At 47.3% G+C, this 60,948-nt stretch overlaps 2 protein-coding genes across 3 annotated transcripts; one reads left to right on the forward strand and one right to left on the reverse strand.

The window, feature by feature from the left end:
- Positions 1 to 31,969: 31,969 nt before the first annotated feature.
- LOC118520381 (malignant T-cell-amplified sequence 1) lies at positions 31,970 to 32,807 on the reverse strand. Its single transcript, XM_036068406.2, has one exon. The coding sequence runs from the start codon at positions 32,658 to 32,660 to the stop codon at positions 32,115 to 32,117; it is 546 nt and encodes a 181-aa protein (XP_035924299.1). The 5' UTR covers positions 32,661 to 32,807; the 3' UTR covers positions 31,970 to 32,114.
- A 12,980-nt stretch (positions 32,808 to 45,787) lies between these two features.
- Positions 45,788 to 59,905, forward strand: AKR1E2 (aldo-keto reductase family 1 member E2). 2 transcript variants are annotated; one of them, XM_078075084.1, is made up of 10 exons: positions 45,788 to 45,917; positions 49,365 to 49,532; positions 51,368 to 51,484; positions 51,630 to 51,707; positions 53,491 to 53,613; positions 55,516 to 55,613; positions 57,468 to 57,540; positions 58,091 to 58,171; positions 59,195 to 59,280; positions 59,532 to 59,905. In XM_078075084.1, exons 1-10 carry the CDS (start codon positions 45,879 to 45,881, stop codon positions 59,572 to 59,574), a joined length of 906 nt encoding a protein of 301 aa, XP_077931210.1. In that variant the 5' UTR covers positions 45,788 to 45,878; the 3' UTR covers positions 59,575 to 59,905. The 2 variants fall into 2 exon arrangements, with proteins under 2 accessions (XP_077931210.1, XP_077931211.1); XM_078075085.1 differs by lacking the exon at positions 45,788 to 45,917 and adding an exon at positions 46,354 to 47,183.
- Positions 59,906 to 60,948: the final 1,043 nt, after the last annotated feature.

Raw genomic sequence — 60,948 nt, forward strand, 5'->3', positions numbered from 1 at the left:
TCATCGGTAAGAAGTTATTGTCAACAGTTAATAGTATAGACCTTGGTATGTGATGTGACAGAAAAGGCATTTTGCCCCTGTGATTGGACTCCCCAAAACTCATAACCCCAGTGTCATTGCAAGAGAAAAACATCAGACAAATCCCATTGGAGGCAGATTCTACAAGATATCTAACTCGTCCTCCTGGAAACTGTCAATGTCATCAAAAAAGTTGAGGTCAGGGAAACCATCATGGCACAAAGGAGCATAAAGAGACATGACAACTAAAAGTAAGGTAATATTCTGGATGGGAGGGTGCGACAGGGAAAAGAATTAGGCAAGAACTATGGGAGTCTGAATACGGTGTGGGATGCATCAATAACATGTCAATGTCATTTTGTTAAATGTGAGGACTATTCCACAGTAAGGTAAGATGCTACCAGTAGGGTAAACTGGTTGTGGGGTGTATGGAGTCCCTTCTATCTCCACGATGTTTCTTTCAATCTAAAACTACTCCAAAATTAAAAGTTTATTTAAAAAAAAAAAACTAACACCTTTAATTTTCTTAAATATGTACAAGTTTATTTGGTTTTGCGTGTTAGTCATTTGAATTGAATATATGAAACTATTTTGCAACAGGCAGTCATGTGACACTAAAAATCACTGATTCATAATTTTTCAGTGAGAGTAATATTAACGTTTATTTGAGCCACATCTCCCGATTTTGTCAGATTAGACAAGAACTCATGATCGAAATATATATATATCTTTCTTTTTAAGATTTTATTTACTTATTTGAGAGAGAGAAAGAGCATGAGTGGGGGGAGGGGGAGAGGGAGAAGCAGACTCCCCGCTGAGCAGAGAGCCCAACGTGGGACTCGATCCCAGGACCCTGAAATCATGACCTGAGCTGAAGCAGATGCTTAACCGACTGAGCCACCCAGGTGCTCTCAAATATATATTTCTAAAATTAAATCCTAGTAACTCAGACAAAACTTAAGTTCAACCTCTAGTAGATCTTATTCCAGTCTTTCCAGTATGGAAAATAATAAGTAGCTAAAGGGACTCCTCCTGTTCTGTTTTCAACTTTCCTTAACTGAAAGCAGGATCTTGGAAGTCTCAGGATTTTGTGCCTCTAGTCTCCATTCTATAAATAAGGAAAGCAATAGAATTGATAGTTAACAAACGGTTTTATTCTAATAAATCTATAAAAGAAGTTTGCGAGGAAGCATTCAAATAGTAAGTGAATGTGTCGTTTGGCTGTAAGAATATTGCTTTTAAAACAATCATTTGAGTCTAGCACCAGAGAGAAAGGTCAGTGCACCAGTAACCAAAAAAAAAAGTACAGAGATAATAGCTAGGCGTTTAGTTTTCTAAATGTCTTAGCATTTGGTTTTGAGTTTTAACCTGGCATGAACATTACTATTGCAGCTGAATGTGTACTTGTCCACTGAGCATCTTACTTGATGCTAAAGGTAAGAACAAATGGTTAGTAATATACTTAACGTTCAAAATCCTCACTGTAAATCTTCTTTGGTAAATATAAACTGTCTTATTTTCTTCCATCCAACAAAGCAAAATAAAAAAGAAATAACCTGAATAATTTTGACATTGTGCTTTTCTTCTTAATTTATATTTTGACATCATTTTTCTCTCTCCCTTTTTTTATCTGTGATAATAGATTTCAGTTAGGAATCCTTTCTGAGCCAAATATTAAGTCAATATTGAGAACACGTAGCAGACAAAGCATTTTAATTTAGCTGGCTAATTCATCATATTTTGAGAAACTACAACTACCATTATTACCTGCCTGGATACATCATTCATTTCTAAATGAATAATGTATAATTCCAATTATACATTATTCCACATCATACGGGGCTTTCTGGGAATGCATAGTCTTATTCCCTACCTGAGATCTACTGAATCAGGATTTTCATTTAACGAGATTTCCAGGTGTTGCACATGGACCTTAAATCTTGTACAACTACCAATATTAGGAAAATGTTTTCACCAGAATGTGCTGTGCAAAATTCAAGTTCGAGTTTATTTTTGAATTTGTTGTAAATGTTTTTGTTGTTCGTCTGTTGTATGTCCTCCTTCCAAAATGTGAATGCAACATAAGTGCTTACCAGCTAAAAGCAAGTGTCTTTCAAGATGAGAGTTCATTCTTGCCTTTCATCTTCCAATAAAATAGCTTCAGGTGGAGTAGCGCCCCCTCCAGGCCATCTTAGTCCTAGGATCTACTTCTAGCATTTCAAAGGTCAGCATCTACTAACTGAGCTAACAGAAAGCTTTGGTCTCGTATCTGGTTCTGACACACAGCAGGTCGATTCTTCTGGCTTTTACCAGTGAGAAGGGACAAAGTTATTCTTATGCTATGGTAACAAATAACTCCTAATCTGAAAGGCTTAAAATAGTAAGGTTTATCTCTCATTCACCTGTGAGGATTGGGTGTGGGTGTGGGGTATGGGTGTCATTCATTTTTTTTTCTTTAATGGATCATGCTTTTGGTGCTGTAGGTAGACTTTCATAACCAAACTGAAGGTCAAGGAGATTCTGTCCAAATGTATTATCTCACACTTTTGGGAAGTTAAAATTCCAAAATAGTTCTCCCTGAGCTAAGCTCAGGTCAGCAGGGCTGTGTTCCTTGCTGGAGATGTTAAGAAGGATGCATACCCATGCCTTTCTCAGCTTCTAGAAGCTGCCTGCATTCCAGGGCTCATGGCCCCTCCCTCTGTCTTCAAAGACAGCATCAGGGCATCTTCAAATTTGTCTCTGCCCTTCCTTTTTGTCTCCCTCTTCTACTTTAAAGGACTCTGGTAGTTACACTGGGCTCACCTGGATAATCTAGGAGACTCTCCTTATTTTAAGGTCAACTGATTAGCAATCTTATTTTCATCTACAACCTTAACTCTCCCCTGCCAGGTAACATAACATATTAGTAGGTTCTGGGGATTTAGTTGTGGATATCTTTGGGGGGTGGGGGGAGCATTCTTCTGCCTCCCACATCACCGTTATGAAAAAGAATGGATTGTCCTAACAAGTGAGAGTCAAGTTAAACCGTATCAATATAACACAAAACAGAAAGAGTTCTCAAGAATCTCAGAGACTAATTTTTCTAACATGGTTTCCAATATGTATGAAAGGTATGCTTGTTTCCAACTGTCTTGGGAGATAGAAATCAACTGGCATGTAGATTTTTAGACTAATATTTCTCCAACTAAGCTAGTCATTAATATATCTGAGGTACTTATTAAAACTATAGATTCTGAGGTGCCACATTCCAGACCATCGGGCGAGAGATATAGGAATCACTGTTTCACAAACAAACTCCATGTTTATGAGTCAACTTGAGAGAACAGAGGACTCTGTGAAAGACAGGGGAACTTACCAAAATACATTTCTCACAATTAGGGAAGGAGGGCTTGCGCACATGGATCCGATTCTGCATCCATGGGTGGCAAGAAAAACCCCCGTTAGTCAGACACCGCTGTGTTTTTCAGGACTACAAGTACTTGTCTATCTTTTAACAAATGATTTTACCAAATAGAACAACTGGCTTTAACAACATGTACGTGTAGCCCCAGGGCAGGATAATTTTTATGACCAAAGGCGGTTTTAAGGTAAAGGTGATGACTCATCCACTCCAGAAACTTATTCCAGAGCCCATGACTGCAAACCCGTTCATGTATCTATTGCCTCTGAGCAAAGGTCATGTAAGGTTTCAGTGTTTCAAACTAAACCAGTCTTTGATCCAAAACTTTAGTTACAAGTCTATTGATTTAGGATGACCCAAATAGAGTGAAGACAATAGATCGTCAAGAAATGGCTGCCAAACATTCCATTTAAAAATTCAGTAGTCATAGGACCGAACTGCGAAGCCTCCAAGTAAAGCCAAACCATCAAGTATCAAATGCAATTTTGTAGGGAGGTTTATAGAAATGCCAGGCATTAAGCTTATGCAAAGCAAACATGAGCTTGCAAATAGTATAATATTGGTTATTAAAAACACAACCATTTTGAAATAATTCCACATTTCTCATATGCAAAGTACCTAGCTAAATGAGATTTTATTTTAAACATCTATAAAAATACTGGAATACTGAAATGGAGAACAATGGGCCAGAGAATAGTTTACAGTCTGCTCTTAATTATCTCAGATATGCAGACAGTATTAAGAGACTATTACAATTACTAGAACATTGCCAAGCTCTCTTACTCATGTAGACTCACAGTCTGGACACAAGTGCCAGGAAGCTGAGGAGCCTGAACCGGAGAGCACGTAAGGATTGTGAGCACTGATGTCCCCTCCCAGATCCAGAAAGGACAGGCTCAAGATTAGGAAGCAAAGGAAGATGTTGCAGTGAGAAAAAGTGTCTTGTGTAATCTTTGGTCAAAATGCGTCCCTCGGAGCTGGGCATAAGCTATGTGCATCGTCCTTCAGCATCTGCTCATCTGTGATCTATCCCAAGATCATGTGATCTTGACTCGACCTTTGTCCTGTATTTCTCCCCCAACCCCCAAATGGCCAAACACATTATAAAGTTCAGATATCAGTCATCTTTTAGTCTCTCTTCCCTCCCTCTGTCTCTCCTTCCTTCCACAGTTTCCTTCCCACCCCCCCTTTTTTTTAATTCTCTTTGCATTTTAGTTTGGGAAGTTTCACTTGACCTATCTTCCAGTTGAATGAATCTCTCCCCGGCCTCGTCTACTCCACTGAGAAGCACGTCAAATTGTTTCTCCCTCCCCCTGGCTGACCTCACCTGTCTCTGCTTGTAGGTTGTCACTTTTTCCTGACATGTTAATCATAGTTACTTAAATAATCTAAAAATCTGTGTCAAATTGAAATGATGACATCATCGGATGCTTCTGTTGTCTTTCCAGATTGTACATTTTCTCACCTTTTAGCATGCCTTGTGTTTGTTTGTTTGTTTGTTTGTTTTTATTGAAAGCCAGACATGACCTACTGTGTAGTAGGAACTAGAAGTAAAGAGACCTTTCATGGGAGATCTAGGCTGTGTTTAATACTTGTTTAGCTGAATGTGTCAGAGGCTTCAAAGTTTTCTAGTTCCATCTCCTGTGACATCTTTGGGGCTTCCCCAAGAGGTCCTCCCTAGATTCTGTGTCCCACAGCTCTCCCCATTACATGTTACTGTTATTACACATGGTGGCAGGCTCGGGAGAGGGCAAGTATTCTATTACCACGTGATTAAGTCACAGTGTCTTAGTGAGCCTGTCCCTGGGCTGCGACTGCATCCATAACTGACCTCTGATCTCTCTCTGTTATGTCAGAGCCCCAGAAGCCACTGTTATTGAGGAAAGGTGGGAGGTAGAGAATTATACCATGACCATGTGTATTATTTCGGTAAAGAGTTAACAAATGATTTTTATGTCATTCTAAAGAACAAAACATTAGCCAACGACTCTAACAAGATTTCCAAAACAATCATTTTGAAGGTAAATGAATGGAACTCAAGTGTACGGAGGATATGAAGCCACCAGATAAAAAGGTCTGAAAGATGTTCTTAAAAGTTCACCTTTTCTGAAATACAAAGCAAAATAATTTGTATTTTGACATTGAGCTCCACTAAGTGAGCTTATGCATGTAAATATGCATGTGTATTTTAGAAACCCTTATTAAGATTTTAATTTGCTGTCAAGGGCAACTTGTCATATGAAGAGGAAACTATTTTATGATTCATTTGCCAAGTGTGACTGTACAGCTGAGATTAATTTAATCTGAGCTTTCGTGCATTAGTATTCAAAAGGAATCTAAAGCAAAGTCCTTGGTTTTGTTTTACTTTCATAATGAAGGAAATGTTTCTATGTGCTCTCTGTGTTGGTATGACAGTGAGCTGGTGGATTAGATGGTTTTGTAGTTAAACACAAATACGGATTAGGAATGAAGGCGATTTCCATGATGTCTCGCCGTCCTGCAGGCAAGTGCTTGAATGACACGCGGTCGCGACAGGTGGACGCTGTCACATTTACCCTGGAAAAGAAATGATCACCTCAAGCAGCAATTGACATTTCTAGCTTCTTGGGTGAATGTCAAGCACAGTTTCAAACAACTTTTCCGCTTCAGCCCGCTTGCTTGGCCTCGGGCCAGCCAGGCACTATAGGGAGTCTCCAGCCTCCAAGCTGACTTCTGACCCCTGAGTGCACGAGGTCAGTGTGGCTGCTGATGGCACAGACTGAGGGACAGCGGCCGACATGCACTGCACAGCTCTTCCCGCCCGCTGTCCTTCCTCCCTTCTCCCTCTCCTGCACCCCGCACATCTCCCACCACCAGGGCAAGCAACAGCCTTCAGCCTCTGCCTCTCCTCCACTGTGGTGATGGAAAGTTCCCCAGCGCCTCCGGCCTTAATTGCTGCATGCTGGCTCCAGAGAGTCTTCTTTCTGATGTTCCCACCCATACCCTCTTCCCGGTCCTCCCGCCAAGTCTTCGGAGTCAAACTACGCACGCGCGTGGGCACACCCACACTTTGTACCATTCACGATTGTTACTGTCTCTCACCCACCACACGGTCCATGAGCTCCAAGGATGTTTTATTCTGGACAGCTCCAGCAGCGCTCAGGTGACCTGGAAGGCTCTCGCATTGTGCCGTCGATTTACATTTAGATTACATTTTAGCATCACCATTATATGTACATACATTCTGACTCCGCTTAAACTGCAAACCTCTTAAAGTTAACGATTGTGTCTTACTATATACAATAGGCGCAGAATAGATACAACATGTATTTTGAGTCCCTACGATCATCCAGAAAAGGAAAACTGAGAAGACCCGCAGGACGCTACACAGTCAATGCTGCGTTTCCTGCAGTGACCGGTCATACGGTCCAATGAGTGGACTTGGCAGGAGCAACACAGGCAGGATAAGCTCGTCATGGGATTTATTCACGCGGCTAGAGAACGTTCTGGTGTCCCGAAACTCGCACAGCAAACGGAAGGGCCACCCACCTCAGCTCGAGTCAGAAGTGATAGTATACACACAGTGATATATGTGTATGTGATTATTTATCTAGAATATACAAATGATTCTTACAATACAATAAAGTTTTTTTTAAGATTTTATTTATTTATTTGAGAGAGAGAGAGAGAGCAGGAGTGGGGGGAGGGGCAGAGGCAGAAGCAGGCTCTCCCCGCGGAGCAGGGAGCCCGATGCGGACTCGGCCCCTGGTCCTGGGACCATGACCCAAGCCGAAGGCAGACGCTTCACGGACTGAGCCACCCAGGCGTCCCTTACAACACAATAAAACAAAGACCAGCAAGCCACTAAGAAATGGGCAAAGGGCTTGAATAGTACTTCACAATAGAATGGCCAATAAATATATGAAAAGGTGCTCAGTGTCCTCGATAATCAGAAACATGCAAATTAAAACCATAATTAGATAACACTTTGTAACCAATATAACATCTGACATGAAAGGCAAACGCTGTCGAATGTTGCTGAGGATGTATAGCCAGGGGAGAGCTCGTACACGGCTGCTGGGAACTTAGAATCATGGCCCAGCGATTCCACACATAGGTGTCTACCCAAAAGGAATAACACATACTGCTGGGGGAAAACTTGTCTGTGGCAAGACTTGTAATAACCCCAAACTGAAAACAGCCCAGTGCTCCATCCATCGGCAAACGGATGAAGACATGGCAGCGAATGCAGGCTGTCGAGCGCTGGTCAGCGAAGAAGGAGCAGGTGACAGAGTCACGCCAACATGGATGGATCTCAGACAGACACCTAGAAAAGTAGGCCAGAAATAAAAGAGGAGAAAACTGTGTGAGCTGCTCTGTTCCTGGTCCATGGCTCCCCTGCCCTGAGCTGTGGTGGCAGACAGAGGATAATGGGGACCCAGACTGGAGACAGGGAAACCCCGAGAAAGCTGCTGTCAGGGGAGGGGGGATGCTCAGAGAGCTGTGCACCCCCAATGTGTGTGTCCCGTACATTGTAGGTACATACTAGACCTCATAAAGTTGGCAAACGTTTAATAAAATACCGCATTCTGGTCCATTCCACTCTGAGGGAGAGCGTCAGGCTTGCTCAATTTTTCTCAGACATTTTCTGAACAACGAGCTCATCCTGCTCTACACGCTGAGTTTCAGATGCGTGCCCATGAGGGGTAATGAAAGGTATTCACAGAACCTGTCCCGGGAGGTGCTCCTAATAATGGCATGGAATTCATAAATGTGGAGAAACTCAAGCTTCCTACCTGACAGCTACTTTTGGGAAGGTGGGAACCTTGAAGCTGGCTAACGGGGGTTTAAAAGGAAATAAAATGTTCTGTCCAGATGCCACTGAAATCTTTGGGAACATGGGATTTTCAGAGTAGACTGACCATTTGCTAGTAGGTCTAATGTTTGCCCAGCGATCGGTTAACCACAAATACTATGGAAATATTATTTTAAGGAGGCCAGAGAACCTATACATAAGGCACACATAGCTTTCTATGAAAACGTGTATCCAACATACTTTTAATTATCAAGAAAACCACAATGGAGCCTGGGATTGCATGTGTTTTAAGGATCCACAGAAAACTGGAAAATAAGAGACAGCTGTTACTTTTCCTCCGCCCGCCCTAAGAGAACCCGTGATATCATTTGGCAAATATATGTACACAATAAGGAAAAAAATGTTGTTATTGAAACAAATGAGACTTGGTTCTATCAGGAATGGAATGTTTAAATACTCAAGTGATCTAACTATCTCTTTGTAGAAAAGACAGCTTCTGCTGCAATAAAGATTTTTAAAGAGGGCACTCTTTTGTTTCTGCAGTGACACGGGTGGATAAATGATTGTGCACAGGAATTTTGCTCAGTTATGCACTCCAGTTCTCTAAACCTAAAACTGCCTCGTGCTTCGTGAAAGGAAAGCCACCTGTCATGCTTCTATAAGCAAACACCGAAAACATATTATTTTGAATGCTGCTCAGCGTATGGGCTTTAAGGTTTTTAAAGGTTGGTTGCCTTGAAAATGATTTTCCACATTGCAAAATCGCTCTCCAGATTAGACCTGGAGACTGTCTTTTCCTGCAAGGAAGGGCTCACGGGTGTGGTCTTGCAGGGCGGGCCCAGCCTCCTGCATGCTCCCGTCTCTGCTGAGGAGCCGGCTCCTCTCCAGTGAGGTGGAAGGGCAGCTGACTGGCGTGTGAACCTCTCCTTCCCTTCTGTGTCTGCACTCGTTGTTCTAGGAGGTGGTAGAAGCCTTTCCGGGGTCCTCGTGTTTCCCCTCCTCCCATCGGGGCTCGTTCCCTTGTTCCACTGTGCCCCCACCTTTGCACGGCACTCTCAGCTGGCTCAGCCTGGCTCCTGGCTCGGGGATGTCACAGTGCATGGAAAACATAATGAAAAATGCTCTGTTCTAGGAGAAGCGCCTTCGGTGCTGAGAGAACTGATTTTCACCCTTAACCGTGCCGTGATCCGAGTCTATTCACTTGGACAATTTCACTGATGCTTGATGGCCTCAGTCTCTCATTTATAAAATGAGGGATTGAATGCCATGATTTTGGAGGCTCCAGAGAGTGTGTGGTTCTCAGATGAGATTACCAAGGTTGTCCCAGAAATACGTGATGCGAACGCATGGTTTGAATATCTGGAGCAATCTGTAAATCCAATCTTATGAATCAGTTATGTTAGCAAATGCCACAATGTAACAAAAAATAAAACCTGCAGGTCCCACATTGAATTGGCTCAAGCTGAAAAGGAAAGTTATAGACACGCATAACTAAAAGGTGAGAGGAACGTCAAGTGTCAGAGCAGCTTCTTGGGAGGGGGGGGCTCCCAAAATGGCCCTCCCCATTTTGTGTCTGACTCCTCTTTGGTAGCAATATCTGCATGGCCCCCGTTCCAAGCCCGCTGCCTTGATCATTATATGAAGTCCTAGGCAGCATTTGGATGGGGACTAATGGGAATACTTGCTCAAATCCCTAAAACAATCCGTTTGCCCCGGGCTGGAGGCAAGGCAGGGCTGAGCCCAAACCTGCAGGAACAAAAATCTCGGTGCTTTTATTAAAAAGAGAGAACTAGAGAGTAAGTGGGCCCCCACAAGATGGTCACAGTAGGTAAGCATCGGAAAGCTATTTCTTTAAAAGTGGAGGAATAGTAAGGGGGCATTGACCACACGCAAAGCTGCACCTCCGTTTCTAACACCTGTCTTCAGATTCACACAGCAATCTGCAAGTGAAGGCGGTTTTCCCACTTCCCTGCCCCATTATCCCCTCAACTCCGCACATCTACGAAAGAGCACACAGCGCCCCCTGCAGGTACTGGCCTGCAGAATACTCGGTCTCAGGGGCAAAGCCTTCTCTCCGCGACTCAGATTACATGAGATTGACCTGGATTTCTACAGGTCTGCCTTCCACCTGGAAACGTGCAAACAAGTCTCAGGCAAGATTCCGACAAGTCAAAATTATTCATCTATCTTTCTCTAAGATACGTCCATCTTGAGGGCAGAACCTTATATTAGACCCTCTAGAACCTACTTCCATGATATGACCTCAGTAATAACATTTTGATGATGATGATGTTGATGATGATGACAGCAAATCCTTCCATTTCTGATGGCTTTTTTCTGTCTTGCATCTCCGAAATTCTTCTCTCCAGATGGCTGGCTACATGTTGAGATCATCTAAATTACGTCCCAACTTCTCAAGAGCAATGTAATAACTTTACACTTTATTGCCCAAAAGAACTAAGAAGGCCAAGTTCAAGTAGCCATTCTTCACTGTTCAAGGAGCTTTTATGAGTTCCTTTTTCCAACTCATAATTTATATGCTGGTAAGCTAGAAACCCTAACTAACCAAAACAGAAATTTTAAAAATTCAGAACATACATTTCAAAAATGCAAAAAGAAGATCTGAGGACAGGAAGGTGATTTTTTTTTTAAAGATTTTATTTATTTATTTGACAGAGAGACCGAGAGAGAGCACAAGTAGGCAGAGCAGGCTCTCGCTGAGCAGGGAGCCCAATGCGGGGCTCAATCCCAGGACCCCGGGATCATGACCTGAGCCGAAGGCAGCCGCTTCACCAACTGAGCCACCCAGGCGCCCCAGGAAAGTGATTTTTTTTTTTAAACAACAATTTCTTTTTTAGCTATCTTAATGAAAGTCAATAGAAAATAACCTAAATAAAATTGTGTTTTGAATGTTACGATTAGCCACTCTATTAGCTTCCTGGAGCTGATGTAACAAATGACCACAAACGTGGCTTACAATGACAAAAATGTGTTCTCTAACAGTTTGGGAGGCCAGGAGTCCAAAATGAAGGTGTCAGCAGGGTTGGGTCCCTGTGGACACTCTGAGGGAGGGTCTGGTCCATGCCTCTCCCCTAGTTTCCAGTGACTCAACAATGTATGGCTTTCCTCGGCTTGTGGTTGCAAGAGTCCAATCTCTGCCTATGTCTCCACATGTCCTTGTCCCCTGGGCTGTGCGTCTTTTCCTCCTACAAGACACAGGTCATTGGATTTAGGAAGCTTTCTAATCCATAGTGATATTATCTTCAGATCCTTCCCTTAATCACATCTGCAAAGACCCTATTCCAAGGGTCCATATTCTGAGGTTCCTTGTGGACTTACCTTTTGGGGGTCACCATCCAAGAAAATTTTAAACAGATTTTTCTAAGTAAAATAACTTTGGCTTTCATAAATAGAGAAAAAATACTTCAAGGAAAATCACAAATAAATTGTTACTTATATAATCAGAATGAAGAGAGAGGAGAAATAAAGATACCTAATTGTGACAAATTCTGTTTCGTGTTTTTCATATATAGTAACTGCTCTTCACATTATTTTTTCCTTACCCTAATGTGCATGATGAAATTCTACCTAGGAGAGTCATTCATTCTCAAGACTAGTAGACTTTTCTTACCTCTGTAGCTATACACATGCAAACGCATGCAAGTATAAATAAAAAATGCCAGTTGACTACAAGATTCTAAGTTTAGGGTTTAAAAGTAATCCCTGCCTGCAATGACAGCACTGAATCCAGAAAGAAGAACCTTCTCCAGCGTCAATCACTGAAGCAAGATTTCAGAATCCTATGGATCTGGGTTATTTGAGGACTAGCTCAGCTCAATAGTGACGTTCTGTATTGGATTTTGCACTGGATTTGAGGGTCACAGATCCATCAGGAAGGACGTATCATTCTACTTTCCTAGGCTGGATTTCGGCAGATACCTTGTTGTAGAAGCTCGTGGTGAGGAGTGTCTGGTTTACAGCAGGATTCAAGCATGTTACCTTAACAAGATTATTCTATTACTCAAGCAACAGTGTATTTATAGAAGCTGCAAGCTTCTGTAGGTACCTAATGTGTATAAGCAATATACTTTCTCTATAAAAAGTAAGTAGTTGCTTTTCCTTTTGGTGGATTTGGAAACCATTCACCATAAAATCTCTGTCATTTAATTGTGAATGTTGTATGCTCACAAAACCTACCACTGGAGTTTGGTTTATTCAGTGGTTGAGAATCAGGGTTTAAAGTTACTCACTCACCTTTTCCCATTCAAGAGCTGAAGGGGTTGGGGTGGATAAGAAGGTCAAGCACCTTTTATACCCATGATTCTCTAGAATACACCAGGTACCAGAGAGATGTTGGACTTCTCACTCACTCATGTGCTTTCTGAATGTCCCTCTTTCTGCACTCACTGAGGACAGGTCAGAACCTTTTTGTATTTGGACCAGGAGGAGGACGAGGGGTTCTGAAGTCAGACCTTACCTAACTAGTCAGTAACCTGGAGCTCAGAATAAGCAAGAAAGAAGATAAAATGAGTGACGTAGGCAGAAAGAGTGCTTACAAGAACAACAAAAGATTTTCTAGCTCAGCAAATACATTTAGGTCATATTTTGGGAAAAAAAAAAAAAAACTAAAGCCAACCCAAATGAATTATCATTATACAATATGATAAAAGGATAAAACTAGACAATAAAGATACTCAAACGTATGGTTGACTGAAACATTGAAGAAAAATGAGAAAATACACATAAAAGTATTCAAATTTCAAATTCTGGAACTATAAATTTGTCACCGGAAGTATACACTGAGAGAGAGCCTGGTGCCCATACTCTCAGTGTCTTGAGTTACTAAATCTATCATCTCAGAGATATTACTATGTGTTATTTCTGTGTTAGTGCTCGATTAATAAAATGCTTACATCATTTAAAAATACATGGAATATAAGACTCTTAACTATACGAAAGAAACTGAGTGTTGCTGGAGGGTAGATGGGTGCGGGGGGTGGGGTAACTGGGTGATGGGCATGAAGGAGGGCACATGATGTGATGAGCACTGGGTGTTATACGCAACTGATGCATCACTGACCTCTACCTCTGAAACTAATGATGTACTATATGTTGGCTAATTAAATTTAAATTAGAAAAAAAATAATAAAACTGGCAACAAAAAACATATATGGATCATATTCACATGCTTTCGATGTGGCTCTCACACACACACACACACATAAAACTACAAAATTGTATGTAGTTTGGGATGACATTTATTTCTATTTACAGGTAATGAAATCAAGGTTCACACAAGAACGTATGACTTGAGCTAAGAAGTTTCAAAGCCTTAATTCCAACAGTTGACCCTAAATTTTGTGGGCTTGTCATAGTATCAGTAAGAATGCTGTTGCCACACAACTAAGCCACGTTGTCTGACAGCTTCTGCAGTAATAAATATACGGATCCCCGTCTGCCCGACTTGTCTGTCTGTCTCTCAGTTGATTCCCAGTGCAGAGTGGGAACGGGAAAACGGGTGCTGAGTGCCATCACACAGAACGAGCATGAGGTTGGCCATCTCAACACTGGGATTCCAAGAAAAGAGCTAATACCTTAGGTGTTACGTAAATGCTGATCTCCAAGTTACTCAGATACCCTTTAGACTTGTTATATTATTGATGGACACAGATTTTTAAAAAATAATTGTGTTAGACTTTATACCATTTAGGGAGATCTCTTTACAGCTTCTAAATACTTATTTTATTTAAATTTTATAACAACTCGTGATATTGGTAAGGCTGCTCTATTTTATCCTTGAGTAAATGGACTCTAATATAGGGGATTTGACTCATTTTGCACAATGAGTTAATGAAGAACCAGGACGAGACACTGCACTTTTTAAACACCCACCATATTAAAGTTACCCCTGTTTTCTATCACCCACCCTGTTTTCTTCTGAGTTAAAATCATCCATTTATTTCCCTTAAACAAGAGTGTTCCTTGACAGTTTGCCTAGCATGGGGGGAGGGGCGGTCAATACTAAGGTCTGCTTCCCTTCTGGGACTCTCCTTATCCTCCTGTGGAATCCATTTGTTTGAATATTTACCTATCTAATCAGTATTAATTGAGAAGCCAGTATGTTATAGGTGGAAAGAAGTTTTCATGGATTATACAAACACAGGAACAGACAACTACGGTGTATATGCCCCGAGCTGGGACGAGGGGAGCGCACAGCGGGTGTCAGCTCAGACCTGGGGTAGGAGAGTCTGCAGGATCCAATGTGCAGTTAACTCAGAAGGAGGGGTAAGAGTTCACCAGGCAAAGTCAGGGCGTATGTTCCATGCAGAGAAAACAGAGAGATTAAACCCAAAGGCAGCGTACATCATGGTGCTTCATGGAGTCATTTAAAGACTCAGGTTCTTCCTGCAATATTGTTAAATAGTGCTCTAGGCAAGGGTTCTTACTTTGTTTTATATAATCTTCTCCATGGCAGTGTGACCAGGCCTGTAGACTCCTCAAAAATTATTTTGAGAGTGAATCATAAAATACAGAAGACCACAAAGGACACAATATATGAATACCGTTATCAAATTATAAACTACAAAAACAAAACCTTTTGTAAAATTGTAGTACGGTGTTATGGACTGAATGTTAGTGTCCATGAGCATCCCGCCCCCCGACCCCCCCACCAACAAAATTCACACACTGAAGCCTTCACCCCCAGTGTGTCTGTATTTGGAGTAAGGAAGTAATTAAGGTTAAATGTGGGCATAAGGGTGGAGGGTGGAGCCCTGATCTTACAGTATTAGTGTGCTTACAAGAAGAGACCCCAGAGAGCTCATTCACTTTCTCCTGCTCTTTCTTCCCCTCTCTTTCTCTGTCTCTCTCTCTCCCCCTCTCTCTCATTCTCTCTATCCCTCTCTCTATTCCCCTGCTCGCTTGCTCGCTCGCTCTCTCTGCATGTGTACTTACCAAGGAAAGGCCACTTGAACACAGAAGCAAAAAGGCAACCATCTGTGAGCCAAGAAAAGGGGCCTCACCAAAAACCAAATGAGCTAGCACCGGGATCTGGGACTTCCAGCCTCCTGAGCTGAGAAAATAAATGTCTGCTCTTTAAGCCCTCAAGTCTGCGCTGTTTTGTTATGGCCGTTGGAGCACCGTATCCATACAGTAATATCCGTGTGTCCCTAATAAGACACTCAGGGACACAGTCCAGGAAAGGACCTACTAGCACCACCCTCTGAAGTAGCGAGAGCATGGACAGTGCGCTCATCCTCAGATGTCACTAACTACTGTGATAAAGCATGAAACTATCCACGGTTGTTACTGGTGACAGAGACAGAGCGCTGTGGATGCCGTCATGGGCTTTTTCTAAATCATACTTACAGGAAATGGTAAATTTCTTAGAAGTTTGTGAAAATAACATTTTAACCGTTTTTCCACGATTAGTCCCTGGAAACCGAGAGGAAGCATCTCTGCTCTGGTGACTCGTGCTACTTGGCCGTTTGGAAGCCAGGTCCCAGCCATGTCCACGTGCCATGTTGGGAGGGACGAGAAAGTCCAGAGCAGTGAGCTGCGACGCCGAGGTGACCAGATACACAGGCATTTCTGCACCATTCCAGTGGCTGGCACTCAGTCACGGGGATGAAAGGACCCTGGCACACAGCTGAGCCTGAGTATCCACGTGCCCAGCTAAAGCTGATCTGCCAGGGGACCCTGGCCCACCCAAGTTTAACCGTCCAGGTGCCCCTCCATCCGTCATGGGGAGAAGGGATGGGAATGTCAGAGCTTTTTCCCTTGCTTCTTACCCACACTGCCCACCCTCCCCACGGGCTCCACATACCACAGGGAAATTCAGCTTTTCCTAAGACCATTTGCTATAACCAGAAGATTGCAGTATTCTCTATACACAGAGCCTGGTCTCTACTAGTCTTAATGTTTAAATAACCCAGAGAATCATTGAAATGAATTAGAGAATTAAAGATAATTGTGCTGTAATGTGACCATCTATCTCTCCCATGCAGAAAGGCAACAGATAACATCTTTGTTCCAGGCTTCTCACTATGCTTACTGCTCCATGAAACCCCAGTAATATCACTGGGCGGGAAGGGACAGGGTGGTGGGGACATGGAAGGTTGGGTTTGTACATGTTGCATTTGATGTCCCTGTAGGACTGTCTGAGGGCCATTTTGCCTGGCAGTAGAACATACTCAGAATTTCTAAAGAGAGATCTGGGCCAAAGGTATAAATACTAGAACCATCAGCCCGGAGTTCATCCCAGAAAGGTCTGCGAGAGGACAGACTATCCAAGGAGTGTGTGGAATGAGAAGGGAAGAAATTTTAGGCCTGAGCTCTGAGGAACACCAACACTAGAAACAGGGGATCTGGGGAGAAATTGCTTGCATTTGGGCAGAGAAAGAGTAGGTCAAACACAATAAGGGCGGAACACTGCCAATGTATTTAAGGAGTGTATCGGTTTGTGAACCGGAAGGCAGATGAGAGATGGAATTTTATGTTGGACTCTTTCAAGAAATATATTTCTAGGTACTGAAATGGGAACAGTAGCTTGGAATTCATGGAGAAGTTTTGGATTGTCACAGGGATCCTGATGTTACCGTCACTTAGTGGACAATGCCAGAGACTGGATATCCTACAGTGCACGGAGAGCCTCCAACATCTCACAGAGCCCGCAAAACCTACCCAGATTGCTGAAATAAAGCACATACACGTTTTTGCACAGTTTTAATACACACTGAATTTTATAGAAATTCAATTAATGTGCAAATCGAGAGAAGATTGTCCTTTGCTTCAGACATGTCCCCCAAACTCTCCACATCTCAGAAAAACCACATCACAGGGAATGTTACTACCTGTGGGGCTTGAGTTGAGGATTCAATGTAACTCGCCTGAATTGAATTGTCTCTATAACTACCACACTCACAGTAATTTTGTGTATATTATGTAAGCATCTGAGTGCCTACTTATGTCTTCAGGATAGTTGTGCAGGATATTTAAATATTCAAATCATATCTTAGCTTAAATTGCCTTCCTTTTATTTTCCTCTAATTTATAATAATGGGCAGTCTGTTAATTTTTAAAAGTCCTCTTTCTGGTTATATAACATTATCTGCCGATTTTATATCAAGCTCATAAAGGAGGATGTTGGTGATGGTGCTGGAAACCGAAGGGTTCTAAGCCCCACTCTCCACCTCCTTACCCATCTATGGGGCTAGGATCTTGGGGCAGTGCTTACACTGCATGACTCTGCTCCTAAATGTAATTGATGAGCCTGAGGGGTGATGAGAGCAAAGCAGTGCCAACTGTATACATTCTTCCTAGAATTTGGATTTTTATTTCAGACACTAATCACCATCCCTGCATGGCCTGGACTGGTGACCATGGCTATTCAGAAGAATGGTCTGGGTACTTTTGACTCATGCACGCCGAAATCAGAGAAAGTTGGTTTGCTAGGAGAGAACACAATGAAGCAGAGAAGAGACGGAGAGAATCTTTTGTCACCTTGGGTCAGGACAGGTGTGCAGGCCTAGTCCCCTGCGAGAACCAAACTCCGCCCCCCCAGCCTGTGACTTCCTTTAGATCCTCAAATCTTTAAAATCACCCCACAGTGCTTTGCTCCTACTCGAGCAATGGGGTTTTGTTAATTGAACCAAAAAGACTTGCCTAAGTGTTTTAATTTCCATTTCAGAGTGGGTATTAATTAGTAGTTATTAAATGAATTAATGTAAGAATAAATGAATGCATAAATTAAGCCGATGACTGCAGATGAATTTTGAAAATTAACAACATAAGGCTTTTGATTATTTCTTCCAACTAATTATCTAAATCTGTTTATTATATTTTCTTTCCTAATCACATCCTCCTCCCTCCTCAAAAGAAGCAGTTTGTCTTTCAGGCACTGTTATGATTATCTTGTTCAAAATATTTGTTTTAAATGGAAAGACTCAGGGACACCTGGGTGGCTCAGTCGGTGAAGCGTCTGCCTTCGGCTCAGGTCATGATCTTGGGGTCCTGGGATCGAGCCCCGAGTGGAGCTCCCTGCTCAGCAGGGAGTCTGCTTCTCCCTCCGCCTCTGCCCCTCCTCCCACTCGTGCTCGAGCTCTCTCTCCCTCTCAAATAAATGAATAAAACCTTTAAAACAAATGGAAAGACTTGATCTGTGTAGTACGTTGTGTTGGGGGGGAGCGGTCCTTTCCCGCGTAACTCTCTAGGCAGGAAGTATCCAACATGCAGTACTTTATAAAAATTGTATTTCCTAATGTTTAAAATAACTAATTCTTATTTAAAGATCTGCCTGTAGGTGTAAAATGAAAGATTATAAGTTTTAAAAGCTATAAGAAATGCTGAGGCCTTCTCCATTATTGGATTGTTGCATTGTGTATTAAAATTGAGACATGTACTTTACAAAAATGTTTTATTATTAATAATTTAATGCGTTATTAAATTCAAGCCTTGAAATATTCTAAGGGAATAAACTATACTACATACCCATTCTACCATAATTTCATGTTTCAGCTTCTGTGCACATTTATTTCATATATTTCTTAATTTTTAGGTATTTAAATATATATGAACATTGGTATGATCGTCCCTGAACTAGAGTTTTATGGGGAAAAACCCTGCATATCATATTGTGTTCTTCTTTGGTGCTGTTTTTCACAGCCAGATTTCTGCACCAATTTTATTTTACCTGAATTCAACCACATGTTTTAAATCATTCATGTTTCTAGTGCTAAAAGAATCTATGATTTTGTAGTTCACATTGCCATTAAAAAAAAAGAAAAAGAACAAGCAAACAAATTGTTCCCTAATTAGGGGCGCCTGGGTGGCTCAGTCGTTAAGCGTCTGCCTTCGGCTCAGGTCATGATCTCAGGTTCCTGGGATCGAGCCCCGCATCGGGCTCCCTGCTCTGTGGGAAGCCTGCTTCTCCCTCTCGCACTCCCCCTGCTTGTGTTCCCTCTCTCGCTGTGTCTCTCTGTCAAATACATAAAATAAAAATCTTTAAAAAAAAAAAAAAAAATTGTTCCCTAATCATATGGGTGGTGTTTGTTCTTTCCAGTGTTTAGTATGGATGGTGTTAAAAAGACACAGTTCAGGGGCGTCTGGGTGGCTCAGTAGGTTCAGCGTCTGCCTTCGGCTCAGGTCATGATTTCAGGGTCCTGGGATCAAGCCGAATATCGGAGTCCCTGTTCCTTGGGAAATCTGCTTCTCCCTCTCCCTCTGTAATCTCTCTCACTCTCATTCTCTCTCAAATACATAAATGCAATCTTAAAAAAAAAAAAAAAAGACAGTTCAGATACTAAGGCAATGCCGGTCAGGTAAGGGAGCGAAGAATGTCTGCCAAAGAGTAGTTCTTCCTGGGTGAGAAATGTCAGATAACACACTTTATTATTCCTACTGAATCGGTCATTATTTGGGGATTCTGTAGGAAAATGTCCACATCGAGTTGTCCTGTGCAATTCTCGGAATATAAATATTCTCAGGCACGTGCACATGCGCGCACACACATGCACGCGCACACTCACATGGGTGCACACATTCACACGCACACACTCACGCACACATGTACACACACACACACAGCCATGTGTGGATAACTCCTAGTCATGACTTTGTCACCCTCTTCCGTTTTCCTTCCCTGTCCCTCTCCCTCCAAGTGCAGGGCTCCAGCCCTCCGTGGCCCCGCCCCGTTTGGAGCACTGGGAGTTTTCTCTCCCTAGTCTCTCCCGCCGCGCACTCTCAAAATTAACATTCCATTGGTAGGATCAGAAGAATAGGTGATCTCTTGCCTTCAGTGAACTCAGTGATTGAGAACTCAAAGTCCTTTCCTGGGTGGTTGCAATCCACCTTTTCCATTCTGATCTTCCACTTCTGCCCTCAAGGATTACAAGTCACATTTTTCTGCCATCCAGGCTGCGTGGGTCTCCCCCATAAATCCTGCTTGACTGGTCAGACTCCAGTTACTCTTCCTCCTCTTCACGCATAAAGTGGTTTTTCCCTCACACACCCTCTGCATAGCGTCAGCTCCTTTGCTGTCATCTTGTCTTATCGCTCATATCTTCAGTTTCGGGAAAAAAAAAAATCCTATTTATATTCTGCCTTCACATATATCAATTCAGTGAGTGCAAGAACTCTGCTCGTCCCACTTTGCAGTCCTGATAGTACCCAGCACCGTGGTTTTGCAACTGGGTGACAATCAATGCAGCTTTTATTTGATTCCTTGAGGCCAATGTGATAAAATGAGATATACAGACATTAAGTTCTGGTAAGATTTCAGAAGATTTGATTTTGGGTGAGCAAAATAAGAAAAGAGAATCTAATAGAGGAAATGTAGAACTTCCATTAAGTTTTGAAGAAAAGCAATAATGTAATTAGGTCAGGAGGGAAGAGCAAACTCAAGATAAAAGAATAACTGGAATCAAACAGACTCCAAAATGTCCATACAAAGTCTGCGAGAGAGAGGGGAAAAGAGGTTGGCTGGACTGGAGAACGTTAAGCTTTTCCAGACAAGCATATTGAAAACTAAGAATCTCTAGCACTTTTTTCCCCCCAGTAAGCAATAAGAAACGAATGGAAGTGCCCTCGTGCCTCTGGAGTTAACAAGTGAAATGACAACACGAATCAGTAAGGGTAACACCGTGGTGCCGTCCACGGACTAGCTCACAGATGCTGGAGGACAACCCATCCCCACCGCGCACAGGTCCTGTGACCTTGGCTGATTGGCTTAGCCCCTCTGTGCCTCGAGTTTGTCATCTCCAAAGAGGCTATGATCCTATCACAGAGGGGTTTTCTCATAAACTCCTGATGTTTTTAAAGGTGTATGGGGAGAAAGGGAGGCTGCAGAGGGAAGACTGTGTAGGTGTTTAGAGAAGGGGCACCAGGGAAGGAAGGCTGGAGTAATGGTGGTAGCAGCTATGCAGAGTTAATCACCACCTAATCCAATGGTTCCAGAAGTCTCCACAGCTCAGGATGTCCAAACCCAGGACCAACTTTGTTCATCTTCCCATGGTTCCGTAGTCTCATCCTCTAAATGAAGGGAGGTTATCTCCAACACCTTGCAACATGAACAAGGTTTAGTACTTCTGTATTCTTTACAAAAACTATGATACTGGGACTTTTTTCAAAACGGTCTATGGCAGAGTTATCGAGTTGTGCCTCTTAGGCCCAGCTGTGACAGCACAGCTCCGGGTTCTGGTTCCTTCTGAGGAGCGGAAAAGGAACATCAGGACACACAGACTGGGGGACTGGAATATCTCACAGCTCCTGCTATCAGGAAACACAAGGGCCTCCAATGGGCTTGGAGTGTGGACCACACCTCCTTCCAGAAGGGGCAGGAGAAATGTAATGAAGACCAGTGACCAGCAGGGGGAGGCAGCTCGCTCCAAAGTTTCAGTAATAGAGTCCATTGTCCACACCAGTTTTTCATCTCACTACTCCTTTTTTTTTTCCAGCTTTACAGAGGTATAATTGACACATAAAATTGTAATGTATTGAAGGTGTACACCATGATGATTTGATACGATTTGAAACAATCACCACAATCAAGCTAACACACCCATCACCTCACATAATTACCCTTTTTTTATGCAACTGCTTAAAATCTGCTCTCTTAGCAAATTTCAAGTATGTGGTACTGGATTATTCATTAGAGCCACCATGCTGGACATGAGATCCCTGGAATTTCTTCATCGTATAACTGGAAGCTTGTTCCCTTTGACCCACACCTTCCCATTCCCTCCACCCCCAGCCCCTGGCGACCACCAGTCTACTTTCCCTTTCAATGAGTTGGACTTTTTTTCTTTTTTTAATTGTTATGACATAAAATTTATTTTCAAAATTAGATTTCAGGTAAATCAACTGTTAGTTTTTTTTTTTTTTTTTAAAGATTTTTATTTATTTATTTGAGAGAGAGAGAATGAGAGACAGAGAGCATGAGAGGGAGGAGGGTCAGAGGGAGAAGCAGACTCCCAGCCGAGCAGGGAGCCCGATGCGGGACTCGATCCCGGGACTCCAGGATCATGACCTGAGCCGAAGGCAGTCGCTTAACCAACTGAGCCACCCAGGCGCCCCTCAACTGTTAGTTTTGGTAGGCTTTTTTTTCCCCCAACATTCACGGTTTTTTATTTATTTATTTTTTACTTTTTTTTTATTACGTTATGTTAATCACCATACATGACATCATTAGTTTTTGATGTAGTGTTCCATGATTCATTGTTTGCGAGTTGGCCTTTTTTAGATTCCACGTGTAAGTGATACCCTATAGTATTTGCCTTTCTCTGACTTACTGACACCATTCACTCAGCATGACAGAGGGCCAGGTTCACCGGTGTTGTTGCAAAAGGGACAATTTCCATTTGATCTTTTTATTCTACTGTACACTCTTGTCGATTTTTAAGGAGATACAGAGGTGAACACAAACTTCAGAGAATCAATTGACATTTGACCTCAAAGGAACAGAGACATCATTACCAACAGCCCATGTGTCCGCAAGGAGCCCTTGAAAGAGCTGCAGGTTTCATGCTTTTGAAAGACAAGGATATCTTCAGGCACACGCCAAGTGCACAGCTCACGTTAAAAAGCCTTTATTTTGCCCTAAGAAAATCATTTAATATAGTATTCACAGTTGTTCGGCTAAGCTTCTGACAGTACCATGACTTGAGTGCCCACATTTCTAAATCACTCCAACTAAAAGGAAAAAGTCTTTGGATAGAAATAACCCCAAAACATGCGATTGAAAATTTGATATTTTGCATAGTCAGAAAGACTTCTCCCACTTAGAAAATGTTTTCTCTGTAACACAGATGTGCTTTTCCAAAGTCTTGGAATTTCCTCTTTTGAAAATATGTTGAGCCAACTGAATTTTTAAAGAAAATAATTATATCCTGAATTTAGCTCTGCTGAAAGAGCATGCAAGAATTGCAATCATGCTCTTTGTAAATGTTTTAAAGTTTTCCTGGAGTTTATCACGTGAGGATGAAATGAAGGGACTGGGGCCCCACAGTAAATGTAGACTTTGATTTTTTTAAAAAATGAGAAAGTGCGTAGACGTAAAAGAAAAATGTGCCAACATGTACATTATCGTTACTCCTCAGAATTTGAAAACCTCGATTTGTAATATTCAAAATCCTCATTGGCCATTAGGGGCCACTACAAGATTCCCAGTAAAATACAGATTGAGAGCAGGGAGCAGGTAAACGTGTGACAATGGTAGGAATGTTCCTGTTTTTCTGGTTCGGGAAGGTTACAAATAAACCCATTTACACATTTCCTTTCCAATGTGACCATACCATTTGCATTCCTACCAGTAACTCTGCATTTTCACCAACACGTACGTGGTCAGGGTTCTGTTGTTGCTGTCCATTCTAACAGATATGTAGTGGTGCTCACGGTGGTTTAATTTGAATGTCCCTCGTGGTTAAAGGTGCTGAGCATCTTTTCACGTGTATATATCCTATTTGGTGAAGTATCTGTTCAAATTTTTGTCCAGTTTTTTAATGCTTCTGCTTTTTCACCATTTGGAGAGTTTGCTATATTCCTAAGGCTAATTATTTATTAAACATATGTTTTGCTAATATTTTCTTTTAGTATATGGCTTGTATTTTCATTTTCTTAGCTGTCTTTCAAAACTCAGAAATTCCTAATTTCAATTCTATTTTTTCATTTAAGGATAGTGCTTTTAGTGTTATGTCTATGAAGTCTTTGCTGAATTCAAGGTCGAAAAGGCATTCTCCTATGTTTGCTTCTAGAAATTTAATACATTTAGGTCTATAATCCATTTTGAGTTAACACCTGTTTACATGGCAAGGGATGGTCTGAGGGCCAATATTTCTGCATGGGGATGTCCCCAGCACCATTTATGGCAACGACTGTTTTTCCTCAATTGGATTACCTTTGCAGCTTTGTAAAAAGCCCTTTGACAATGTTTAGCGGGTCTGTTTCTGGACTCTCTTCTCAGTTCTATTAATTCACATGTCTATCCTTTTGCTAATACCCTACTGACGTGTCTATCATCACTTTATAGTAAGCCTTCAGTCAGATGGTGTAAGCCCCCAACCTTTTTCTCTTTTCAAAATGTTTTCAGCTATTCCATGCCCTCTAACGGCCCCTGAAACTTTAGAAATAGTTTGTCAATTCTTATGAAAAATCTTGTGTGATTTTGACTCCAATTATATAAAACATATACATTTATTTGGGAAGAACTGACATTACTGATGTAGAAATGTTGGGGTTCAGAGTGAACAGTCCAGAAAGAATTCTTGAGACGTCTTCAGTGCAAAAAAAGTAGTTTTATTAAAGCATGGGCATAAGACCCGTGGGCAGAAAGAGCTGCTCTGGGGTTGTGATAGGTGACTATTTATATACTTTCAAGTTGGAAGGGGGTTGGGGAGAGCGTAAGCCTCTAAGGAATTTGGAAGTAAGGTTTCCAGGACCTTGAGGGGCTAGCTGTTGTTAGGAAAAGGTCATTTATTACTGTCTAGTAAAACCCTAGTCATGAGACCCTGTACATGTGTATCGGTGGGTCGTATGCTTGGGGGATGATTGCCAACATATATCTTGGAGGGTAGATATAAAGGAAGTTTCCAAAGTAATTTTTATATGTTGAATTTCAGGATCCCAGGGGGTCAGGCTAAGATTACCTTTTGCCCTTAGCAAAGCATCAACATCGAGGCAGCTGAGTTCATACAGGAAGGTCACTCTGCCTGACTCAAGGACTTGTCAATAGGCTGTAGCCAGAAAGGTAATTGAGGTTTTTTTCCTTTGCTTTTGTTTCCCACATGAATTACCACCTTATTGAGTCTTGCAGTTTGTGAACAGAGCATACCTCTGTGCTTGCTAGGGTTCCCTTCAATCTGGGCTCCTGTCCTAAGTGTTTTGTGTGGTTTTGACATACAGATCATACACGTACTCTGTGCGATTGATACATAATTATTTCAAGTTTTCCATGCTACTGAAAATGGTCTATTTTTAAATTTCAATTTCCAATATTCATTGCTAGCATACTGACATGCAATTATTTTGGAATAAATTGATTTGCTAATCTCACATATCTGTTCTAGAAACCTTTTTATTGATTCTTTTGGGTTTTCTACTTAGACAATCATACTGTCTGTGAATAGACAGTTTTATTTTTTATTTGCAAGCTGTATGTCTTTTCTTTTTCTTCCCCTATTGGACCATGTAGAATGACTGATATAAGTGGTAATAGGGGACATCTCTGTCCTGCTCCTGATTTAGGAAGAAAGCATTCAGCCTTTCACCAATAAACATAATGTGAGCTGTAGATGTTTTGTAGATCTATTTTACCAGATTGAGGAAACTTCCTTTTATTGAACAAATTAATATTGAATTTTATCAATTTTTTTCTGCATCTAGTAAAATAAGCATGTGCTTTTTCTTCTTTAACCTGCTAATACGGTTCATTACATTAATTAAGTTCTGAACATTGAACCAGTGTAGAGAGCAAAATGGAGTCTCTCACGTCAAGCAGGAGCCTGTGACAAGCAATGACTTGAGCAGTTAAGGTACCGCAGCTAAGAGATATCAACGGGACCGGCATCAGCTGACACCCACAACTGGTAACGATCAGAACCAGAGGAGGTCTGTAGGGACCCCAAAACCAACTCAATCCCTTTAAAAAGGGAAGGACTTGGGCAGCAAACTGTCAGACTCTTCAGACCTGACCCATCTCTGTCCGACCACTTCAAACAGGCAGCTGCGGCCAAAGGCTCTGCCCGATGGATCTCCAAACAGAACTGAGACCCGGCACTGCTTGAACAGAAGCAGCAGTAAGTGCCGAGAGCTGACCCGGCCAGACCGAGGCTTCATCTCAACTGCGCGCCCACAGACTGACTTGGCGTTTGGTTCGGTAACTTCCTGCACCCTTCTGTCGTCTTGTTTGTTGTGTGGCTTGTCGCATGTCCTGCTTTGTGTGCCGTGTAAGAAGCCAAGTTTAATCACATGGTGAAATGTCACTGAGTTTGGAATCCTGAACCTGCTCTATAATTGTGATTTAACTTTGCTTTATGATTGAATACAGCTGACATTGTGGAAAGACACAACTCGTGTGTGCGACTTTATGGCTCGCTCATGACAGCCAGCCTTCCATTTCCAGAATAAACCCCATGTTTTGCTATTTTTACATATTTCTGGCTCAATTTGCTAATATTTTTTAGGATATTTGTGTTTATGTTCATGAAGGATATTGGTCTGATTTTATTTTCTTGTCATGTCTTTGGTTTGAATTTTTGAGTAACACTGGCTTCATAAAATGAATTGGGAAGTGTCCCCTAAACTTATTTATTAAAGAAGAAACTCTGTAAAATTTTTGTTATTTCTTCTTTGAATGTTTAGTGGAATTCACCAGTGAGACTTTCTGGGTCTGGAGTTTTCTTTGTTTGAAGAACTTGAACTACAAATTTAATTACTTTAATAAGTACAGAACTAAGGGTTTCAGGACGAGTCTCCCCAATATATGCCACATTGGCACGAGGATTATTTTGAGCTAAAGGCGATCAAAACCCAGCAGATTCAGGAGAAGCTCTTCACCTTTCTCTCAACTGCCTAAATTTACATGGGAAAGAGGGTCTGGTACCAGGAAGAGAGCTTTTAACCAGAGATAGCCAGTTGACCTAAGAAACTGTGTGGATAACAGGGAAATCTTTATTCTCCAAACACCTCCTCTGCCTTCTTGTGAACAGCCTTCCTTCCCTTTGTCTCCCCAGGCCCCCAACCCTCACTATCGCTCAGGATGTTATATAAGCTTCAATTGCCCAGAGCTGCCTTGTGAGACTTCAATCTTTATGGGGCTCCCATACATAATTAAATTTGGTTTTCTCTTGTTAACCTGTCGTATAAAGGTTATGCTATTGTAACTGTTTGACCAGCCACAGAAGCTAGAAGGGTAGAAGTAAAATTGTTCCTGTACAACAGTACTCTTCTAGCAACCTTTTTTTTTTTTTTTTTTAAGTAGACTCCACACCCAGCATGGAGCCCAACATGGGGCCTGAACCCATGACCCCGAGATCGAGAACCAAGCTGAGATCAAGAGTCGGATGCTCAACTGACTGAGCCACCCAGGCGCCCCTAGTTACCTAGTTCTTAAGTGAGCTGGTTCTTACCATTTTCTTTGTGAATTTTCTGAGACCTATCAGTTGAATTCAGATGCTGCTCCCCACAACCACCCCCAAAATGCTAACACGGATCAAGGATTTAACACCTGTGCCTCAGGGGCTAACTCATTTGGCTTTGTTCCTAAAGCAGCTGAAGCAGGAGAGAGGGAGGGAGGCATGAGGGCCTCAGGGAACAGTGTAGGAAGCAAGGAACAGGAAGGAAGGTTTTGCATTTACTTTTGGTCTCCAGAGGCTGCCTGTTCAGGTCAATAAACAAACTTTTCCCTCCAAAACCTTCCATCCCCTTGTGGACATCATTTAATTCAGCGCTGGAGACCCCTTGACTCTGCAATCAAAACCACATCACCTTTCAGTTAGAGTCGGGGGCCTGCCCTTGGTAGTGACAGCATCCCGTTCTTCTTTCACTCGGGAGGGAGGGAGTGACAACCAAGGTGCCATTTGAAAGGCTGGTTTCAATCCTGCCTCTTGCTGCTCGGCCTCTACACATTCCTGAACAGACAGGAGAGGGCAGTGCCCCGCTTCCCCTTCTCACCCGCTGCTGGTACAACAAGGGCCTTTGTCACAGGATCCTGAGGGGTCTTAAGTCCTCTTGCCTGGCCTGTGGGGGGGTCCTCGTTTTCTCTCTTCCAGAAGCCATGTCTCAGTTAGCATCCCATCCTCATCCCCCAAACTGTCAAGAACTGTGCAGGGTCTCCAATTTCACCCGACCTGCACACCAGCAAGCTAGCCTGCTTCATGAACGCGGGCAGAAGGCACGAGGCTGCGCAGCCAGAGACAAAGGACAGAGGAGTCATGAGAAAAGCAGCAGCCGGAGCTTCATGTTCGTTTGCACTGACTCCCCAAGACCTTCACACCCCACAGGTGATGACTGCAAACACAGGGGCTCATGCTGCAGGAGGGGGTCCAAGCTTGCTGCATCCGTGGCTCTTACGGGCAGAAGCAAGGCTGCTCCTTCTCCAGAGGAAGGGGTCACCTCATCCCTCGTGGTTAACGCCTGCCAATACAACGCTGAAAGTGACTCTGCGTGGTCAGAGCCTTGCATTCTTGCCAGGTCCTCAGCGCCAGAGTGCACAGCCTGCCCAACACAATTTTTCCTCTGAATCTGAGGTTACATAGATTTTCAAGGTGGCTGGCCAGAATTAGGAACATTAACTGTCCAAATAGCAACCCAAGTCTAGTGGGATTGGCCAAGAATGACTGCTGGGAAAACGCACAGGTCCCCCTTTTCTGCCACCAGTGGGCACTGTATATTTGAAGACGGACAAGCCTCTTTCTGTCCCAGTGAGTCCCATTCAAAATTTTCCAGACACTGTAAGTCACCAATTCTAGGTATTTACTTAGTTCTCTAGAGCTGAAAGAAACCGCTTTACTCCTCCCAGGAATTAGTGGGTCATAGGATTAATGGTCCCACTGACTCTTGTCCTCTTCGTTCTCTAAGTGGCTAGATCTTCCTCCACTCACACACTCCATCTCCAGCCTCCTCGTTTTAAAACTCACGAGCATTTATTTTTCATCATTTTAACCACCATCTGCATACTAACGGCTCAGAAATCTGCATCAAAGCCCTGGCACGGCCTGCTCTCCAGACACCTGTTACCTGTACGCCTGCTGGGTAGTCCCATTTGGAGGTCCCGTAAGAAATGTATGCTTCATAGGCGTCACCTGAATGATGTCCCTCTCCTCTTCTGCTGCCCTGCCCTAACCACCCCCCTCCTGGCTCCTGTTCTATTTATGGGGCCATTTTCCACCAAGTGGAGACTTCCTTTTCCCAGTAAATGTCTGAAGTTCTCCTCCACAAAAATGTTTAGAATAATTCAAATCCCTTGAATCAGTGTCCTCGTCTCTTGCCTGCAGGATCTGCGATGCTGCAATATTAGTTACTTCCTCTAGTCCCAGGTCCCCTCGAATCCATTCTCCCACTATCATCTACCCAAACTGTAATCTCGCTCATGCTACACTCCTTCTCAACACTCTTGTAAAGACCCATTTCAACTGTAAGCACATAAATCCTTTAGCACGTTAAAAGTGGGTCTCTACCATAAGTCTCTAGTTTCATCTCTTCTCCTGGAAAACGATGACCTACAGGAGTCAAGCCGCTTCTATTTCTGTGACTCTACTGCATTGCTCACACTATTTCTTTTCCTGGAATTTTTTTCACCATTTTCATTATGAAAACATCCTTAATCATTTTTTTTAACATTTCTACTGAGACAGCCTCTAATTAAGAAATCCTCTTTGATTTTCGAGGCAGAGACAACTTTCCCTCACTCATTCATACCATATTTCAATAAGTAATTCATACATTTACTATATGTAGGTGTATATACATACACACATATTTGAAATTAAATTATGTATCTACATGTTTGCCTTCCTAACAAGACTAAGCTCCTGGAAAACAGGGTGGTATTTTATATTTCTGCATCTTACTTCCAGCCCAGTATCTAGCCCCAAAGCAAGTACCCAATAATGTTTGTTGAACTATTCTGGATGAAACAGCACTGGAGTGAGCGGATTCTTGAGGTAAGATGTGACTATCACTTGTATCTGCCAGTCTCCTCACCATCGAATTAGACATTGGTATTAGCCAAGAGTAAGTAGAGACAATCCTCTTCTACTTTAATTGTTCATAATAACCTTTTGGCTCACAGATCACCTTAAACGTATGATGAATGTAGAGAAGGCTTTAATAAATACATCTATCTCTGAATATACACACATTTTGTATGACATTCCAGGAAGGTCATGTTAACTCTTGCCCTCCATCCCTTCCAATGTGTATGCAGGATTTCTACCGTGAGTTGTTTGGTAGGATTGGTATCAATACAAGGATCAGCATCACTGTCCAATAATGGAAGATAGCATGCATGTGCATGAGTGAGGAGTCCTGAAAGAAGGCTTAAAATAGATGCAGAGGTTCTTCTTTCAATTTCTGGTGGAGATAGTTGGTGGCGACACAGTGAAAGAACTGTAGGGTTCTTACCTTGAGTGTCTCCGTCCGTGTTCGTCAGAGTCACTGCCGCTCCCGAATATTATCATGAGATGCTTCCAGGGCCTCCTCAGGTGTCCACCAACGGCCAGAGTGGTGCTGACTGGGGTAGACAATTAAACGGGGCAAAAGCCCTAATCCTCTGAGGAAAAAATAGTGTTCTAATGAGGAGAGTTTGAGTTGTTACACGACAACTCTGTGATGAACGGACACAATCCAGATGTGCGGATTTAGGAGGGCAGATCAGCCCCTCCTCTCCTTTTGGAGCCATTCCTTCCCACTTTTCTAGCCCATTGATTCTATCCCCATCGAGTATTCCTACTCTTAGTGATCTTTCTCCTCAACAAGTAGACATACTTAGATATCCCATCAACAACCTACAACAACAATAAAAATAACAGAAAAATAATCTGGACTCCAAAACAAAATATCTTGACTATAACCTTCCTCTAGTTTTTACCCAGTATCTTTTCATTCACAACCAAACTTCTGTAAGGAATAACATGAGTCTAAATATCCACATTTTACCTTTTCACTTTCCATTCACCCCTAAATCTACCGCAATTTATCTTGCATTCATAGGAGTGACACTGAAACCGATCATGGCGAAGTCGCCGATGAGCCTTCAGTTGACCTGCTTTCCTCTCCTTTACACAATTTTTCAGTTGGGTGTCTATGATGCCATTCTGTAAAAACTGAGATAACTTTGGCTTTAAATTTCAGAAAACCCAAGTCAAGATGAAGTAATTGATAAGGAAACTGTTTTATCTCACATAACTTCACCACATCCCTTAATAAAGAGTCCCGGTATATGGAATCTAAACAGCTGATTAATCATCAGCTCATAAATCAGCAAGGGCATGGTTGCTTTCCATGTTCAGACTTGACGCTCATCAAGGTTTTGTGTGTATGTTAGTGTGTGTATGTCAGTCTGTGTGCGCGTATGTGTGCGGCAAGAGCAAAATCACACATGCCCACGTCCACCCAAAGCAGGGAGACTGTTTCTCCCCAGGCATCTTTCTTTGAGAGCCTGCACACCTTTCCCAGAAACCTTCAAGCAGCCCCTCCTAACACAGGTCACATGGCCGCCCAGGTAAATAACTCAAAACCGTGGGAGGAAGGACCTACGGATTCCTAGGGATTCCTAAACAGGAAGATTCTACTTGGCCGTAGGTCCCGTGACCACCCACAAATGACTCCGTCTCACTGGGAAACGGAGCACTGCGGTGGGCCTAAGCTAATCGGAATTTTCCTGGCTCACGTAGAACCGGGACGGACCGAGTTCTGCCAGCAAGGGGGGATGGGATGATGCTTGTCGGGCAGACAGTCACTAATGCCTGCGGGACACTCTGTACTGGACTTTCTGCTTATCCTTCCAGTGTTGTGTTAACTGAGCTGCTCGGGCCCCTCTCCGGTCATTTTTTTCTCCCAACTCCTGGATCCCAACTGTGGGTCTGTCTCCCAACTGCATGCTCTTCGCTTTGAAAAATCTACTTTTCTACCACAGATGATGCACCTGCCTTTGAACCGACATCCGCCTGGGGCAGAGGACACGGCGCCTCCCCACGAAGCGCCCCGCTGCCAACACGCACACCCGTACTCACACGCGCGAAAGGACACAGATACAGACAGCTGGGCTCCTTCCAAATCTTTACTTGGGTTTTTGTTCCTCTGAGCATCTGTCGTAAGCGCGGAGGAATGCTCTTCATGCCGTCCCACAGACACAAACACAGACACAGCACCACGTCCACAGCTCCAGTCCCGGGGCGCCCCTCCGGACGCTCACTTGTACGTCTTCATGTGCCACAGCCCATCGTTCAAGTAGTGGATGTTCTCGATGCCGATTCCCTTGTTGACCTTCTCGATGTCCTCGGCGGACATCCTCATGACGCCGACGCACAGCGCGTGCTGCTTGCCCTCGGCCATGATGGCCACGACCGTGTCCACCGCGGCGGGGTACAGCTGCGCCCCCGGGGACGTCAGGCCGGGACACATGATGTTGGCCCCACTGAGCACAAACTTGATGGCCCCCTTGTCCACCTGCTGGTGCGGCAGGATGAAGGGGTACTTGTGAAGGAGCCGCAGGGTCGGGTAGAAAGGCCCCTCTCTCTGTCTAAAGAACAGTAGCTCTCCGTTGACCGTGAGGATCTCTATGTGCTCGTGGCAGCGCACGATTTTGACCGGATCTTTCTTGGGCAAGATTTGATTGAGCCACGGCTCAATCCCCGGAAACTGTTCTATCAATTGGTTCTTAATACCCTTAATAACTGAGGTTTTCAACTGGATGCAGTTGGACACATTTTCCTTTTCATCGAACTTCTTGAACATGATCCAAGGCGAAGGGGGCGCCCCCAGCGAAGAGCCCGAGCTGGGAAGATTTGTGGAAACGCCCAGGGTCCGGCGGAGATGCTTACCGGAGGATGGCCGGCAGGGACGGTCGCGGCGGCTGTCGTTAACCGGAAGGGAGCGCGCTTTACGGCTCCGCGTAAAGATCTACTTCCGCCTGCCGGAGCGCGGCGCGCTGCTGCGGGCGGTTCCGCGGCCGCAGATTCGTTTCCCCCGGCGGGTGGGCAAAAGGGGCGGGACTTGAGGAAGAGGAGCGGGAGGCAGCGTTCCTCTTGCGAGAAGGGAGGAACGGAAGGGGCCTGTTATTTTTACTTATGTTACTGGTAAGCCGAATCGTCGTCCCTGCACTTACCCACGCCGGAAGCCGGGGGAGCAGGTGCGGGGAGCAGGTGCGGGGAGCAGGTGCGGCTCTCCTGCCTCCGCGAGGAGCCCAGTCCCTGTCGTCACCCCGGTTCTCCCCGTCTCACACCCTGCGTCTCCCCCACGCTCTCTGACACGTCCGGCTCAGGGACGTGTCATCGCAGACATCTGCCTGCCGCCTGTCACCCCTGGATGCAGCCCTCTCCCTTCTGGGTTCTCTCCGCCTGAACCGGGGCGGAGGCTTCCAGGCCAGCAGGAATGCCGTAGGATTTCTTCTGTCCTCTTCAAGACATCCAAACTCAGTTTGCGGTCCAGAATATGGTTTCTCCTGGCGAACGTCACCAAGTGCTCCTGAAAAGAATGTGCGTTCTGCTTTGTTTAGGTTCAGTGTTCTGTACATGCTAATAACTGTGTCCCACTGGTGGATGGAGTTGTTTTCTATTTATTCTATCAGTAGCTGAGCGGCGTATTGAAATCTCCAACTGTGATTGTGGATCTGTTTCCCTTTACAGTTCTATCAACTTCAGATTCATACTTTGTGAAACTTCATTATTAGGTCCATACCCATTTAAGATTAATATGGAAGTCACCCAGTTAATTAGATTTTATCCATGTAGATTCTGCATGTCATCCTAAGGAGTGTGAGGCCCCTGAAGGCAGGAACTAGTAATTTTTTAAAGATTTTATTTATTTATTTGAGAGAGAGAGAATGAGCGGGGTGAGGCAGAGGGAGAAGCAGGTTCCCTGCTGAGTGCCGAGCCAGTGGGGGGCTGTGTCCCAGGACCCTGAGATCACGACCTGAGCCAAAGGTAGACACTTAACCAACTGAGCCACCCAGGCACCCCAGGAATTGTGTATTTTATTTCTGTATTCTTTCATCTAGCATTTCTCTCCAATGAATACATGCATAATTTTGGGAAGCCTACCCTGCAGCAGAAATTATAACAGGTGCTGGATATGCAGTGGAAAGATAACACATATTTCCACATTCTTGGGAGCTTACAACACATCAGGGTAATATATATATATATATATATATATATATATGTAACATATATATATATATATATATATCTCCCCATGCCCATTCTCAGAACAAAAATCTGTATTAGTCTGGGTTCTCCAGAGAATATATACATATAAATTATATTATAAAATTATATATATATGTATAGAAATTATATATATTTATATGTATAAATTTATGGAATTATGTATATGTATAAGTAATATATAGAATGCATGTGTATTATATAAACAGCATATGTATCTATTGTAGGGAATTGGCTCACACAGTTATGGAGGCCAAGAAGTCCCAACATCAACAGTCAACAACAACCTAGAGACCCAGGAGAGCCAATGTTGTAATTCAGCCTGAGTCCAAGTCTGAAGGCAGGAGACCAGTGTCCTAGCTCAAAGGCAATCAGGCAAGAGGAATTCCTTTTTACTCAGGGAAGAGTCAGCCTTTCTGTTCTGTTCAGGCCTTGGTTGAGGCCTGTCCACATTAGGGAAGGTAATCTGCCTTACTGATTAAAATGTTAATCTTATGGAGAAACATCCTTACAGAACCACTCAGAACAACGTTTGACCAAATATGTGCACACCCTGTGGACCAGTCAGGTTGACACATAAAATTAACCATCACAAGCGTAGACCATCTTAAATGAGGTGGTAGAGCAACATGTTGATGTGTCCTGACCTAGAACCCAGGATGAATCCTGCTCCATCATCTACTAGATTGAAATCTTGAAAGTTACTGACTTGTATGCGTCTCAGTTTACTCATTACAAAAGTGTGGTTAACAAGAATACCCATCTCCTGGGGATAGAGGTGGGAATCGCTTGCATTAGAACTTAGAATAATTGGGTTTTAAGTATTTCATGTAGCTACAATTATTAAATTAACATGAAACCAGTTACATGATTGTTTTAATACTCTTTCACACAGGACATAGTACAACTGGCCAGACTTGAGCTTTCCTATTTATGGCCGAGTCTCTCATATGCCTCCCTGAGGTTTCTCCTTAAATTCTTGAAAAATTAAAGAAGTTGGAAGGTTAAAAATGAAAAACCTGTATTTTAAGACTTTCTAAAATCTACCCTTTTCTAAAATCGTGGAGCCTAGGGACGCCTGGGTGGGTCAGTCGGTTAAGCGTCTGCCTTGGGCTCAGGTCATGATCCCAGAATCCCGGGATCAAGCCCCACGTTGTCGCGTTGTCAGGCTCTCTGCCCAGCAGGGGAGTCTGCTTCTCCCTCTCCCTCTGCCCCTCCTTCCCTGCCTGCACTCTCTCCTCCTCTCTCTCTCTCTCTCTCTCTCTCTGTCTCCCTCTCAAATAAATAAATGAATCTTAAAAACAAAATAAATCAAATCAAATCATGGAGCCTGGTTCTTAAACTTTATAGAGGAGTCTAGGTCTTTGAGCGCGACTCACATCAGTGTATGAAAAAATATACACAAATGTTGCTTTCAACAAACGAGCATGTTAAAACATTGAAACACACTACCAACTTATTCTCATTAAGTAATTTACAATCAATTGAAAATTAATTAACTATATGGATTTTAAAAAGGAGGAAAGTTAACGACACAATCTAAAGTCAGATTGATTTTCAGGCCGAGGCTGTACTACTTCCTACATTCTGTCAGCCTCCCCCAGTGTTGCTTTATTTCCATGAAATCTGAAACATACAGTGTATACTTCACAAGGTGTATGGCGTGGTTACGAGGAATAAAAAAAAATACAATATGCAAAGGACTTATCTAATAGTAAGACAGAATAAGTACATTTACTAGTTTCTTTATTTGCAAAACACCTTTTGTGTGGTACTTATAAGGCCTAAGATTATAGTATATATGTAAAAAATTTTACCGAAAATGTTTGTAGCTTTGGATAAAGCTGCTAAGTCAAATAGTCAAGAGATGCCAGAATTCAGTTTTGTATCAGGAATCTGAAGGGACTGTGTAATCGAGACACAGTGATGACATGGCAAAATTAAAGTGAGGAACCTGAATGAGAAAATTTCTCAGGTTCCTCAAATCTAAAAAATTGGGAGTGCAGTTCACACACGTGGGTTGTCCGAATAGTTTCAGACCTTCCACCTGCATACAGCTGTGTCTGCATTTTGAGGAATGACCACCAGAGGGCAGGAGAGCCAAGCTGAAGTCTGCGTGCAGATCCCCGTAATTGGTGTTGTATTAGGAGTATTCTCAACTAATAGGTAACTATTTTTTTTACCATACAATTATTTTTCCTAAATTAATAAACCCATTTCTACAATTACAAGACATTTCCCAAGTTCAGGTGAAGCACATTCTAAATAGTCATCTACTTGATTTATAATTTGTGAATTTTCTCTGTAATTTTCTATAATCAACAATAAAACAATTATTTCTAAAATGACATCTATTAAAAAATACATGCTAGCCTACATTATTGGCCTTCTCAAAGAAATACAAACTTCCAGTTATAAAATAAGTCACAGAGATGACAAGTAGCATAGGCAATATAATCATATTGTAATAATATTTGGTGACAAATGGGGACTGTTCTTACCGTGATGAGCACTGAGTAATGTAGAGAATTATTGAATCATGTTGTACACCTGAAGCTAATGTAACGCTGTATGTTAATTATACTTCAATTTATAAAATACCTCTTTCCACATTGCTTCAATTTATGAACTATTTTTAAAAATTAAAAATTTACATATATCATAAAAATAATCTCACGACAGCCAAAATGTCTGTAATTATGTCTTCCACCTCATTGCTCCATTCCCCCAGGTAACGCTGCTAAGTTTCTCATGGGGGGGCAGCAGGGCAAGCAATGTTCTCTCCATAGCAGGCATGCAAACGAATAGGGAGGAGGGGTGCTCCCATGGGCATGCACAGAGGAAAGGGCCCCACACGGGGGAGGTGAGCAGAGGTCCCCCACAATCTTAGGGGCTCTCATTTCCAAAGCAAACCCCACAGGAGGGTTGAGCCCTGGCCTGGGTGGCCAGAACCCTCCCTACTTCTCTAAACTCTGGCCATCGGATGTGCTCAGGGCCAGTTCCTGCCTCTCCTGGCCTCAGTTTCCCGATTGTCTCAGGAGGGCCGGACACAGAACTTCACGGCCTCCCCCTTGGTGGTGTGGATGCAGCGTGGGCTCTCAGACCCTGGGTGGGCTTGGTGGGGTGCACTGTGGGATGCGCAGGGCCTTCTGCCCACATGCAGACCAGAGGGGACCCCCTGGGGCGGCCGACCCTCGGGCCCACGGACAGCACTGACAGCACATGCATTAGACCCGCCTTGCAGCGCGCGTGCGCATTCAACTCACCAACGGCTGCCCGCCCGGCGGCCCCTGCAGTCCCTGGGGGCTGCTGCAGTGAGACCTCACAATCCCTAGCACCCCCCAGGCCGCCCCAGCCCAGCCAGGCAGGCCGGAGACCGACCAGAGTCCGGCATACCTCCTGCCTTGGTGTGCTGGTCCCCACGGTCCACCCCGGGGCCAGCTCGGTGCACGGCTGGGTCAGGAAAACCTGAGTCCGGGCAGGGAGAAGGTCAGGCCTCCCCTTCCCCCTCTTCCTCTGCACCTCCTCTCGTTGTCTTCCTGGCAGGCCCTGGGCACACAGGTCCAGCTCCCTTGCTGGGTTTAAGAGGCGAAGGAGGGGGGCCCTTCCTGGTCACTCAGTTCACCCCATTTTAGATGAGTGGGGGCACCAGGGCTCAAGGTCACTCAAGTGACCAAGTGTAGCAGAACTGAGGCTCTCAGAAGTGGTGACATAAGCTTGCCTGTCACAGGGCTGTGACACAGCCCCAGGCAGTCGGACCCACAGGTGCACTGTGCACAGGAGCCTGAGGAGGTGGCCTCTGAGCCCAGCCTTGGCCGGGAGTCTGTCGTGGATGGGGGTCACGCAGAGGGGCAGTGCAGCCAGGGGTTTCCGTGGGGGCAAGGGCTTGGTGGGCTCCCTGGGTGAGGAGGGCTCTAGGGCAGCTGGAGTGGGGTGTTAGGCGTACACACTGGGAGGGGCTCTGAGTGCCCCACAGAGGGCACAGCAGGGCGGGGTGGGCAGGAGACACAATCCAGGCCAGCTTCTCAGAGCCACAGCGTCCTAGATTTGGAGGGAGCTTAGTGGGCATGTGATCACCCACGCCAGAGCATGGACGTCTAAGCGGCACCCAGACATGAGGAGGCCTGCTCCAGTGTCCTCCTGCACAGTGAGGGCTGTGGCGGGACCAGAGGGGCTGCCCGTACCCAGGAGGGTGCTTCCGGAAATGCTGCTGCTGGCCTCCTGCAGGGGTGAGGAGGAGGAGGCAGCGCGGCCCCCCTGCGGAGTACAGAGCAGTAAGGGGCTGTGATTGCAGCCTCGTGGCTGGCGGCGGCGGGCACCGCTGCGGTGGGAGCTGAGAAGGAGGACGTGCTGCTCGAGGCCCAAGTGATGCTGTGGATTTTGGGGGGACAGTAAGGAGCTCGACTTCCAGAACGGTGGGAGGTGGCAAGGTGAGCAGAAGCCCCAGACTCTTCAGAGTACCCCATGCCAGGAGGCAGCTCGGGGCCTCTGGGAACTGGGTTCTTGGCTCTTTGTGTGGGTGCAGATTAGGGAACACCAGCCTGGGGAAGGGAGGCCATCAGAGGAGTGTGGGATGGTGCTCCGTTGCTGTCCTCCACCGTAGGGCTGGAGGGGCTAGTCCAGGGCTCCCCGAGCACGGCAGCCAGACCCGCACTGCTGAGGTGGGGCTGCATCTGTAATGGGCACAGGACTTGGAGCTGCCGCTGGGCAGCCCCCCAGGATGGTCCTGCACATGAGCCTGTCGTCCACGCGCAGGCTGGCGGGGTGCTAAAGCTGGAGAGGAAGAGGGGCTGATGGAGGCAGGCCTGTGCCAGATGACCTGGGCGTGACAGGGTTGTGGGTCCCCAGAACGGTGGGGACAGCAAGAGCTGCAGGCTCCTTCCAGCTCTGGGGGGTTCCTGAAGCTCTGCTCAGGAGCCGGGAGAACTTGGCTCTTCCCTGGGTGCAGAGTGGGGAACACTGGCCGCAGGAAGGGGGAGACGGGGAGGGAGAAAATCGCTAAGGCAATGGGACGAGGCAGGAGCTTCACGGGCTGGCCAGTGGGGACTCCAGGGAAATGCTCACCTTGATCTGCTCCCCTTCTGAACTGGAGGAGGTGACGGGTTGCATGCTGAACACACCAGCAGCAGCATGTCGCGGAGGTAGACGACACCCCCGAGCTGGTCCGAGGACCGAGAGTGGAGCTGCCACTGGTCCTGGGCTCCGCATCGGCAGCCGTGCGGCGGGGTGGGGAGACATGCCTGTGGGCGCCGTGGCTGTGACCTGCACTCAGGACGTGTGGGGACGCGTACAGGGGGCAGCAGGGCAAGCGGCAGCCGGTCTTCTGGTTCCCAGGGAACAGAAGACACCTGAGGCTGTGAGTGGACAAGGGAGGCCAGCCTGTTGAAGGGCAGGCATTCATGGTGGCGGCCGGCGAGCTTCGGGGTGGATCTGGACCCTGGAGTGGCCTGGGCTGGAGGTTGGGCAGAAGATGCCCACCTGGTCCGGGACACTGCGGTCTGTAAGTACTTAGCTCCCTGACCCGCCAGGCCCCGTGCCAGCTGGCGCTAGGGGACCAATGAGAAGGAATCCTTGGCAATTTTGAGTCCCGTCTGCTTCGTGTGAGGGAGGGTTGAGCTGGCTCCGTGCCTGGCCTTTGCCCTCCTGGTGAAAGTCTGATTCTTCAGGACAAAGACACAGTTGGCAGTAGGGGTCTTGGTGTAGAACAGGTTGGCACTGTCAGGGGTCTTCAGCTCTGGTGGGGGACGGGCCGAAGAAGGGACTGAGGAAGGATCAGCTGTGCTCAGAAGGTGGCTGCAGGCCTGGGAGAAGGGAATGCATAGAAACAGAAAGGAGATTAGTGGGGGCCAAGGGGTGAGGGGTGTGGGCACTGGGACCCCTTCCTGGTGCCAGTGTTCCCCACTCTGCACCCCCAGCTCCTGAGCAGAGCTTCTAGAATCCCCCAGAGCTGGGAGCGGGCCTGGGGAGACGGGCAGAGTCCAGGTGTCTGCAGTACTGTATACAGGATTTGTCTTTAGAAACATTCTAGAACTAGATAGTGGTGCTGGGTGCACAGCATATTGAACTTACTTAATGCCACTGAATTTAAAATGAGTAAAAGGTAAAATTTCACTGTGTGTACTTTTTAAAACAAAATCTAATAGGCTGTAAAGTAGAGGAAGAAGAATAAGAAGGTTTAGAAACCAGGGTGTCATCACAAGGGAGGGAAGAACAGCTCTAGCAGCACTGGCTCTCAGGAGCAGGTGCGGGGCGCGGGGGGGGGGGGGGGGGGGAGGGGGCTCCCCAGGGGAGGGGGCGCCACGGCTGAGCTGGAGACGCACCTGGCCCGGGGCTCGGCAACTAGCCCAGGACTGGGTTCCAGAGCTGGAGCTGGCTCCGTCGCAGGCAGTCGTGCGAAGGCTGGTTCTAGAATTGCTCTGTTCTGTGGCTGGCCCTGGATTGTGGCGGTGGTACCAGAACTGGGGAGAGAACCGTGATGGGTGTGCTTCCGGTCTGCATCTAGAACCAGAGCGGGCTAAGTCTCGAGCTCGAGCGGTCCGAGTGCTGACGCCGGAGGGAGCTCTAATTCTGGAGCTGGTCCTAGCTCTAGGCTCCCGCTCCCTCCCCGTGCAGGGTCTTGTGCTAGAGGTGGGGGCAGCTCTGTAGCCGCGCCCCCTTCCTGGCGGTGGGGTAGACGTTGTCCCACCTGTTCAGCTGTGAGCTCTGAGGGTCAGGGGAGTATCTGCCTGCACACTGAAGGGAGCACTACACAGGCGCTGGATACATACATGAATGAATGAACGAACGAACGAATGAACGAATGAGTTAGCTAACCCAAGAGGCCGTTGTATCTCTGGTTTTTCACATCTGTAACATAACAGCAGCCACGTCCTAGGACCGTTGGGAGGATGACCCTGCGTCAGTACACGGCTAAGTGCCTACTGCGTGCTAGACACTTCCGGAGCCTTGGGAATAAAGCAGCTTGGGTGCAGCTGACGGACGCAGCGCTGAAATGAGGGCACGCGGGGCCTGGGCTCAGCTGGGAGCCGCAACCATGATGAGCAGGCTGCCCGCGTCTCCTTGTCCAGCAGCTCGGGACGAACCTGGGTGGGGCTGGAGGGGCCGTGGGGCTTGCTATCTTGGCAAACCATCAGAAAGAAGCTTCACTCTTCACGTTTTCTTTCTCATCTTGTCGTCCCCCCCCCCCCCCCGCGGGGCATTGCGCTTCATCTCGTGGAAGGGGGTCATTCATTTCACCAGACACTAATGAAGGGAGCTGGGTGGTTTGCAATCTTCGCTCATATGAAGAAGGCTGTGGTGCACAACCACGGATGAAGGTCAGGTGGAGAAGCGTTTCCTTGGGATAGATGCCCCGAGCTGGGCTGTTGAATCAAAGCGGAAATACATTTGTAATTTGGCTGCGTGCAGCCAGACCGCCTCCATGGGAGGGCAGCTTGGGTTCCCATCAACAATGAATAAAAAGTTCCTCTTTCTACACAGCTTCCGACTATCCTTGTAATCTTTTGGATTTAGTCATTTTGTCATGACTGAGACTGAGTATACATCACGTGTGTAAGGCTGTTCATATTTCTTTCTCGTGAAGTGTATTTTTAATGTCTTTTGCCTGTTTTATATTGTGTGGCTGCTCTTTTTTTTTTTTTTTTTTTAAGATTTTATTTAGTTGAGAGAAAGAGAGAGAGCTACAGAGAGCACAAGCAGGGAGGAGAGGGAGAAGCAGGCTTCCCGCCGAGCAGGGAGCCCAGTGCAGGACTCGATTCCAGGACCCTGGGATCATAACCTGAGCTGAAGGCAGACGCTTAACCGACTGAGCCACCCAGGCATCCCTGAGATTATGATTTGAATTGAAACCAAGAGTGGGACACTTAACCGACTGAGCCACCCAGGCGCTCCATGCTCTTTTTCTTATAAGTTTCTAGGATCTCTTTATTTACAGGGGGTTGTTAGGCTCTTGCCCAAAATAGGAGTTGTGGACATTTGTCCCAGCTTACCATTCCTTCCTTTTTTAAGTTATGGAGTCTTCTCCCCTTGCACAATATTCAGTTCTCCCCAGTTTGATTTTTTGGATTCAATGTAATCCCCATAAAATGCCTCAGCAGGTATCTCTTTGTGGAAAGCAATGAGCCTAGACAACCACTACTCTTTTGGTCTCTGTAGTTTGCCTATTCTAGACCATTTGTACATCTGGAGTCCTACAATAATATGTGGTCCTTTGTGATTGACAGTCCATGTAGCTTAATGTTTTCAAGGCATCCATGTTTGTAGTATTTATCAGTAAATCATTCCTTTTTATGGCAGAACACTTTTCTGTTGCATGAATATACCATATTTTGTCCACTTGTTCATTAGTGGGTGGATTTTGGGGATGTTTCCTCCTTTTAGTTATCATGAATGATGATGCTATGACCATTAATGTACATAGATTTTCATGTTTTTCGTTCTCTTGGGTACATACCTTGGAGTGCACTTGCTGGATTCGTGGTAACTCTATGTTTTCCTTTTTGGAGAACTACCTGTTTTCCGAAGGACTGCTATTTTATATTTCAATCAGCAGTTTCTCCATATCCTCACCTAAATTTCATTATCTGTCTTTTTAATAATAGATGTCCTTTTGCATGTAAAGAGGTATCTCATTGTAGTTTTGATTTGCATTTCCTAATGAATAATTATGCTTAGCAGTTTTCATGTGTATACCTTCTTTTTATGGCCATTTGTATATCTTTTTTTTAAGGACTTATTTGAGAGAAAGAGAAAGAGTGTGTGGGGGGAGGGGCAAAGGGAGAGGGAGGGAGAGAATTTCAAGCAGACTCTCCGCTGAGCATGGAGCCCGACGCGGGGCTTGACCTCACGACCCCGAGATCAGAGCTGAAACCAAGAGTCAGATGTTTTAACCAACTGCATCACCCAGACACCCCTGTATATTTTCTTAGGGAAATTTGTCATATTCAGATCCTTCCCCCACTTTTTAAGTGGAATGTTTATATTGTTATATTATGGAGGTGTAAGAGTTGTTTAATCTACATAAGTCCCTTATTAGAAATATTATTTGCAAATATTTTATCCCATTTGGTGGGTTGTCTTTCTCTTTATTGACACTATGTTTTGATGCAAAAAATGTTAAATTTTATGAAGCCAGTTTATATTTTCTTTTATACTTGTGCTTTTGGTGTCCCCCCTTGAGGACTGATGTTCTCTGCTCAGTGGACTCCAAGTCTGGGCAGACACATTGCTGACTGTGGCCTCACCCAACAGCCTCAGACCAAGCCAACTCCACCTGACCCTGCCTTGAGGGCTCCCCCCTTCCTTTCCACTGACCAGAGGCCCGTGTAGAAGCTGAGGGTATTGGATACGTGGGATGGGGGCTAGCGCAGTGGCCACTCTTGGTAGAGCCTTAGATGTGGTTTGAGCACTTTTTCCCTCTCTAAAGCCCAAGCTGAATGCTCTGCCCTTTCAGCAGTTTTCCTGAGCCCCCTCTGTATACCTGGCAAAAGCCTCCTGTGTTCACACAAGCTCAAGTGGGTCCTGCTGTTGCAACTGGGAACTTCCCCTGGATGGAGCATGTCCAAGGTCGTCCCTGTGCCTGGCTGAGCTGCCCTAGATATGCCGGGTTCCCTGAGAGGAAGGAGCTCTGTGCCTGGAGGGAGCAGGAGGGGCCAGGCTACAGCCCTGCGGTGAACAGCCTACAGACACTGTGTGAGTTGTCTTCTAAATAGATCTTTGAAAAATTGTGCAAGAATCTCTTTTGGATAAATTCCTAGGATCAGCACTGCTAGGCAAATGTATGCACTGATGGGACTTTGGCAGGTTAACCCTTTCTCTGGCATTGGCTTCTGAGGAATGCTTTAGTGCTTTCTAGTTTTAGTCTGCCTTTCCACTGGTGACATTTTCCGAGTATGTGGTTGGCCACAGAAGAGCCAGCTGTTCCCTCATGGCTCCTGGCCCTCGTAGGACACTGACGAGTGATGGGATAGCACTTGCAAGATGATTGACAGGTGATTTACAAAAGGTCTGTGACTTCCGTCTTGCTTGCTCTTTCCTGTGTTGCTTCCCTCCCTCTGTCCCTCCGTGTGTGTCTCTCTGGTTCCCATTGCTAAGAACCAAAAGAGGGCTCAGATCGGATCAGCTGACTTAAAAGAACTGAAATCTCGGTCCAAACTGAACCTCGCCAATAACTTGTGAATGAGCTCAGAAGTGGACCCTGCCCCAACCGAGCCTCAGTTGAAACCCCAGCCCAGCCTCTTGTGAGACCGTGGGGCACAGCTTCAGCTGAGCCGAGCCTGCATCCGAATCAGAGACGCGGGAGATAACGTTTGTTCTGATGAGCACTTAGTTAGGCTAATGTGTCTCACAGCATCGACCACCAGCATATCCTTCCAGGGCCAGCTCCGGCCTGCCCTCCTCCCTCTCTCCCTCTGCCCTCCCCAGCTCTCTCCGGCCACACTGGCTCCTTCTCAGCATCTCTGGCCAAATGCTCCTGTACCCCTGAGTCTCTGCATCTGGGAGCTTCCCCCAGCACACGGTTCCCACACCTCTGCAAGGCTGGCTCCTCTTGTCTTTCTGGTCACAGCACAAATGCCACCCTGGAGGCCTTTTAGACCTACCGAGGAGCTCCTGGCTGGCCCTCCAGCGCCCTGCTTCATTTCCGTATATCATCTGCTCTTCTTCCTGTCTTTGTCCATCTCCCACTGTAGGCGGTGAGCTCCCAGTGTGCAGGGGCCATGTGGTCCCTTCAGCACTCACCCTGGATGACTGCAGGGGCACAGTAGCCAAATGAGTCAATGAGAGGGACTTGGAGCGCCTTCCCACTTCTGAGAAGCTCATAATGAAAGGTCCAGTTGCTCTCCGTTGAGCAGTGAGCACGCCCCCCCCCCCCCCCATCGGTGCCAGCACTGCAGCCCCAGGCAGGAAACTAGAAATTAAAACACACCTTTGGGGTCATCAAGGCAGTGGGGTTCCCAGGCCCCAGGGGACAAAGGGGCAGGACGTGGGGGCTCCAAGGGGGATGAGGAGGACCTCGGATCCTCCAGGTCCCCCAGTTTCCGGCCACTGTTCTGGGGTTTCCAGTTCACTCATGAAGTCTACTCACCCCAGCCCCCGCAATGACTCCGCCCACTTGCACCTGAGGCTCCAGCAAGGGGGTCGGTCCTTGGACCGGACCCCGGAGGAGCAGTCCAGTGCTCTGCCACATTCTGCATTACCCAGGTCCTCAGTCCCAGGCCGCCCTCTACTCCCAGGGACCCCAGGGAGTAGAAAGCATTTACGGGACTTAGCCAGGTGTGTCATCGATGGGGAACCGAGGCCGACAGACTTCTAGGAGCCTGTGGGACCCCCGGGACCTCTGCTGAGGAGGAAGGCCTTCCCTCTCTATTTTGGAGCCCCCTCGCCATGGGGGTGGGTGCTAGGGGCTTCCCCCGGTTCCAGGCGCCCAGAGCGGCGGAGAGGGCCCCAGACCTGTCGTCTCCCCTCCGCCCTGGGGATGGCCCAGCCCTGCCGACCCCGGGAACCTCGGAACACCAGCCCACCAGCCGGGGACCTCGCCCCTAGCAAGGCCGCGCGCCTAGGACCGTTGGCCGTGAGACCGCCGAGTCCGGCGCTTGCGCACAACCACTCCCCAACGCCAGACTTTCGGGCTTGCCAGGGATGTGGGCGTGTCCCCTGGCCCGAGGTGCCGCCAGCCAATCAGGGCTGCCTCCCGCCAGCACCGCCCACCGCGCGCGCTGCGGCCTTTCGGAACAGCAGGCGCGGCGGCGCGCGGGGGTAGTTGAGCTGCGGCCGTCTAGCTGCTCCGAGCATGCAGCGGATCCCGGCTCTAGGCCTGGGCACCTGGCAGGTGAGGTGGACCTCGCGCCCCGGGGCGGGCGGGGCCTTTCCCCAGCCGCGGAGGGGATCCGCGGGGCCATCTGCCGCCCTCCCTCCCCACCCCCCGGCGCCACCGCCCTTGCCCCCTCCCGAGCATTAGCCAGTAAATGTCGGCGAAAGGCGGGAGCAGACGGTGGTCAGGCCGGTGTCGGGGCAGGAGGACCGGCGGCCACCTGCCCGCGGGCGCCCTGGGCCAGGGAACCTGCATCCCGAAGACTAGTGCGGTTTGGGACAGAACTTACTTACCTGTGCGAACCGGGGGCGGAGCACTGTGCACCCTCGTGTCCTCGGACTTTGTCACCGCTGGCCGGGACGTGAGACCCAGCGCTCACCGAGAGCCCTCCGCACCTGCTTGCCCTGTTTACTTAGACGTCGTGTTTAATAAAAGAAGCGATCGGATGAGTAGGAATTAGCATCATCAACCCCTGCTCAACCAAGTATTATTCAAGTGATTTCTTCTAAATACTTTCCAACTCTTAAAGAGCAAGGATGTAACTTTATTCATGGTGGCTCTCCGCATCTAGCCGCTCAGTAAGCGCTCAGCCGGTTTAAATGCTTTGACTTCCCTGCCCGCCTTCTCTGGCTGTCTTCTGCACGCGGCTCAGTGTGGGAGCCCTGTCTTGCACACAGCGCAAGGAAAACCTGCAAACACTGCTTCAGAGGCCAAAACATTCCTTTCTGTTATTGTTGGACTTCAGGTGCACAGACTTGGATCAGTCTTAGTCACCCCTTCCTGATCATGCAGAGTCTTGTTTTTACGTGGTAGTTTTCAGTAGTGTAAGGTCACAGAGCTACTACCATCAGCTGTCTAATGCCCCAGAAGTGCCTTATCAACAACCAAGCACAAAAAGTCACTGGCTTGTGGCTTATTACTGCTGCGTGCAGGTAGTCAGCTGGGCAGCTCTGGGGATCTTGGTGCAGCTCACTCCCATGTCTGGGGTTTGGCTGGTCTCGGTTGGGACTTTTGGGGCTGCTCCACCTGGCTCCACCTAACTCAGCCTCAAGCAGGCTAATCTGGGATATTCTCCTGGTGACGGCTGAAGCACAAGGGAGCCAGGGAAATGCACAAGGCATCCTGAAGCCTAGGCTTGGAACCAGCATCTCCGCTGCATTCTGTTGGGCGCAGGAAAACACAAGGACAGCCCAGGTTCAAGAGCCGGGGGAATATAGCTCATTCTGAGTCTGTGGAATCACATTAAATCCATAGATCAATCTGGAGAGAACTCACAACTTTATGGTATTAAATCTGGCTTTCTACAAACATAGTATATTTCTCTGTTAATAAATTGTCCTAGATAGATTGCATCTCTCACTGTCTCTTCATCTGGTTGTATATTCAGCTTTCCCTTCATTTGTTGGAATTATTCCTGGATACTGGACAGTCTGTGAAACTACTGGAAATGAAACTTCTCTGAAATTATGTCTTCAGCTCATTCGTTGTTGATGCATAGAAAAACAATCTTCTCCGGCATCTGGCTGGCTCAGTCGGTAGAGGGTGGGACTCTTGATCTCTAGGGTCAGAAGTTCAAGCCCCATGTTGGTTGTGGAGCCTAGTTAAAAGAAAAAAACAATCTTCTTTGGTATATTCAACACATTTCCAGCCACGTTGCTAAAATGTCCTATTGTTCTCTTCATTTGCCTATAGATTCATTTGGGTTTTCTACATAAATGATCATACCAGCTTCAAATAATGCTACTTTCATTTCCTTTTTTCTGATCCTTAAGTCTCAAATTGCCTTTTCTGAGCTGATTGTGATAGCTAGGGCCTCCATTACCGTGGACATTCTTGTTTTGTTCCCGATCTTAAAGGGAATGTTTCTGATATTTACACGTTTAGGATGATGTCTGCCCCTAGGTTTTTTGGGTTGTGTTTGTTCTTGATATTTTTGTTATCATTGTTGTTTTAAATGTGGGTATTCCTTACCAGGTTAAAGAGTTCCCTTTTGCCCTAGTTCACTGAGACTTTAAATCAGGAATGGGTGTTGAATCTTATGCAACATTGATTGACATGATTTATTTTTTAGTCTATTAATGCGAATTATTATGGATTTCCTAATATCAAGCTATCCTTGGCTTTCTCAGATAAACTCAGGGTGGGTGTGGTATGTTTTTTTTCCATAATATATTGTTGCATCCAATTTGCTGTTATTTTACTTAGGGTTTTTGCAACTGTTATTCATGAGTGAGATGAATGTGTGACTGTCCTTTTAATATTTTTGTCTGCTTTTGATTCCAGGGATATGCTGGGTTAGTGGGATGAATTGGGAGTATTCTTTGTTTTTCCCTTCTCTGAAAGATTTTATGTTAAATTGGGATGATTTCGTCCTTGAAAATTTTGTAGAACTGTGTGTGTGTTTAACTAATTGCTTCATTTAAAAAATAATTATAGGACAAGTCAGCTTTTACTTCTTCTCAAGTAAGTTTTTCTAGGGACTTTTCCTATTCTTCTCATCTTTCCAAATTGTCAGCTTATAGTTACTGATAATATTTTCTGAGATTTTGGGTCTCTGTTTAATCTGTATGACTGTTTTTCATTCAGGTCATTAAAAAAAAAAAAAGGGGTCCCATCAGTCTCATCAGAAGTTTGTCCACCTTATTCAGATTTTTCAAAGAACTAGCCTCCAGCTTTGTTGATCTCTGTCATGTCTTTATTGGATGTTCGTTCTTGTTTTCAAATTTTCTCTTTCCTTCTAATTTCTTGGCGGTTTATTTCCTGACTTGAGATGAATGCTTCATTAGCTTTCAGCCCCTCTGAATGTGCTGCTCGTCAAGCGAAGACCATTACACACGGTGCATGGGGTTCCACGAAGGTCGAGTGAGCAGGTGCTTTGTGAACCACGAAGCCCTTTGGGAAGGCTCAGTGCGATGTGTTGTGAGCCCTGCCCAGGCTTCTTCCCTGCTTCCATCCCTTTGCTTGCTTGAGCAGCCCCAGTTCACAGTGAGCATTTCTGAACTTCCACAGTCTTGATGGAATCCATACCGTTCCTGTAGGTTTGGGGAGATGCTGCAAGGGTGGTGGATTATCTTCGTGTGAGTACACACCTGTTCACCTTTACCCCTGGATTTCTGGTCTTGTTGGGTAGAGGGTGAGTCTACACCTTCTAGTATCTCAGTTACTATTATGATTCCTCCTCCATTTCTTTATTCCTCTGTTCATTCAGGAAGCACAGCGTCTGGCTCCGTTATTTGCAGGCACTAAAAATACCTATAGAGTTTTCCCCAAATAAGGAAAGGAGTTGGAACTTGGATCGTGTCTAAATCCTTTCTGACTCTGACATTCCCTAATTTTAGTGCTGACTGATACTTGCACCAATTCCGTGACCTCCTCACTTACGCACCGTTTGAGTCTACATTTTAGAGTGAAAAGGTGGGGTCTCCTGAATGTGAGTGGATTGCTTCTGTCGTGCTCATTCTGCAGGCGGCTCCAGGGGAAGTGACAGAGGCAGTGAAACTGGCCATCGACGCCGGATATCGGCACTTCGACTGCGCTTACTTATACCACAATGAGAGTGAGGTCGGAGCCGGGATCCAGTGCAAGATCAAGGAGGGTGTGGTGAAACGAGAGGACCTGTTTATCGTCAGTAAGGTAGGACTTTACATACAGGGCCAGCAGGGTGTCGACCATGCGGGGCTTGGTTAACAAGACGGCTGACCCAGCATGTGGAGGGGTTTCTGGTCTCCTAGGAGCTGGAACCAGACCTGACTAGACTTGGGCAGCGTGGTACACATGCTGGGAGTCGTGCGGTTGAAGGCGTCCAGGACAGGGTGACGAGCAGAGGGGACAGCTTGCACAGAGGCACGAGGCATGGGACAGCACCTTGGGTACAGGGACCTAGAAGAAGCTTGGTGTTCCTGGATTGGAAAATGGTAGGCAGCGGAGTCCTGAGAAACGAGGCTGGAGCAGGGGACGGGCCAGATCACAGAGGCCTGCATGCCTTTTAAGGGCCTTACTCTTTTTCCCATAGATAAAGGCGCACAGTTGAAGGTTTTTACGTAGGGAGCTTATCCTCTACAGCAGTGAGACTTGTGTCCTATCTAGGCGATTACAGCCACTGAACGGAGCGTGTGTTTGAGCAGGAGGCAGAAGACAGGAGACACTGAGGGCAGCGTGGGTGGGAGAGGAGGGTGGCCCGGACGTGGACAGTGGAGACGGTGGAGGAGGGGGACAGCCGTGCAGCCGGTTAGGGGCAGACCCAGACAGCAGAGTTCAAGAACTCCTTTGCTTTTGACTTTGAAGCGAAACGTTAACACCCTGTGGCCAGGAGCCACGGGCCCTCATTCCAAGCTGTCTCTCACAAGCCCCGAGAGCCTGGGTCAGTCAGTGGATGGCGCGGGGTCACAGTGTCGTTGTGTGTAAAGCGAGACTCAGATTTGACCATCGCCTGAGTAGTTTCCAGGTCTGATGTCCATAATTGCACAATTCACTGCTGTTTCTGTAGAACATTTGCTCTTCTGTTTTACTCTCTGATGATTTCTGTAATTCGTCGCTGCTTCTAAAGCTGGAGCAAAGGGCGAGTAAGGGAGATGCCTAGGTACGCACCTGGCCGAGGGACAGACGTCTCTCCTGCTACCCCAGGAAGGGAGGTGGGTGCCGGGACTGCTGAGGCCAGCCAAGATCCGGGGGGGAGCTGTGCTCATTACTCTAGACATTTGCAAAAGTCATGGAAATATAATTTTAAAAAAAAAATCACTTTATGTATTCACCATCTAGAGAGTCCTGTTGTTAACAAGGTATTTTTAGTTTTTTTTTGTTTTTCTTCTCTTTTGTCAATACACTGTGTTTACAGTATGTTTTTACATCTTTGCATCCTCTTTCTTGTACTTGTTTTGTGTTTTCTCTTGCTTTGTCGGAGCCTTCAGATTGGCTCCCGTCACAGTTAATACTAAACAGTCTGATGGGAAGTAACGAAAGGAAAAACCAATCACGGATTTTCTACTTACCAGAGGGCGGGGAGGGAAATACCCAAGTCAGTACCGGTGAATGTTCACTCGCCCACCTAACTTAACTGCACGAGTGTGAGGCCTTCGTCCCCGAGGACTTCACCACGGCGCTGAAGTGGGAAAGACAATGCAGAATTTCTTCTGAGTTTCCCTCCTCCCCTTTCTGCTCCCAGGCGCTGGGTTTGGTTTGGTTTGGTTTGGCTTTGGTTTTTTTTTGGTCCCAGTGGATCCAGATAACCAGACGGCCCCCCCACCAAATAGTTCATAGTACCTCCAACTTCCCTTTAGTAGGACTCGGGCTGCAGAGCCCAGTTTTGGAGATCCCTCCTCGAGGGAGTCCCAGAACCATCTGAGAATAACGTCGCAGCCCTGTTGTGTTTATTGCCATCTGGTCTTGGATGTTGTCTGTCTTCCTGATACTGGATTTGTGGGGCCAAGGGGCAGACGTGTTAACCCTGGCTTCCCTCCTCCCCTCGACAGCTGTGGTGCACCAGCCATAAGAAGTCCTTGGTGAAAGCAGCGTGCACCAAGAGTCTGAAGGCCTTGAAGCTGGATTACTTGGACCTCTACCTCATACACTGGCCCATGGGTTTCAAGGTATGACAGGTGCGAGCGGCACCTTCCTTCCTGGTCATGCCCGTCGGGTGGTGCAGGGAGCGTGGGCCTCAGCTCGGCAGAAGCCTGGGCTCCAGGCCCCCCCCACCCCTGCGGGCCCCCATCAGCTCACTTCTCTGCCTCACAGCCCGGGGAGGAAGACATGCCCTTGGACCACAGCGGCATGGCGATACCCAGTGACACCGACTTCCTGGACACGTGGGAGGTGAGCCATGGGCTGGCGGGCCTCCGGGCAGGGTGCTGGGCCTCCGGGAGCTGGCTGTGTTCCAGCACAGGTGTGCAGTATGAATGGGGAACGCACACCTGACTCAGACACTCAGACACCTGGGCGGCCGTCTGCTTCCTTAGTCCCGGCTGGTTCTGCTCTCCGAATCGTTTGTTTGAGGGGTTACTGAGGCAGACCTCCCTGTCAGGCTCAGTGTGGACTTGTTTTTTGATTAGAAAACATCACACGGTCATTACAGAAATACGGAAGAGGATAAAAAGAAAATTTAATGATCCCATTTTTCCATTACGTGGTGGTAATGACCACTGCTGGTCTGTAGCTGCCGAGGGCTCGACTGTAAGGGCTCGTGGGAGCGATGCCGGGCAGCACAGCCAGGTCTGGGGGGCGCGGGGGGAAGCTGGAGGGTGGTGAGGGTTACAGCCTGTTGCTGGAGTCCAGACACAAGGGGAGGAAGAGGCCTCGAGCAAAGCAGCGGGCATGGGAGTTGGGGCGAGGGGTGCCAACTGTCCTGGTATGGAAGGGGGCCGGGGGGTCCCGCTGCCCTGGGCCGATGTGGCGCCCTGGTATGGAAGGGGGCCGGGGGTCCCGCTGCCCCGGGCCGACGTGGCACCCTGGTATGGAAGGGGGCCGGGGGTCCCGCTGCCCCGGGCCGACGTGGCGCCCTGGTATGGAAGGGGGCCGGGGGTCCCGCTGCCCTGGGCCGACGTGGCGCCCTGGTATGGAAGGGGGCCGGGGGTCCCGCTGCCCCGGGCCGACGTGGCGCCCTGGTATGGAAGGGGGCCGGGGGTCCCGCTGCCCTGGGCCGACGTGGCGCCCTGGTATGGAAGGGGGCCGGGGGTCCCGCTGCCCCGGGCCACGTGGCGCGTGTAATCTTGCGCACCGATGCGGGGTAGAGGAGGGCAGGGGTGAGGCGTGGGAAGCAGGTGAGGTCACGCTGAGTCAGGGAGAGTCGTGGGAGCTGGCCTCGGAGTACCAGCAGAACGAGGGGGTGCACAGACGGGGAGGAGCTCTAGCCAGGCCACCCTTTCCCCCCATTCCTCTTAAACAGGGGACTCAGCGGAACAGATTGGCTGAGCGCTCTGGGCTGTGAGGCCGGGGGCCAGCGGCCCCAGCCCTTTCTGACCCACCGCACGGCCTCTCGGGAAGCCGTGGGTTAAACTCTGGGCCGTCTGTGCACAGGAGCGGGGTTCTGGGTGGTGCCCGGGGGTACAGCTGTCCAGCCTGCAGCTGTTGTGCGCTCACTGGTCGCCCGCCCGTGGCCACTGTGGACTCCTGCTGACGCATGCGCGGCTTGGGGCCAGCCGGAGACTGACAGCCCCTCCCTGTGCTTAGGGAGCATATAATCTAGGTAGAAAGAGGGGTGAGCGAACAGCAGTGGATGTCCTTGCCCCAACACCGTATCAACAGGTTTTCAGAGTAAGAGGAATAATTACAGCTACAATGTTGAGCGTTTACCACTTTCCAGCCCGGAGCTAAATGCTGTGCCTGCATTATTTGATGGAATCTTTAAAACAATCCTGTGACATGGACAAGCTTGTCCAGGCTAGCAGGTGAGGACACTGAGGTTTAGTGCGATCTTATAAATGCACCCAAGCTCGCCCAGCCAGGGAGAGGTGGAAGTGGATTAGGCCCTGGGGGCAGAATGCCTGGGGGGCGTCCGGGGACTATTTAGGGATCCTGGATGCAGCTGGTTCCTGCAGTGTGCAGAGGAGTGAGGGGCGTGGATTATCAGCGGAGCAGAACTACTCTTTGTTCTCTTTAGGCCATGGAGGACCTGGTGGTTACGGGGCTGGTGAAAGCCATCGGGGTGTCAAACTTCAACCACGAACAGCTTGAGAGACTTCTGAATAAACCCAACTTGAGATTCAAGCCAATGACTAACCAGGTGAGGCTTTAACAGGTGGAGTTGGCTTTTCACCTGTCCCTTCCATGTGGCTAAATGGGAAACGGAAGAAGGGGTGGGGCACACAGTGGGCATTTTTCTCCTGTGGCTGCAAATGGGTGACTTAGGGAGCAGTTAGGCAGGTAGCTGGCGCCGAGGCAGGGGAGCTGCTCCAGAGGCTTGTCCGGACAGGTGGTGCCCTCGGAAGGCAGGGCGGGGGCTGAGCTGGGTTTTCTCTGTGCAGAAGCGGTGAAAGGTCCCGGCGTGCCCTCCTCCCTCACTAACAGTGGTGCTCACAGCGGTGCGGGCTTCCTGGGAAAGCACCAGGGCCCCCTCCCCTCTCTCCAGCCTCACAGGGTGGGCAGCTGAAAGACCACCACGTTCACAGACACTCCCAGGACTTCTGTGCAGAGAGCTGGCTCGTGAGGAAAGGGCATTTTTGTAGCACTTTATTTTACCTAGACGTTTGCTAAAGTGTCATGTACATTTACAAAGTGCACACACATGACAGTAGAGCTTGATAGACTCTCCTAAAAGGAGCCTAGCTGTGCTCTGCATCCAGGTCTAGAAACAGTGTGGCCAGCACCTGGGAGCCCCACCACACTCTTTTCTATGGACCAGCCCCTGACAAAGGGCAGCCTCTATGCCGATTACTAAAGCACAGAGTAGCTTTGAACTTTATGTAGATAACGTGACACATTATGTGCTCGTTTGTATCTGGCTTCTTTCAACCTTGTATTTGTTAGATGCTTCCGTGTTCGTGTATGATTGTCCCTCGTTCTGATCTCTGCATGGTATTCCATTACATGAGTAGAGCGTAGGGTAGTTATCTATTCTAGCGCTGATGGGGACTTGGGTAGTTTCCGGTTTGGGGACATTAAGAATAGAGCATCACGTTCCATTTTTTATTAAAAAACCTTCCTAGCTGAAGTACCACATGGATACGGGAAAGGGTGTCGCTTGGTGAGTCTCCGCAGGTGAGGTGCCCGAGTGGTCAGCACCCAGAGCAGGAAGCAGAACAGCCTCTGCCTCTGGAAGCTCTTCTAGCTGCTGTCCCCACGTGAGGCACAGCTTAGTTTCCCTGCTTTACAACCTTGCGTGCCTAGAATCTGTTCATGTGCGTCATAGCTCCTGTCCCGTCAGGGTTTGGGGCGGCAGTGTAAATCCAGGGGCCGGTTGGTGCCTCGTCTGTGGGGTGCAGAGGGGCTGGAGGGTATGTTTCCTAGTTAGGGTTCTGAGCCCCCAGGAACGCGGGCTCAGCAGGGTTTTCAGAGAGCCCAGCGGCTTTGTGTTTCCTTCTGCTGCTGGCCGTGCCCCGCACGCCCCTGAGCTCTGTCCTGGAGCCCACGAGGCACTGTTGTAGCTCTTCATTCACCCTAACCCAGCATCTGTTTTCAGCCCACTGAGAGCCTGGAATCATACGTGAGAATTTAGAGAATGTGGAGACGGGAATCCTGCGCTCCAGTTTCTTTCATGTCCATTGGCGTCCCCTGGAGCGTGTGTGCCCCGTGACTCCCCAGCCTCGTTCGCTCTCCTCACAAGTGTTTCCGGAGCACGTTCTGTATGGCTAGCTTATTCTAGATGCTGGGGAGATGTCTGGGAGCGCAACAGTCAGGCCAAACCCATGCCTTCATGGAGGGAGGCAGACGATGGCAAATCAGTACAACATCGAGGATGTCAGTGACGTGGGCTAGAACGGAAAGTAAAGGACCAGAGCGAGGGCCTCACCGAGCAGGCGCTGTCTGAGCGTCCAGGGACCGCAGGGGTCCCTCCTGCCCATTCTCAGTGGCCTGTCACTTCACAGGCGCGGGTCATGTAGCTCCTCAGTGACAGAGCCGAGCGTGCCCTGTTTCCTGATGTACGGTTGGTCTGAATTTTCCTGGTAAGCTGGGATTCTCTTTGTAGATTGAGTGCCACCCGTATCTTACCCAGAAGGATCTGATCCGTTTTTGCCAGTCCAGAGATGTGTCCGTGACCGCATACCGGCCCCTCGGTGGTTCCAGGTAGGGCTGCGTTGGTGGTGCTGAGTCGAGGCTCTAGCAGGAAAGAGATGCACCCTCCGGCTGAATTTGGGTAGTTGGCAGAGGGTCTCAGGAAGGAGGGAGTGGGCAGGGCTGCAGGGACCACAGGCACCTGCAGGGGGCGCTCACAGCCCCCCTGGACCCTGTAGCTGAGGGAGGGGGCTGGTGCTGGGAGCCAGAGGAGAGTCACTTTGAGGGACAGAAGCAGCTGGGAGCAGCCTCTTGCAGAGCTCTGGACTGGCACGTAGGGTCCTCTGCTAGGCCTCTCTGTTGGGCGGGTTCACAGACATCCCCTTCTCCCCAGAACAGAGACTCCACCCGTCCTCTTTCCCCAGAACCTGAACTGTGTGCTCCCTCCATCAGCTAAGCTAACGAGCCCCCACTCGCACGGCCCCTGGACCAGACACCTGGAAATTCGGCCTTTCCAATCCATCAGCAACATCCACTGATTATTCTGCCAGAGGACCTGGGATCTGTCTCTTGATCTCTGTTCTCGCCATCCCTGCCTTAGTTAACTGGGAGTTCTCACGGGTAATTCTGCGGCCTCTTCACTCCGGCCAGATTTGCCCTGTTCATGTTCACGGTAGCCGAAGGGAGCACCTCAATACGATCATGTCACTTTCCTGCTTAAAAACTCTTCAGGTCTTGGCATGGCCTAGGAGTCCCAACTGGTCTGGCCTCTGCCTACTTCTTGCCTCACTTCTTCCTGCAGGAAGTGTGCGCACCAACCACTTTAAACTACGCGGGGCTCCCAGAATAGAGCACGTTCTTTCCAGTCTCTGTGCCTCTGCACACTGTTCTCTTTACCTAGAATCTTGCTGTTATCCTTTTTTTTTTTTTTAAATCTGGCTAACTGATGTCTAGTATATGGTTTAATTCAGCGTCACCTCCTCCAGGAAGCCCTCCGGACTCCCCATAGTCAGGTTTTGTCCATAGCCCTTGTCACACTGTCTTGTCATTAATTCCTTTTCCCACTTATCAGAGCTGCTTGAGTGCAGGGACAGCGTGTGATGTGTGACTCCGCCAGCCCCTGGCTCAGTGCCTGGGACAGAGCAGGGGCCCCGGGAGGGCTGGAAGCATTTGACTCTGATTCTCTGTGTGTCTCCCGTGGGAAGCAGGCACAGGTGTTTGAACTTGGTAGCAGCAAGCGAGTTGCTGGAAGGCCGGGTGGTGGTGTGCAGCTGAGCGTGGGGTCCCGGGGCCACAGTGGGAGGCGGGAGCCGCCCAGGGCAGGGGAACCAGCTGAGTGCTGGGCCCGCGGCAAAGGCAATCAGCCGTTTAGTTCCTTCAGGAGATGCTGAGCACTGTTTCTAGAGCAGTGCTCAGAATCTACGAGTGGCTTAAAGAATGTTCCTGCAGAAATGTCTCTCCGGGGAGGTTAGGGCCCGTGGGACCCACGCTGAGGAGAGGGCCATTCTCTGCACTGGAGCCCGACACGTCCCCAGTCTTGGGCTTGTGCTGGTATTTGAGTTGAACTTTTCTCGGCTCGCCATCATCATCAACAACTACTTAGGAACAGTGCCGCGGGCACACTCCAGGCCTTGCGGCAAGTGTCAGAAGGGCACACCCCAGAGCATGGGCAGGCCCTCCGACGTTGCCACCTCGTTCTCAAGGACACACCGAATGACCGTGAAAGCAGGGCATCCGGCTGTTTCCACGGGGGTGTTAGCACTGGTTGTGGTGGGATTTGGGTGATGAGCTCTCCTGTACCATTTAACTTCCCTACAGGGAGCAAGTACTGTGCTCAGACACAAATCTGGCTTTTACGTGGTGTGTTTTGAAGCAAGAAGCACACGTTTGACCCCCTAACTCCCTGCCCGGTCCTGCTCTCTCTAGTGAGGGGGTGGACCTGCGGGATGACCCCGTGATTCAGAGGGTGGCCCGGAAGTACAACAAGTCTGCAGCCCAGGTAGGAAGGGGCTGCCGGGGCTAGGGGGTGGGGGTGGGGGGCGTGCCCGCTTCCTCAGGGAGCCAGGGACTGGGTGGAGGAAGGGTTCGCTCACGCTGGCCCAGATGACCCCTGCCCGGAGCTCCCTCGGCCCGCCAGCCCGGGGCCGTGCTCCCAGCCACTGAGGCTGTGAGCCGCCGTGGGCGGGACTCCGGATGGGGGCTCTGGGGCCGTGTCCCTCGGCCCGCCAGCCCGATGGGACAGGGATGGACTTTACCACTCTCTTCCGTGCTCTCATGTCCGACGTCTGGGGGTTGGGCGCCTCAGTGAATTCTCATTAATTCACTGAATTCTCCATGGGCCAGTGGCAGTCATTACACACACATTGGAAGAACCGTCCAGAAAACGCCGGTTTGGTTCCTGAAGGATTTTGGAACAGAAGAGCTTGTAATAAAAGCTCCAGCTGCCCCTGACTTTTGGACTTCATTGCACAATATAACGTAAACTGCGCGGGAAACAGCTAACTCCGTGGGATTTCCCCTTGTCTGATATTAAACTTTTTTTTCTGTAGATTTTGCTCCGATTTCAGATCCAGAGGAATGTGATAGTGATCCCCAAATCGGTCACCCCAAAGCGGATTCTTGAGAATATCCAGGAAAGTGCTTTTCTTCTTTTACTCGGAGGGTTTGGGATCATATGTTAGTTAGCTGGGGGTCTGACCACTGCAGCAAACGGGCCCCCTGTGGCTTTGACACGGCAGAGGGGCGGGATGAAGCCGCGGCCACAGCACAAGGAACCCGAGAGGGTGACTGCACCGGCCTAGGAGCTGGCAAACCAGCTGAAATGGGGAACAGAGAGGTGATGAACCAGGGAGTCGGCCAGAGGTGCCCAGGGTGCCCGCCCAGCCAGGAGCCTGCTCCCCAACCCTCAGGACCGCTGGCCCCGGAGCTGCCCTGAGCCCTCCAGAACTGAACCCAGCCTCCCCCGGGGCCCCAGCCCGCCCTCCAGTCAGAACTGCGTGGACACTGAGTCCCTGGTTTCTGCTGGACTGGGGTGGAGGATCCCCTGTGGGGAGAGGCCGGGCCCCTGGCCACTGCACCTTCTCTCCCAGCTCCTCAGCAGCAACTAGGGTTGGCTCTCCTGGAGAAAAGCTCTTATTTTAGGAGTGAGTCCTAGTTCTCAAGTGTGTTAAGAGCAAAAGGGCGGGCAGGGTGGCGGGAGGCAGCTTAGAATTCTGCTTTAGAAGGAAAGGACACGAAAATCACACCGTGTTACGGATACTGTTAGACTTAACGGTCCCGGGGCCCATGTGTCCTCCGGGCTGGCAGGGTGTGGGGCACAAATGGTTTGGGGCTTTGGTTTTTCATTTTTTAGTTTTTTTGAGCAGTGGGGAAAAAATGCTTTGCTGCACCTCTTAACTCTTCTGGGATGTCCTTACTCCTGAGGGGTGCGTGCAGTTCCCACCCAGCCCTGGGCAGCCAGCATCCGGCGGCGGCGGCTCACAGTCCACGTGCGGGTGCGGAGGCCGATGCTCTGGGGGAGTTGCAGGTGTCACACGCAGTGTTTCATCCGCAGCGCCGTGTCCCCGATGGGCCTGGCTCAGTGCCTTGCAGGTGACGCGTGCTCAGCGAAATGTTCACCAATCTGAACTGGCTGTGAACATCTGTTTTGGCTGCAGGTGTTTGACTTTGAATTATCAGAACAGGATATGAATGACATCCTCGGCCTGGACAGGAATTTCCGAATGTGCAGCTTACCCATGTAAATATGTCTCCTTTACTCCCTCTCACGACAGGGATTGGTTCCTGAAGAGGTGCTGATTATATACGTTTGAGGTTAAATTAAACCTTCTCATCAGTCTTTCCTGTTTGAGGCTGGGCCACTGAGTGAATCCAAAGACTAATTTAATTTAATACATCGGGGAGCTTGAAAGTACATGACTGTAGCTTTTAGTATGTTTCTTTTAAAAAGAATGAACATCTCTATTTTTTATTTGTTTTCCTGTTTTTCAGAGCTAAAAACCACAAGGACTATCCTTTCAACATAGACTACTGAGCATGGCTCCCCCCTTCCTCCTCCTGCTGCCGGACAGATGCCCCAGGTCTGACCCACCCCGCCTCTGCACAGGGCGGCCAGGGAGGGGAGGGACGGGGTTTGATTTGGGTGGATTCCTGCCTGGAACAGAAGCTGAGCTCCCTGAGAAATTCACACAGTTCAGCCGGTCTCAGTGATGGAGACAAACACCATGGGAGTGGTGATCACTCTCCATGGAGAACCCTCAGTCCTAAGGATCCTTTGAGCACAGTGTGATGGGATTTTTACAAGATAAGCTATGTGGCCTGTACTCTCGAAATAAAGATTGTATTATGGAAATACTTAAATACAAGAGTTGAGATGGGGTGTCAACGAGTCTCTACATCTGTCACTCAAGTCCCCTCACCAACCCTGGGCCCGCCTTGTGTCATCTGTGCTTCTCTGTCCCTGCCAATCCCCCCAAAATCCTTAACCTTCACACATCCAGAGAACACCTGGCTGAACGTGGGAGAGGTCTCAGTTCAACACAGGCTCTTCTTATTTAAATATAGCTGGGAAAACCCAGCTCAGAGAGGACATGTGGCCCATCCCCCTCATGCACTCAGGGTCCAGCCCGTCCACGTGCCGCGTGAGGAAGAGCATGAGGGCGCGTGTCCACATGGGCTCGTTCAGGGCAGCATGTGACTCGTCTCACTAGGTGGCACTTCGGCACCAAGCTTCGGACCAATTATTATGTTAGATTAAAAAGGTTCATTTTCATGAATTAATTGCCAGGTGTTTCCCTGTTTCTGTTAAGTGTATGAAAAGTTCTACACAACTGGCTAATAATGCTTTCTATTAATATTTACAGAATTTTTCTATGTAACAAAGTAATTCTACCGGATTCAGAATGCAAAGAGAACAGAAAAAAGCTCAATTATAGAAAGTAAAAATGGCCTAAAATAGCAGTATCTAAGAAGAATCATCTTTCTAGTGGCTCCTTCTAATCTTTGCCCATGTCCACGACATATGTAGATAAACAAATTACATAAAATATGTAACACAGGGGCGCCTGGGTGGCTCAGTCGGTGGAGCGTGGGACTCTTGGTTTCGGCTCAGGTCGTGATCTCAGGGTTGTGAGGTTGAGCCCCGAGTGGGGCTCTGTGCTCAGGGAGGAGTCTGCTTCTCCCTTGCCCTCTGCCCCTCCCCCCACACACTCTTTCTCTCTCTCTCAAATAAATAAATCTTAAAAAAATATATGCAACACATATACACATCTAAAAAATGGACATAAACACTTCACAAAACCTGCCACACAGCGTGTGTCATTTGTAACTTGCTTTTTAAAAACGCATGAATGTATATACTGCATGTACACAGTTCATGCAACTGTTCACTTCATATTTTGACAAATAA

Source organism: Halichoerus grypus, chromosome 6 (genome assembly GCF_964656455.1).
Source record: "Halichoerus grypus chromosome 6, mHalGry1.hap1.1, whole genome shotgun sequence".
NCBI classification, from domain to species: Eukaryota; Metazoa; Chordata; class Mammalia; order Carnivora; family Phocidae; genus Halichoerus; species Halichoerus grypus.

What these genes read in the sequence shown, in the direction of transcription:
- LOC118520381 (XM_036068406.2), bottom strand. Translation starts at nt 32,660, where the DNA reads ATGTTCAAGAAGTTCGATGAAAAGGAAAATGTGTCCAACTGCATCCAG.
- AKR1E2 (XM_078075084.1), top strand. Translation starts at nt 45,879, where the DNA reads ATGCAGCGGATCCCGGCTCTAGGCCTGGGCACCTGGCAG. An exon ending in ACTGGCCCATGGGTTTCAAG is followed by an intron (nt 51,485 to 51,629) that starts GTATGACAGGTG and finishes TCTGCCTCACAG; the next exon opens with CCCGGGGAGGAAGACATGCC. An exon ending in ACTTCCTGGACACGTGGGAG is followed by an intron (nt 51,708 to 53,490) that starts GTGAGCCATGGG and finishes TGTTCTCTTTAG; the next exon opens with GCCATGGAGGACCTGGTGGT.